The sequence below is a fragment of the Phyllostomus hastatus genome, unplaced genomic scaffold, assembly GCF_019186645.2.
Source record: "Phyllostomus hastatus isolate PE091 unplaced genomic scaffold, TTU_PhHast_1.1 phas_contig_159, whole genome shotgun sequence".
In the NCBI taxonomy this organism is placed as follows: domain Eukaryota; kingdom Metazoa; phylum Chordata; class Mammalia; order Chiroptera; family Phyllostomidae; genus Phyllostomus; species Phyllostomus hastatus.
The window spans coordinates 9,351,136-9,423,224 of record NW_025333640.1 but is presented as its reverse complement, the minus strand read 5'-3'; the positions used below and the strand labels follow the sequence as shown (position 1 = coordinate 9,423,224).

The window sequence follows — 72,089 nt, the reverse complement described above, 5'->3', positions numbered from 1 at the left end:
CACATCCCAGCATCTCTCTTTTCCCTTTTTTAGCTGCTGGGAACCAAAAGAATCCTTACTCAACATGTGACTTACTTTGCATTTCTTCTACATTTCTAGTAATTACTTTTCCCTGACTCAACTGAGAATACAGAGTCTATTTAAATACCCAGTCTTCCTTCCTTCAGTCGATCCTTTCTGCAAGGGAGCCACTCCTCAGTGCCTCAAGCACTGCATCTTCCACTTTTCTACCATCATCTCCACAGAGGCGCTTTTTTCTCTGTATTGTGGCAATCCACGATTGAAGAAAGACAAGCTCATCCGGTTGTGGGTGGATTCTCTTTGATTTTTCTCCAGTGCCACTGGATGTACACATTCCCTAGTCACCGATCTGAAGGCCTACAGCCTTTCTCCATGTGACTCTGCCACCCGCTGGTGCAATCCCTGGCCTTCTTGCCCCAACTGGTGGAGTTCATTTCTGGTCATTCTGAGGTAGCCTTACATCTTCAATCAGCAAATGAAGAACTTTAATCCCTGCATGAGCCACTTTCAGCTCCTGCAGGCTCAGCTTGTTCCTGCAGCTGATTTCCTATCTTGGAATGTCAAGTGCCACCCCCTGTCCAGTCGGACCCCTGCTTCACACAGTCCTGGCCGTGCCCTTCCTCCAGTGCTGGAGGGTGAAGGCGCCTGGCAGGGCGAGCTTGTTTGTAACCCAGTGACGCCCTTTGCCAACACCACGGGCTCTGTGTCAGAGACCACAGATTCTAAAGCGGGCAGTTCCAAAGATAAAGACTGTGCAGTGTGGAAAATCACAGGACTTGTACAAAGAGAATACATTGCCCTGAGGAACATACATCTGTAGACCTCTGAGTGCCTCAGGATTGGTAATATTTTTAGAGAAATAATTTTAAAAGAGATTAGAATTGACTGAGGAAACTGGATAGAAGACTGGGGGGAGAGTGAGGGGAAGGCCCCCCATCTCCTGTTTGCAGTAGGGGTGGTCTCCTTGTCATCCTCTGTCCTTTATGCTTTCTGAAAGTCACTATAAAGTCCCAACATAAATCACAACATTAGAGAAGTACAAGTTAAAATTTATTCGTGAATAGTTGAAAAAAAGTGAGATAAGAATAAAGTAGGGTAGAATTACATGTTTTAACACTGTTTAAAGGAGTCAATATTAAACATAAGGGAGTTTAACTATAATGCAAAAAATAAAAACCTTTTATAATATTTAAAATATTAATGGGCTAAAATTGTTTCCATCACTACTTCAGCATGAAACTGATGGCATTTGCAAAGGGTTTCACTGAAAGAAGTTAAAAGAAGGGCTGATTGACAGAGGACTGAGGAGTGTTAAGAGAACCAAAAAGGACTGGTGAAAGGCAATGGGAAACCACGACCACTCCTAGATGTGAAAGGAGGAAAATGTTTTCAAAATGGTGCTGCCAGAACCAGCGAGGACTACATTGCCAAGGGAGGACCAACCTGAGGTAAAGAAACGGCGTGGCCAGGTAAGGAGGGGACCGCGCTTCCCAACCTCTTTCCTCCCACCTGCCAATCTTCTTCTGGTGTCTCTCAGGTCACAAAACAGAGAGATCAAAGAATGAATCTGGAAAGGCAAACAGAAATATCAACCTGAAAAGAATTTAAGCCTAGAAATTATAACAAAAATAAAAACATGAAGGTAAAGGTGAGAAATATTGATAAATTTAAAATATGAAAGCTTGCTAAGTAAAAAACTAGAAAAGTATAGTCCCAGTGGGATTATACAACAAAAACAAGAATTAGAGGCTAGAAATCGGGGTCAAAATATGTTGAAAGACTAATCAAGTAAGTAAGCTTCCAAGCAAAACAATTTATTTTAGAAAATGAAACCAAGAAAGGAAATTCTAATGTTAAAAAGACATGATAAAAGTTAGAATGCAACAATAAAAATAAAACCAACATAAACTAAGGTGATAATATACACAAAAAAAGTAACCTAACTATGCACTTTAGTAGAATTACTTTCATTATTTCTATTTTTATACTTTCTATATTTGCAGATGCTTAAAATAATAAGTGTGTCTTATTTTTATCATCATAAAGGGAAAAAGTATTTGAAAATAAGAAACACATGTAAACACAGCCTAGTTAGCCTGCTGATAATCAGAGTGATACATCAATTAAAAGACTTTATAACATGGGAAAACTGTTCATAATTAATTTACCAAAAAGCACACCAAAAGTGAGTGAGGAAATAAAATTGTTCTGCTGTGCTGTGTTGTATCCACCTTCTCTCAGCTGTATTTTAAACTTAGTCTCAACAGTGCCTCTCTCTCAAGGTTTCTGCCACAATTATTTTACTTCTTCCCCTCTCAGGTAGAGAAGAGATAAGCACCTCTCTGTCTTTTATTATATATGATTTCAAATAATTTGGGGAAGCAGACGCAGTATGTTTGGTATCTAAAACCCTAATATGAATATTCCAATATTGAAAAACATGTATGAGAATGTCATTGTACTGCTTTCTCAAGGCAAGCAATTGTGCAATATAAGCACAAAAGAAAGTGGGCCGGGGGGATAACAGAGACCACACGTGGTCCTCCCTCGCCACCAGCACGGGGCTCCCAGCCCCACAGGTGCCGCCGCCACCCACCACCTGCAGATTCTTAGAGTCATCCCACCACCGCCCTGTCCGCCATGAGAGACATGCCTGTTGAGAATCACTACATATTTTTTTTGTATTTTTCAATCCAAAACATTTTTTCAACCTTTACTTTCTATAGCTTATACTATGAAGAGAACTTTATTTTTCTTTTTGCTAATACAGTAAACAATGATTCAATATTTTCAGAAACTGTGCCAGTCCCTCTACCCCCAAAGGTACAGAAAATTCTTAGACGCGTGACCTTTCTTCCTCACTGTTACTTGGATAATCACAGCCAGGCTGAGAACTGGGGTCCTAGAAAATAGCAGAAAGACCCTGAAGATCTCAAATGGTTTGTCTCTCTAAGGAAGATGGAAAAATGTCTTCTCGGTCCTTACATTTTCTCTTTTGTATAATAAAGTCATGTTATCTCCATGTGTGTGTTTTGCTACTTGTTCTGGCTTTGCAAGGTTAAATTGCCAGGTGGAAACTCTTGCCTTGGTCATTACAACTTCGGTTAGGTGAACCCATGTTCAGGAAAATGACTCCCTGGTTAAGGCACACTTTCCAAGGACAAAGGGAAAGTGCTGAACACACTAGACTTTCCTGTCATTTGTCATCTCTACCAGAGGAACCAGAAGAATTCACAGTCAGTGGCTTTTTTTTGTATGGAAGCAAAGTCTATTTCCACTGCCCTGTATGTCTGTTCCTGACATTTTACATTTAAGAGAAAGTCCAGACATCAAACAGAAATATAAGGGGAAGCTGAAAACCGAATATAAATAAATAAAGTAAGCCTTGAATAATGGGAGTTGTTGATGTTACTATAATTGGTCCTTGCAACTTTATGGAACAGATGGGAGTCCTAAAAGATCTTAAGAAAAGATAACTGGAGGTTGGCATATATTATATAACTGTCATATTTTGAACTGAAGGGGAGTCCTGGGGGGAAATAACTAAATTAGGAGCATGTAAAACAAATGTGTTTATTGTTATCTATTATTTATGGCCCTCTGGATAGCTGGTAGTTCATTTGACCATACTTCTGCCTAAACCAATTTAAATTAATCTAGCTGGTAAATTGAATAATACTGTATCAACTGCTTTGCTGCAATCAAGATATATTGCATATACTCAACTCTCTTAATCTAGTAACCATATTTTCCAACGGTGATGGATAATTGCCCTTAAGTGCATCCCTGCCCTCTCTGCTTTTAGGTCTGGTTGATAGGATCATTACTGGAAGTGGTATGTTCCCAGAACCATTTTGAGAATGCAATTTGGCTTAACTCTGCTATCAGTAATATCAGTATAATCTGAGGGTTCTAAAGGCTATTAGCTTTCTCTAATGGTCTTTGACTCCCTTAAATAATGACCAGAAAGGGTCCAACAGACAAGAGGAAACAAACTTCAACTTTCAACTCCCTAATCTTTTCTCTATTTCGGTATGAATATTCACAGTTATTCATAAACATATACTCCTGCAGGAAAAGAACACCTCTATAAAGACTTCTGTGCTATGTCAATGAATTCAGGGAATACAATCTAATCAATCCTGTAATTTCCAAAAATAAATTTGAAACTGCAGTCAATGTTTCCCTTTCTGCTTTCCTTGGACATTTATATCTTGGCATAGCAGGAAGCTATCAAGAAAGAGTTTGATAAAAAGTCTTGCTCTGTAGACCTGTATTAACAGCTAAGCTAAAAACATTTCAATAATGCATGAAATCCCAAGTCCTTTCAGCAATATGACAGGCTGGAATTATGAGCCTGTGCACTTTCTGTTTCTTTTTAAACAATTGGTAGATAATAGGATTCGCTCTAAAATCTCAGCTTGTGTATGCCTCTATCCTGGCCAAGAGATCTTTTCTTCAAGTTTTTATCATTGTTTGCTTGTTCCTTTAATGTTTGAAGATAGAGCTACAATTTTATGAACTTAGTTTAGATGTCCTCTTCACTTTTCAGCATTAAGTTTCTGAAAACTCACCTGATTGTTATTTTTGATAACTAAAATGGCAGCCTTGGTAGACTTGATAACTGTGCTCCTCCTCTAGGGCATGCACTGGAGGGGGTTTTCCAAGTGTGACTGGCTAAATGTGGGTGGCCTTTGCTTGCTGCTTCTCCTTCTGATCCACGAACCCAAATGTGGATGTAGCATTTAGTCCCAGCAGTGTCACTCTGGATAGGAGAATGGGGGCTGCCTATTATAGATCATAAAGAAAACCACATGTTTCCAGGGATTGTAGTTCTTTTCAGCTGAAGAATAAAGGAAACCTACAGAACCTTGGCAGGGTTAAACATTATGGAGATGAGATTAATCTCTAAGTTGTAATACCTCTAAAGCCAAGGGAAACCACTATGACAAGAGGAAAAACATAGAAGCAGGTAAACAAACAAAAATAATATGCTTCTCTTTGTTGTATCATCCAATGAGACTGTTGATACATGGGTACATTTTGGTTTTATCTAGTACATCCAGTACTCACCTAGTACAGTAAGTATGTACATATATATAGAGAGTACATACTTATATAATAGAAATGTATTCATATGTGTTTGGACCAAAATAAAAAAGAGATAATATATGGGAATGTTCTCCATGCTTTATAATACATTTAAAGTATAAGATTTATCATGTATAGATTTATAGGCCTAAGGAGCAAGATGCTCCTTCAGCACTATCACATTGTATTATCCAACTGAAAGTATGTATGTTATCTGGTTCTTCCATTTCCAAGTAATTATTCAATTATCATATAGTTTCCCAACACAGATTTTTCCATAAATGGAAAACTGCAAATCATAAAATATTTACCAGAGGAACCAAGATGACTGTCCCAAATCTTCTCTGGTTTCAGATACATGTGTTAAGCCAATATTTCTCAAGGCATGAATATGTATAACTTCTCCATGAATATCCATGTGAGTTATTCTCACACATTAGTTAATTCTCTGTTTCTACATACATGTGTTTACACACATATACATACATGTATATCTATTTATGTAGTGTGTGTATACCATATGTGTGTGCTGCCCAGAGCAATGCTCCCCCTTCTCCACTGCCTTTCTCTACATCTCTGTGTGGCCCCTCCCCTTGGCGTACTGGCCAGGAGCAGTGTGAAAACCTGGAACCCTTGAACCCTTAAGCCTCTCTTTGCCTCTAGCACAATAGTTTTGGTGGGGGGCCAGTCACCCTGTTTCCCTCTTGGCATTCCTAGTGGGAGGCTAGCACAGGCCCATTGTTCCTCAGGAATAACAGGGACAAAAATAATAAAAGTGATAAAATACTCACATTTAGTATTATATTCTAATCTGAACTTCCATTTATTGCAAGAAATGCAGTGCCTATGAATAGCCCTTCCTTCCCATCTCTTTCTTCTACTAGTAGAAGAGATAAAAACGAGAGGAGGGCAGATGGGCATGAAATGCTTTCTGGAAGTTAGAGGCTGTGATTATCACTTCCTATGTGCAAGGTCTTCTTCTATGTTCTATAGGAGAAATCAAGAATGAGAAACAATTTTGGTTTCCAGAAGCCTTACAAATATATCTTGCTAATACAAGTCAATATTGCTTTGAAAATTGCAAGTCTCCCTTCAAAATTCAAATGACCCTAAGATATGCTTTGCCTTCTTAAACTATTACCAGCTAACACCTTTAACTGCTAAACTCTGTGTAAATGGACACAGAATAGCATTTCTAGAGGATAAATCAGTAGAATGAAAAAGGATGTAGAAAAGGGGTTAAAGCATACCAAAAATAATCTTGCCACTTTCCTACTTTTCAAAGTGCCTACAGTAACACTGGTGCCTTCCTCACTCATGGGAAGTAAATTTCACCTTGGCCTTCTGTAAAACTGAATAAATTAAATCTCCCTCATTGTCATCACCCTTTTATTCATGAAGAAGAGCAAATAGTTTACCTGTATTTCATAATCCTAATACATACCAATGACTAATATATATTTATAACTAGTTTAAAAAATTATTTTTCTGTTCTCTAACTTTATATTTGTGCCTCCCTGCACAGTATACTCTTTCTTCCCATAAATCATTCAGTAGAATCTTTGCTGAGTAACTAAAATGTCCAAGGCATGTCCAATGTCCATTTCAGGAACATGTAAATAGAAATAAATATTTTAAAACAGTAACAACAAACAAGGTTGTCTCCTTGAAGAGAGAAGGCGACCTTCTGGCTGGGGAAATGGGACATAGAAAAACACTTAACAGTACAGTATGACAGAAATGCCATGGGGATTATCCTAAGGCATCAAATGAGATGGGCCATAGGGGAGCTGGCAATAAGGATTTGGCATTTTAAGTTTATATAGTGTGGTAGTTAAATCTTTAGTCCATGCAGACAGAAAGAGCTGGATCCTGATTCTGCTCTTATTAGCTGTGTAACCTTGGGTAACTTACTTAACCTGTCCAAGCTCCAAGTACCTCATCCTTAAAACAGGTATCAGAATGTCACCTAATTTGTTCAGTAATATTTGACAGTCTACCATATGCCAAGCTCTAGTGATACTGGTTATGTACAAGCCATTAAACAATAAGCAAGGAGTCAAATTGTGAAAAGCATTCTGAAAAGGAAAAAGAAGAATGCAAAAAAATAAAACTAACCCTAAAAGAAGAACCCTTCTGAGAAATTGGTCTTTGATGGAGACCAGCATGCCATGCTGCAGGTAGTGTACTTGACACAGGTGAAGAGAGCTGGGTGGCCTGTGGTCAGGGTGGTCAATGCCATCAAGGAAGGACAGAAGCCTGATGGCTGGGGCAGAGACGGAGAGAAGGTGTGGACAGAAGAGGAGGCCAAGGACTCTGAGAGACAATCACTTTCAGAGGACTGGTAACCCACAGTATGGATGTTAGACTAAGTGCGGTTAGAATGTATGGAAGGGTTTTAAGTATAGCACTTCATTAAAAGAAGTTCCAAAAATTACATGAGAAACTGCATGTAAAATGTCACTCCCTCTTTCTCTCCCTTTCTCTTCCTTCCCTCCTTCCTTCCTCGCTCCTTTCCTTCTTTCCTTCCTTCCTTCATTTTATCTTTCCTTTTTTTCAAATCAAGAACTCTTTCTACTTCAGAGGAAGTAATACTAATTTAGATCTCACTCATTATGTAAGAATCTATGTGTTAAGAAACAAATTATTGAGTAGCCTACTTCTGAGTCATTTTATGGATGCATAGCATGCCATAGAGCTGTGTTTCCTTAGAGAGGTGCCCAGAGGACCCACCTCTTGATTCAATTCTGATGGGAATAAATATAATACATTATTTTAAAACAAACATGTTATTTTTAAGGCACATATAAAACACGCCCCCCCCACTCCACCCACCCTTGGAATAATGTTCATTCTTCTCTGATAAAAGGGAGAACTTGGTGGAAAAGTTTCACAAGCCCTGATGGTAAAAGCTCTAAATGGCAATGCTACTATTATTCAAAGGAAAGATAGGGAGGAGGTTGAGAGATGCCTTGAAGGCCAAAGGGAGATTAAACAAGGCTCTGCAGGAGTGGTAAGACAGGTGAATAGAGAAAAGAGAAATGTGTTCTAGACAGGGGACACAGTGAAAGAAAACGTGCTGCATTAGGTCACACCCATTCAGCTGGAGGGATAATCAGGGGAGTGATCTGGATAGGACAGGGTTAGGGTTAGGGGTGGGGTTGGAAACTATGAAGTGAGACCAGAGAGAGAGAGGTAGGATGAGGCTGCAGTGTGATGACTAATTCCAGGGTAAAAAAAAAAAGTATGATTTTGACTCAATAAGCTTCTTTACTCTCTAAGACACAAAATAAATTTGTACAAAATTGTGAGTATGAAAAAGTAGCCTCAGAGATATAATGAAATCACTAAGTATAAAGATATTTCCCCTATGTACACTGATGAAGAAAACAATAATTGATAGAGATGAATGCCACTGCAAGCTAAACTAGGTTTCATTCAATGGAATAGAAAAAATGAATCTGGGATCAGATCCCTTCAAATGAAAATGCATGATCATGAGTTTCTTCAAAACCCAGGAAGGGAGAGCATGCATTAAGTATTTAATACAGTACATTCTACTGCATTACATAGTGCATTGATTCATATCACATACAACATAAATTAATCAATTACATAGTGGATTGTTCATTTACCGAGTATTAAGTCAACCTGAAAGAACCTCATATAATCATAAAATTAAAAGAATGATACTAGTAAAAATTAAAACTTTTAAGTAAACTTATTAAAAGGAAACTAGCAATTCTCTATTAACAGAAAACTCACTTAATAAGTTTAACAGAATTTAGAAAAACTAAACACAAAAAGTCCATTCAGTGTTCTAGAGCCATTTGCCCACTTTCACAATGGCCTCCAAAATGCTAGAAAAGAGCTGCCCCCTTGTAGGTGATTAGTAACTCTCCCTGCTTATATACATTATGACTTAGAGATCTTTTCCCATTCTTAGTAATGTGCTGCAATTTTGCATGTAAAGTTTCAGGAGACAGCATTTGTCTTAAACTATTTTTAGTTTATAGGTCTTTGGGAAAGCTAGTCAAAAGAAAGACAACAGAGCTATTTTTAGGACATTTTCCTACATTTTTATTGCCTTTTAATGAAAGAGATCCTTGGTTTTGGAGGAGGATATGATAAATGGTAGGGAGTGTGAAGTTTAAAAGAACATACATCTTAGCTATAAATTCAATAATTTGGATACAATCTCTGTTGGTGAGATATTTTAACTTTTCTCCCAGCAATGTATAGTTCATTTGGGATTTGTTCACATATTTAAGTTGTATTTACACATTAGAATTGTGTTTTGGTGGAAAACGTGATAAAGACATGGAAATTTTCAATGAGGAAAAAATAATCAGATAAATAGAATTTTTAAAAATCCGATCTTTAAAAGCTTTCATTCATATCCACTTTGAGACAACATACAAAATGCTGAGCATATGCATCTGGGTGAGAATTTGTGATTTCAAAAATAAAGAGAAAAGTTCTACAATCCTCCAGGAAAAGGGAAAGAAAGAACCTAGGGAAACTAAAATCATACTGCATTAGATTTTTATGAGACAGATGCTAGAAGAAAACAGAGCAAATTATTCAAATATCCAGATGTCCAGGAAAAGACTTTGAATCTACAATTTTTAAATTAGGTATCATACATATATATAATTTTATTTTTGAAGAGATATGTTCATATGTTTAAAAAATCAAAACAACATAAAAATTTAATCTACAAAGAGAAGACTCCTTTTTTATTTTAATTGTTCAATTACAGTTTTCTGCCTTTTACTCCCATCCTAGCCCACCCCCGCCAGCCCTCCCCACCTCCCTCCTGTTTCCACCCAACCCCCTTGTTTTTGTCCATGTGTCCTTTATACTTGTTCCTACAAACCCTTCCTCTTTTCCCCTAAAATTCTCTCCCCTCTGGTCACTGTCATCCTGTTCTCTATTTCAGTGTCTTTGGTTATATTTAGTCTGTTTGTTTGTTTTGTTGATTAGGTTCCTGTTAAAGGTGAGATCATATAGTATTTGTCTTTCACTGCCTGGCTTATTTCGATTGGCATAATGCTTTCCAGCTCCATCCATGCTGTTGCAAAGGGTAGAAGCTCCTTCTTTCTTTCTGCTGCATAGAATTCCATTGTGTAAATGTACCATAGTTTTTTGATCCATTCATTTACTGATGGGCACCTAGGTTGCTTCCAACACTTGGCTATTGTAAATTGTGCTGCTATGAACATTGGGGTGCATAGGTTCTTTTGGATTAGTGTTTCAGGGTTCTTAAAATATAATCCTAGATGTGGAATTGCTGGGTCAAAAGGCAGATGCATTTTTAGTTTTTTGAGGAAATTCCATACTGTTTTTCCATAGCGGTTGTACCAGTCTGCAATCCCACCAACAGTGCACTAAAGTTCTCTTTTCTCCACAACCTCTCCAACACTTGTTTGTTGCTTCATTTATGATCGCCATTCTGATGAATGTGAAGTGGTATCTCATTGTGGTTTTAATTTGCTTCTCTCCGATAGCTAGCGATATTGAACATCGTTTCTTGTGTCTCCAGATCCTCTGCATGTCCTCGTTGGAGAAGTGTCTGTTCAAGTCCTTCGTCCATTTTTTAAGTGGGTTTCTTGTCTTCTTAGAGTAGAGTTGTCTTAGTTCTTTATTTATTTTGGAGATTAAACCCTTGTCTGAGGTATAATTGGCAAATATGTTTTCCCACACGAACGGTTCTCTTTTTATTTTAATGCTGATTTCTTTAGCCATGCAGAAGCTTTTTATTTTGATGAAATCCCATTTGTTTATTCTTTCCTTTATGTCCCTTGCTCTAGGGGACATATCGGTGAAAATGTTGCTGTGTGAAATATCTTAGATTTTCCTGCTTATGTTCTCCTCTAGGACTTCAATGGTATTACAACCTATATTTAAATCTTTTATCCACCTTGAATTTATTTTTGTGTATGGTGTAAGTTAGTGATCGAGTTTTACTTTTTTGCATGTAGCTGTCCAGCTCTCCCAACACCATTTGTTGAAGAGGCTATTTTTACTCCATTTTATGTTGCTGTCCCCTTTGTCAAATATTAATTGACCGTAGAGACTTGGGTTTATTTCTGGGCTCTCTGTTCTGTTCCATTGGTCCATGTGCCCGTTTTTATGCCAGTACCAGGCTGTTTTGATTACAGTGGCCTTGTAGTATAGTTTAGTTTCAGGTATTGGGGTTCCTCCTATTTTGCTCTTCTTTCTCAAAATTGCAGCAGCTATTTGGGGTCATTTATAGTTCCATATAAATTTTTGAAGTGTTTGTTCTATGTCTGTGAAATATGCCATTGGTACTTTAATAGGTATTGCAATGAATGTGTAAATTGCTTTGGGTAGTATGGACATTTTGATGATGTTAATTCTTCCAATCCATGAACACGGTATATGTTTCCATTTGTTTGTGTCTTCCTTAATTTCTTTCTTCAGTGTTGTGTAGTTTTCTGTATACAGGTCTTTTACTTCCTTGGTTAGATTTATTCCTAGGTATTTTATTTTCCTTTTTGCTATATCAAATGGGATTTGTTTTCCTGATTTCTGTTTCTGCTGTTTCATTGTTGGTATACAAAAATGCCTTTGATTTCTGGATATTGACTTTGTATCCCACAATTTTGCCAAATTTGTTTATTAGGTCAAGCAGTTTTTTAGCAGAGTCTGTAGGATTTTCTAAGTACACTATCATGTGATCTGCAAACAATGACAGTTTTGTTTCCTCCTTTCCAATTTGGATGCCTTTTATTTCCTTTTCTTGTCTGATCACTGTGGCTAAAACTTCCAATACTATATTGAATAAAAGTGGTGAAAGTGGACAACCTTATCTTGTTCCTGATCTTAGTGGAAAAGATTTTAGTTTTTGTCCATCGAGTACAATGTTGGCTGTATGTCTCTCACATATGGCCTTTATTACGTTAAGGAATGCTCCCTTTATTCCCACTTTTCTGAGTGTTTTTATCAAAAATGGGTGCTGTACCTTATCAAATGCTTTTTCTGTATCTATTGATATGATCATGTGATTTTTGTCTTTGCTTTTGTTTATGTGATGTATTACATTACATTTGGGAATATTGAACCATCCTTGCATCCCTAGGATGAATCCCACTTGGTCATAGTGTATGATCTTTGTAATGTGTTGTTGGATGTGGTTTGCAAATATTTTGTTGAGGATTTTAGCACCTATGTTCATCAGTGATATTGGCCTGAAGTTTTCTTTCTTTGTTGTGTCTTTATGTGGTTTTGGGATTAGGATGATGCAGGCTTCATAAAAAGAGTTTGGGAGGAGAAGATTTCTTTCTCTTTTCCCATCCTCTCCCTTACAGATGGCAATTTTATTTGAGGTTTTTACTGTATATTCTAATGTTTTTATAAATGTATAAACAAATATGAATATATATTTATTCCCAAGTTTCTTACACAAAGAATAGCTTACCACTTACCATAAATATTGTCCTATTACATTCATCACTTAACAAATGGAGACCTCACCATGTTGGTACCCAGATCCTTGTCATGTCACTCTTTTCCATAGCTCCCTATGACTGTGCTGTGTAGGTTCACCAGAATTTACATGACTAGCCCTTTATTGCTGAAGACTCAAGAGCAGTTTCCAGTCTTTTAGTATTAGAAACAATCCTGCAATTACTATTGTATACATAAGTAATTTCTTAAATGTCCATATCTGTGTGTAAGATTACATCCCAGCAGTGGGATTACAAAGGAAGGTTAGATGAATTTTAGTAAAAAATACCAAATTTCATTCCTTCAGAATTGTTCCACTTTGGAATCCTAAAAACAATGGATGAGAACACTAGTTTTCCCACAGTTTTGCTTGAAGAATTTGTCAGCCTTTCAGATGTTTGCCAATAAAATGTTAAAAATGGTATCTCACTGTAGATTAAACCTGCATTTCTCATATTAGCATTGAGGTGTTGCCTCTTTTCCTATATCTGAGGGGGCATTTATGTATTTATCTGTGAACAACCTTGTTACTGTTTTTATCTCAATTTCTGAGAGCTATCTATATATTAGGGAATTAGTCTCTGTTGATGATATGAGTTAAAATCCCAACTCTACCACCATCATGAAATCCTCATTTATTTTTTGAGTTTGTAGATGGTGTATTTTTCATTCCATGTAGAAGCTCTTGATTTTTTATCTAGTCAAAGATATCATTTTTGCCTTTAATAACTTTTAGATTTTGCATTATAATAAAAAGGCCTTCCCAGTTGTGAAGATATAAAAGAATTCAATGATTCTTTCCTGTAGCATTTGTGTGGTTTTATTTTCAAAACTTCAATCTTTGATCCACTTGGAATTTGTCCTGGTGTAAGATGTGCAACATTAACTTACTCCAGATGGCTAACGAATTGTTCTAATATGACTGATCAAAAGCTCATGTTTTTTAATGAACAGAAACCATGGGTCAATTTTTGTTTGGAACTTCAGGTTGGGCAAGGTTTTACTAAACATAATACAACATCCAGCAGCCATGAAATGTTAAGACTGGCACTCTGGAACACATAAAAATAAGAAACTTCAACTTTATTCATTTTTTCTGATGACAGCTTTATCATATATTAAATTCCTGAATACATTTTGCATATTTATGTGTCTGTTCATGCACAAGTATCACACTACATTCTCTTCTGAGGTTTATCATATACTTCATATCTCTTAGGACTAATTCTTCCTCAGTGTTCTTTTTAGCCAGAGTTTATCTGGCTATACTTGCTTTTATTAATATATCATCTGCATACTGTATGTGTGTTCACCACCCAAAGTCAAGTCTCCTTCTGTCACCATTCACCCCCTTTATCCTCTTCTACCTCCTCTCACCTTTTTCCCTCTGGTAATTACCACATTGTTGTCGGCACCTATGAAGTTTTTTAGTTTTTTGGCTTAACACCTTTATCTTTTTCACCTAGCCCCTCAAAACTCCCCTCTAACAGCTGTTGATCTGTTTTATGTATCTATGAGTCTGTTTCTATTTTGTTTTTTTGTTGTTGTTGTTGTTTATTTTGTTCATTAGATTCCAACAAAAGAGAATCCTCATGCACTATTTCAGGGAATACAGATTGGTGCAGCAATTATGAAACACAATGGAGTTTTCTCAAAAATTAAAAATGGAACTGCCTTATGACCCAGAGATTCCACTTCTGGGAATATATCTGAAGAAACCTGAAACACTAATTCAAAAGAATATGTGCACTCCTATGTTTATTGTAGTGTTATTTACAATTGCCAAGACTTGAAAGCAGCCCAAGTACCCACCAGTAGATGAGTGGATAAAAAAGATGTAGTACATTTAAATAATGGAATACTATTCAACCATAAAAAAATAAATCTTACCTTTTGTGACAGCATGGATGGACCTGAAGAGCATTATGCCAGCCAGAGAGAGACAAATGCTCATTTATTTTTTTATGTGAACTTCAAAATCATTTTATGTAGTCTCAGTTGGTATCAAATTTAAAATCACATTAAATTAAATTTTTTAAAAAACAAGCAAAAGAACTCAGGGCAAATAGATACCATTGGCATTGAATCTTGCTATCCGAGAGTATAATATGAGTTTCTATTAATTTAAGTTTACCTTTATGTATTTCAGGAGTGGTTTAAAGTTTTTTCATACAAAGTTTACACATTTCTTGCTAAGTTTAGGCCTATGGTTTTATTCTTTATGTTGCTATTAAAAATAGGGTCTTCCATTGTATCTTCAAAATGGTTGTTTTTTGTTTAGGTAAATTTTATATATATATTAATTTTATGTTTTATCATATTACTATATTATCTTATACTACTAGTGTTCTATTTTCTTAGTGTCTGAGGTTTTCCACAAACAACATTATATCAACTACAAATAATAACAGTGTTACCACCTCCTTTCCAATATTTTATACTTCTAATTTCCTCTCTTGTCTAACCTATAGGTTAATCTCTTTCAAAGTTAAATTGCAATAGTGATGGTGGGCATTCATTCCTGTCCTTGACTTTAGTGAAAATGCTTACAATATCTCCCTATTAAGTATGACACTGGCTTATAGGTGTAGATGATAGATAGATAGATGGATGGATAGATAGATAGAGATATATACTCATCTATCCATATACAGAAAGATAATCAAATTAAGAAAGAATAATCATTTTAAATGATTCTTATACTTTTGAGTGTTTTAAACAAAAATGACTGTTTACTTTGTCAAATGTCTTCTCCAAATCCAGGGAGATAATCATATAATCTATGTGAATAGCTTGATGAGATTGAACCAAAGGGCATATGGGCTCTTTCTGCATTATCTACCCAATGTTCTATAAACCTAAAAACTGCTCCAAGAAGTAAAGTCTATTCATTCAAAAAATTAACTTGTATTATTTTAAAGAAAAGGTGACATAGGTTTCAAGATACAGTGTCAACTGAGAATGATTGAGAAGGCAAGAAGATATCTAGAAATAGAAAGAGGACTTGTTAGCCTTGGCCTTAGAAAATCTGCCATTGAATCACAAACCTTCAGTAGAAATTAACTTCCCTCTCTATAAATTTAGTATCATTTGGAAGTTTTCAATTTTCTGATTTATTTAAAGGTACAAAAATGTGATTAGAGTTACAGAATACGATTAAATATCATAACTCCAGTGATGTAAAAATTATAATGTAACAATGAAAACTGGAAAGTGGAGGGTGAAGGAAAGAGGGAGAGAGAGTGAACGTATATTCTAATAGCATTTGAAATGTTGCGATACAGTCATGCACCACCTAACGACAAAGATATGTTCTGAGAAATGTGTCATCAGGTGATTTCATCGTTATGCGAACATCGTAGAGTGCATTTCCACAAACCTAAATGGTATAGCCTACTACACAGGTACACTATGTGTACCTATCGCCTATCACTCCTAAGCTACTACTTGTACAGCATGTTACTGTACAAAACAACACAAAACTAAATCAAGCAAGAGAAAATGATGTGATCAAGTGATGTGGTAACTGAGAGAGTTATGAGGCTGCTGGTGTAACATGGCATACTGTTTTATAGTAAGCATTTTTTTAGTAAGTAGAAAGGGCACAGTTATGATTATAATAAAAATATGTTATAGCAAATACATAAACCAATAACACAGTTGTTTATTATTATTATCAAGTATTATGTACTGCACACAAGTGTATCTGTTACACTTTCATGCAACTGACATACAGCAGGATTGTTTACACCAGCATCACCACAAATACATAACGCATTGTGCTGTGATGGTACAACAGCTATGATATCACCAGGTGACAGAAATTTTTCAGCTCCATTTTAAGATTATAATGGGACTACTCTCACATATGCAGTCCATCACCGACCAAAAATTGTCACACAGGCTTGACTGTACTGACTAAAAGCGATAAAGAAATAGAAAATGTGGTGTATATGTTAATGATATAAAGGAAACAACTTTAAGGAATGAAAAACATGTAACAAACTTTAAAAGTCAATAGAAAGAGAACATGATATTTGGTATGTGCTAATTGCTCATAGTTTCATAGAGGAGAGTACACAAATAGTAACTAAAATTAATCAGGAATCAGAGGTATAATCACATTTTCCACAAGTATTAAGGTATCTAAAATAATTAAAATCAGAAACTGTTATTAGCTGTGAACTCTCAAGTTTGGACTTGGTTAAGAGAGTGGTGAAAAACAGAGGAAATTACACCTTTTCATTCATATGGACTATGTGTTATTTTTAAAAGGCGATCCATGTTCATGCATTAATTCAATGACCATGTATGTGGTGACTCTTTGATACCTAGACCTGTTATGTAATTAGTACTCTTGCATGAATAAAGATGTACAAAGAACTGAATGAATTAATTTCAGTATCAAAATCTATTTCTTTCCTATATAGGGAATTTAAGAATCCCAGAAGGTGGTATACTACTTCTTGGACAGTGTTGTTGCTGCTGATCCCGCTCCGAGTTCTTAATGGGGTTGTTACAGATTGCTTTTACTCTACTTCTTATTTGCTCTGTCTGGATCCCTCATTTGATCTCCAGGCCAGTTACCAGTTCCTTTGAATCTACCCTTTTCATGCTAATCTTTCTGAACATGGAAGTCCTGTCCTAAAACTTAATTTCTTCTCTTTGGAGTCCTGCTTTCTTCCCTCAAATCTGCCTGCCTATAACCCCTTGTATCTCACCTATCACAGACTCCTCTCATATCACATGTTATCAAGCTACCAAAACATCTGTTTCAGGCACATCTTTTTGACTTAGCTTGCCAAGAGTGTCTCTGATCAACTCCTGGTGAGGTCAAGGAGTTCCACTGCCTGAGGGCTACCAATGCATTCTCGGAGTCCATAGGTCCTCCCATCACTGTGGATTTCAGTGAAATACCACACAGTAAAGCTTTCCCAGTGGCTGCCAAAGCATCTGGGATGACAAAACCAGAAATGCAAAGGGAATGATCACACCATGGGACAAATTTTAACCAACATGAAATAGGAAATAAGAGGAAGCTTAGAAGATATAGTCTCTCTTTCTTCATTCCAGTGGCCTGCTCCAAAGCACAGATTTTGCTATAGCTTGTTTAGAGTAGCCCCAAATGGAAATTTCTGCTCAGAATGTTACTGGTTATCTTTGAAGCTCACAAGAAAGCAATGGCCACAGAAGTAATACATCATTTTCAGTTATTTGCCACTCTTCATCCTCATTTACCTTATTCCTCACTCTTGTTTCCCTGAGTTTTTTACCTCCCAATGGAAGCATCAGCACTTGATGATTCCTATTCCTATGAATATTGCTGTCCCCCCAAATTCATATGTTGCAGTTCTAATAACTAATGTGATGGTATTTAGAGAGAGAGCATTTCAAAGATAACTAGGGTTACATAAGGTATTAAGAGTGGTCCCTCATGACGGGATCAGTGCATTTGTAGGAAAAAGAAACCAGAGAGGACACAGTAAGAGGGCAGCCATTTGCAAGCTGCAAAGAGAGTCCTCATCGGAACCTGATGATATTGGTACCCTGAACTTGGACTTCCAGTCTCTAAAACTGTGAAAAAAATCTATTGTTTAAGCCACCTAATACATATTTTGTTATGTCAGTCTGAGCTGACTAATATGTTTAAATCAGGGTCTATTTCCTAGAGAAACTGGGCTAAGCCAGCATCCATGACTTTATGAATATTGGACATCCATATTACCTACTGCCTATTAACCTCAGTCTCTGGCCCAGCTCCTGGTGTTTTGTTGTGTTCAGCAGAGCTCTCCTTGTTTCTATTATTGAAGGGACTATCCTGCAGCTCATGCCTTGTGCTGGCCTATATAAATGGTCTCCGAAATCCAGCTCTTCGGGTTCAACTCAGTGGAGGGTTTTGAGTCCAGTTCTGCCAGCCTAACAAGAAAAACCTGGCACAGGCCTTGGAAAGAAGCTCTGTTGACTCATACCCAGAACTTCCAACCCTTAGTATTCTGGCTGACCTGTAGAGAGAATAATCTATAAAAGGAAGCACTTCTTCTTTTTTGACATTTTTTTGCCCTCTGACTCTGGCTAGCATTCCTGAAGTCTGACCATATACACTCTATCCTGTGAGTAAATACTATTACTTGTTACCAACATACTGTTCCTCCTGCTGTGTTGATCAGCAAGTTCCTTGCACAGCATTGATGATGAACTGCAATGATGAACTAATAGTTTATAATAAATGGGCTGTTGAATGGAGCATTTTCAGTCTGTTTTGTCTGAAACTCTAAAATCTAATAATGGTGGCCAACTATCCCACATCCTAAAACAAAGTATGAGGCCATATAAGCTATACTTGCAACGAAATGCATTAGTTTTTCTAGCCTTTGCCCATTATTCAACTTCAAAGTATAAAATTTTGAGATTAAAAATTCTGAGTGCAAAATGTTTTGCAGAAGGGTGTCAATATTCTACACTTCTTGGGAGGGAAGCTGAACAAAAGAAAGGATGTTAAGACAATCACTCTGCTTTTGAGAGATGTAGGACTCTCACAGAGAAATACGGCGGTGAGAGGCTGGCTGAAGTTGGCAGAACCAGAGAAAAGATTGCAGTGGGAAGTAATTGCCTTCAAACTGCAGTGGAACAAAGATATTTATGGACCAGATGTGACTCCTGCAAACAAAACACTAGCCTGGGATGCATTAAAAATTATTTCACTGAAAAAGATCATTTTGGAGGACTAATTTGATCTAATAAATTAATGGGCCACAGGAGACACCATGGAGTCTCAGAAATAAGAAGACAGGAGACTTTAGGCATGAGGAGGGCTGCAGTAAGGATTCCCATTGGGGACACCCTAAGGAAGTCAGTTTGAGATGCTCTCTAGCAGCAGAGGCACCTATGCCTGATCACATCTGTGCAAAGAGCAGTCAGCAGGAAGGGAAGGAAGTGGCTGTGAAGGAGGACAAATGAGCCCTGCTCTCTTCCCTCACTGCAGCCTTCCCAACTTGTGTCAGACATGAAATTGAAATTGGGTAAGAGTTTGGAAGTTTGATATTGCCCTTGACTAGACCAGTCTTCCTATTTTCAAAGAATGTTGTTGAGGAATCAAGTCTGAGAGTCATCTCAGTTGTGGGGAAAATGAGTTGCGAAACTGATTTGAAAGACCAACGGCAGAAAAGAAAAAAGTTGGTGGCTGGTTATCCCTCCCAAATCCATTTGTTTGGTAAACCAGTAACTGATCTACACCCCTTCTTTCAAGCCTTTTATGTATCTACATTCCAGATAAACTTGAACAAGACTCTTCCGTGTTTAAAGAAGGCCCTGTTGGCATGTGTTCTGAATAATTCATTATTTTCAGGATTGGTCCATGTATTACAGAACTTTTAGCATGAAACATTCTTGCCCATTAAATGTCAATCAAGCTCCCCAATAATTTTGGCAAACACTTCCTATGAGTTCTACCTCTACAAATTGAGAGACATTACTAACTCAGAGTGAATGAATTAATGTTGACAACCTGGCTCTCTTCAAATCATGTGTAATTCCCAGTAACATAGTAAAAAGTGAACCTTGAATGGAAAATTCTAGTGTCTCTTTGCAGTTAATATCTTATATATTTGATAATTTATATCCAAGCAGGAATAAAAGAAGAATCCATTGAACCTCATCAGTTTCCTTGAGATAAGCTGTAGCTCTTGAAATGGAACTTAAACTCCAACTAAGAATCAAGAGGAAATGCCATGTTAGAAATCTTATGTCTCTCCCTCAAGTCCCACCCACACATAATGTGCTACAAAAGTTTGTGATCCGGCCCTAGCCAGTGTGGCTCAGTTTGTTGGTGAGCTGTCCTGTAAACAGAATGGTTGAGGGTTCAATTTCAGGTGAGGGCACATACCTGGGTTTCAAGCTCCATCCCCAGTGGGGGCTTATAGAATAAGCAACAGATCAATGCTTTTCTCTCACATTAGTGTTTCTCTCCCTCTCTCCCTCCCTTCACCTCTCTCTAAAATCAATAAGCATGTCTTTAGGTGAGGATTAAAACAATTTTTTTAAATAAAATTAATTCAATGGTCTTTCTAGGAAAAAAAGTGTATGATCGCAAAGTATCATCAGCAATAATATGGTGAGTTGAAACCCAAGATAGTTATAAACTGAGCACACTAGCAAGTAATGATTTATCAGAGATCATATTTGCTGCAAATATTGCAAAAGAATTTTTAACCTATAAATTATAAATAGGAGTTAACATCAAAAACAGCTTTGTCTGACATTAAGGATTTATAATAAGACTTCTTACAAATGGGACCTAAAAAGATAGTATGGTCAAAAAGTGGGATCAAAATATAAGAAATAAGAAAATGAAATACACACAGTACTACGTCAAGAACAAGATAGATGTTTAAACAAACAAAAAAACCCCTCCCCTACCCACATCTACAGAAAGAGGGGTACAGGAGGAAGAATACATGAAGGAAAAGGAAGAGAAAGAAAAGGAGGGGGAGAGATTAAGTAAAAGGAGGGAAGGAATGGGAGGTAGTACCAGTATTTACACATTAAAGAATTAGCTCTCTCTGTCCCAGGGACTGGAGAGATGCCCTACATCAGTTACCAAGGAGTAAGAATCAGAAAACAAAGGGGATAAGATCAGCACTGGCTATATTAAAAATTAAAATGGTAGAGCCTGAAGGGAGTAAAACTATAGGCAAAAATATTCTGCTCAAGAGGCTCTGGAACCAAAACACTCAAAGGCAAATAGACATCAAAGGGCAGACATTGCAAAGCACACATAAGCCTCCAACACGCCCTCAAAACAGCAGATTTATGACAGTCACTAGCATAAATAAATAAATAGATATGATGACTGTAAAGTAAGTGATCCAAGGAGGGTAGTCCTGTAAACAGGAGCTTTATCTATGACACATTATGGCTGAATGCATGGAGACTCATGTCACAAAGTAGAGAGCAGAACTAATTGCACTGAATGCAACATTTAACCTACTATCACACAAATAATTTAGAAATAAGAAAATTTTAATAAAATGTGCCTTAAAAGCTTCCAAGTTTTATCACTTGGTCAAAAAGTATAATGAGATAGTCTTCCCCAGATTTACCTTACTTTTCTCCCTTTACAAAAACAACTCTGGAAAAAAGAACTATAAAACATGATTTTAGATTAAAATTTTTAATTATGAAATGAACTTCCATTTTCATACAAAAATTGAAAGTGTAAGACTTAGGAGACAGATTGAATCAAAAATTAAAAAGAGGTGTAAATATTAGCCTGTCATCGATGCTGTTTTGCTGGTTACCTATTTACATTTTACCTGTGGGCCCTGTGTTCTTCTCACTCCACCTGTGAAAATGATGGCAGTGTACTAAATCTCACTGAGATGACTTTGAGCAGGCTAATCAGCCTTCATAATTGCTGATGCTAATTAAACACTTACCAAACATTCAGGAGAATTCTAAGCTCCTTACATGTATTCATTTATTTAATTCTCAAAAGACTTAATATGAGATTGATACTATTGTTAGCCACATTTGACAAATGACAGGTGAGAAAACTGAGCTACTAAAAGATTAAATAACATACTCAAGAGTGTGCAGCTAGAAGAGTGAGAGCCAACTTAAAAACCCATCAGGCCTCTCCAGTCCCAAGCAAAGCAACTGTGATCTGCTTGAATGACTAGAAAAATGAGACACACATGGTCTCTTTAAAAAACAAAAGTGAGCTTAGATGTTTGGCTTGGGAACGTCATGACAGGAGGAAGCCCTGCCGAGGGTGAAGAGTGCTGGCCTGGAGAAGAGAGGCACAGCACACCGAGTGAGCTGGAGGCTCCTCATGGTGTGGGCAGTTGCTGTACTGTCCCTTCTCATCGGATGTGTAGGTCTGACACCTACTTTCTTCTGGCCAGAAGGCGTGACAGTGGGAGAAGTATTGAAAATGAAAAATACTATTTTGGGAAGATAGATGGTCATTATGGGGTATAATATTATATAGATGAGTTAAGGCAGAGCTGGGTCAAGTAGAAAAATAGTTTTAAAATATTCTAACATTTCTTATTAAAAACAAAATTGTTTTAGACAACAAGCCCATCCTAAAACAATACCTCTATACTGTACTTTCACACAGTTACGACGCACACAAGCCCTTCATCTCCAGTTTTTTTTCATCTCTAATAACTTTGGGAATTACAAAAGGGTGCAGGAACTGTTTCCTTCTCATTTTACAATTTTGTAAATTGCTCCCTAACTCATCTTATAAAAATTATTGTGATAAAACGTAAATCTATTGCAACTTTATTAAATTAAAACCTTAGAATTCTTTTTCCATTGCCTCCCCAATTTTAAAATTTGCATTTGCTTGTATTATATACCTTAAATATAGATATTACTTTGCCTATTAACACTTCAAGATGCACTAAAGAAGGAATTCATGAGAGCTAAAATTGTTTACCATCATAAAAAATAAATAAATAACTAAAACACTAGATTGATCACCCAATATTTTGCTGATTGTTTGTTAAATGGACAATTTTATAGATATTTTTTGCACATTTTCCATATGCTGGACATAGGGTAGAATACAAGATTAGAGATGGCATGGTGGCCCATGACCTCCAGGAGAGGTCTATAATAAACACACAGCCATCATGGGACAAGGTACGTGACAAATACCTCAGTGTACAACAACAGGTCAGAGAACAAGGGAGGAAGTCGTTTGTGCTGGTAGGCAAAAGTAAATGGGGCAAAGGCAATAAAACTGGAAGAGGCAGGAGAGTAAGTTTTCCAGATTTGCTGAGCTACAGACTATTCTTCAGGAAAAATGGGAGCATAAGGAAAAATGTAAGGTGGATCCAAGAGAGGCAGGGCCTTGAAGGCCACTCTAGAGCTATTTATTATTACACAGATAAAACATCTGGATGGTTGATCTTTCCAACCAGATACTTGGCACTATCCCAACACTGGACTCAAAATTTTAAGATAAAAAGATCAAGAAAACAAAATCTTTGAGTAAAGGTCATGGAATATCTGAATTTGATTTCTGAATTTCTCCCCAAGGGGAACAACAGTCTTACTGCTATCCCTTGAGCCTTACAATGAAAAGAGAGCAAAGTGAAGAAAATAAATACTAACAAAACATCAAAATATGAGATGGTCTATAATAAAATGAGTTTATTCCAATTCTAATTTTCATAATTCTATAGACATCAATATTTTAAACATCCTCTAAAGTGGTACAGTGCCCTCATCCACACACAGGATGTCATGGCACCGACTTCTGGATCAGGATTTTAAATGGTAACTGCACACTGATGGCGCTGAACTTACTTTTTGAGGTTCAGGAATCTTTATTTATTAGTGCATGCACTTAAATCTGTAGATGGAAAGTCGAGAGTTCAATCATAAATTTGGGATGCATGAATTTGTAGGCAGTCTAGAGTTCAAGCATAAATTCTGGAGTCATGAATTTGGCATTGGTTTCAGTCTTACCAAAACGTGTCTTCCTAACTCTAATCCAGTGACATCACTGCGGCCTTCAGAGCTTAATCCCTGAACAGGCACAGTTCCAGCTCTGTGCTGGGAGTTTCTCTCTTTTAAACTGTACACCCTGTATAACCAAGAGTTTGCTTGTGACTTTAAGTGCATATGAAACTCAGATGTTAATCCCATATGCATAAAATGAAAATAAAAATTTTGTGAGCACTTATTTTAGCAACAAAAAAAAAGTTTTCTCTTTCTTGAGTGGGGCACGAGTTAAGGACAATCTGTCACCATAACTTTGAACTCCTTGATCTTGGTATGCTTTTTGGTCTAGTTTTAATGTTTCTTAAACCCAATTTCTCTTGTCTTCTTTAAAATGGACTAATCTCCAATCATCATGGAAATAAGTCAAGTAAATGAAAAATCATAAATTACATAGAGACTCACTAATTCAGCCAGTTTATTTGGAAACAAATGCCTGGGGCTTCAAAGAGAAGCAACCGCCTTAACTCCAATTCATCGTATACATCGGCCAATTTAACTTGCCAGGGAAATGATAGATGATTTAACAGAGTGAGTGGCCAACGCGACTTTCTGCTCTACCCACAGAAGTGATGGGGGTGGGAATGAGATGGGGGTCAGGGGAGGATAGAAAGAGTCTGTGGCATTACTTCTAAATCACGGAACACTCAGGTTAGCTACATTGCCCCCACCCCCCGAGGAAGTATCATAAAACAACACCAACGTTTTCAAAGTTAAATGCTTTCAATTCCGTTCTCTTTTAGTTATACATACTAAAAAGCACTTCTAGGAAGTTACAAATCCCCAAGGGCTATGAAATACAAAATTAGATATGTGCCAATGAGAAAATAATTGAAACTCCCTTACAGTTTCAGTTACATTATTAGAAACAAAAACCACAGGATATCAACAAGAACAAAAAAATGAATTCAAGATGTAAATGGCATTTATCTTATAGCCATTTGGTGGTTTCCAGGTGTAAATTGCTTTCATCATGTTTATATTATGACCTAGTCCTTGGAGATATAAGAGATAGATATTATTGTTCCTAGTTTTTGGAAAAAGAAAACTGAAGAATGGAATGTTCTAATGATATACACAAGGCCACACAGCTAAGTAGAAGAAAACAGATATCCACAATCATTCCAACTTTCCACTATAATTTACTAATTATTAAAATGCAAGTGGATAAAAGGAGGTATAAACAATAAAGTATTTTGTAGAAGCCAAGATAATACTCATATATTTGTTCATTTAAAAGTGATTCCATCTGCCCCACACTTTATTATGAAGTAGTAAATAAGGTAAAATAAAAAATAAGATATAGTTTTAAATAGGTTGTCAAACATAGAATTTTAGAGTGGCAACTAGTTAGAAAAATTTGGTATCTTCTCACTATTTTTACCTCTGTATCATTTACAGAGTTATTTTATTTTTCCCGGCTCATCCTATTTTACTTTTTCTGAGGATATCTGGGATAACGATTCTAAAACAAAATTCCATTTTGAATTACAAAGTTTCATTAGTAGGGAAATTTTCTACCAATTCTTACCTTAATATCAAGCAGTTTATTTAAAAGAATAATGTATTATGGACAAAAATGTTTTTTTAAAAGTTAATAACTACTTTATGATGAATTGATAATAGTGGAATTGAGTTAGAATTTTAACTCTTTTTAACTCTAATTTTGGGGCATATAGTATGATTCGACACGTGAAGAAGACATAGTCTAAGGGCCAATTAGGAAAAAGGTTCCTGAATTCTCATATTGATGTACAGGAAGTAGAAAGCAAATGTCAAATATAAATGTAAAACAGGACATCATAAACTATTACAGCAGATCACGAAAGTGGCTCAGTTCAAACGGGCTTGTCTGGGAATTTTGTGCTATCCAGATGGGTCAATTTGATACATGTACTTATATACATCCTACGAGAGTCAACTAAAGTCTCTTATAACTGGAATGTATCACAAGCTGACAGCTTATGAAATACCAAAGTATTGGAATACAAGCACAGTGTGATGAAAATTAGAATAACATACAAACATCAACTTTAATTACTTGTGCATTAATTGAATCCAATTAGTTGTATACTCACAAGGACAAGCATTTGGGCAGATGTCTACGTTATCCGCTAGATATGTAGGCAAAGGCAGAACGATAATTTTATTTTCAGCCACTTTAGGAAGGAAACAGAAAATATAGCAAATATGACAGGCTAATTAAATAAATTAGATATCTTCAATTACTGTGCAGCGTATTATCATGTTAACCAAAGAATAACCATGTATTTTAGGCAAAGTCATTAGAAAACAAAACAAAACAAAAAAGGAATAAAATAATCATGAAGACAATGCAGTTTCTAAATAAATACATAAATAAGAGCCTTGGGAATGAAGATTAAAATAATAAAGTGAAGCAAATATAAAATAATGAAAGATTAAGAGGTATAAATTTTTATGCTTAAACAAGGTGGGGGGCCTTCTTATCTGCTGGTAGCAGCAGTCACGTTCCTTCACATAAAACCGGAAGGATTGCCAAGAGGGATGGCCACCTTTAGCAAAGTTGTAAACAGTTAGGTAAATTAGCGGGGAAACCTGCTGCTTTTCTGCCTCTTTGCTCCCTTCCCTCCTACCATCTTCAGAGCACATACGGAATTATCATAGCACATGCGCCAGAACTTTGTTCCACTGGTGCTGCTTATGTGTAATCTATTTCTGTTCAGTGTATACTGAATTTACACCCTGACCCACAGAGCTGGAGAAAATCCATTTCGTTAAGTCCCTTCATGTTTAGTGATCCTAAATAAACTACCTTCAACAGACTATTCCTGTGCCTGTGTCCAGATTTAAAGCCATGTAACACCTGGACTTTGTGAGCTTAACCTGCTGTGACAAATAAAAATAAATAAGAAGGTTTCCCGTAGTTGACAACCCAGGTGGAAGTTTTACTACAATTTCCATCGGTCATGGGACAGGCTTCAAGTGAAATAAACTGTATTTACACACGAGTGTGTTCAGAGAGGTGGCTGCAGTACAACTTCACACAGTCTCTGAAATGTGCAAAGGAATCTATAGGTATAAATAAACTGTGAAAATAAATCCCCTTGTTCACCTGAAATTTTTATGTATCTGTTTACATACATCTTTTCTGTATGTAGACAACTTGGAGCAAATAAGTTGTTCCCTAATATGGGAGGCGGGTATGTGGAATGATCTGGGCATTGTATGTTGAATGACATACAAAATGCCAGTATTGCACACACTTGCTCCGATCTGTATCTCACATGGATCTGTGGCCTTAGTTTCCCCTTTATTCTGACTCACTGAATTGATGGTGTGGGATAAGCGTGACAATTAAAACTTTTGAAAATACTTTATGAGGCCAAAAACAAACAACCCTCATACAACTACAACCTAAGATAAAGAAAAGTCTAGGATTTGAATCAAAATCTCAAAAGTATTTTTAACTAACTAAATTTCTTCCAAGAATATGGTGTGAATGCCCGAAATAAGCAAAAAAAAACATTTATGAGAGAAGACTTAATAGAAAGATATAAAAATTTATTATAAAGCTACTATACTTAATATAAGTGTGATGATATTAACCCCCAAAATAAAACCAAACTCAAGTCCCAAGAAACAAAAAACACTGAAGAAAATTAAAATATTGTATATAGTAAGGATGGCACTTAAAGGTAATTGGAAAAAGATGATTTAGCCATTAAATAATGTACTGGCTTTTCAGGAAAAAATGAAGTTATATCTCCACTTCTACCAGGAAAAAAACATGGTTTAACCATATAAACCACTTGTATAGTTTAATAATGTTAATGTTTAAGAAGAAAAAAAGCAACAGGAAAAGACCAAGAAGAAAATATAGATGAATATTTATCTGAGTTTATGGTGTAGAAGAACTTACAAGTTCTTAAAACATTATAACATACATATCATATCAGTGAACACGGTCCTAACTAATAAAGAACTACAAATAAATGAAAAGACAAATATACCAATAAGATAATATACAAAAGTCAGGGACAACTTTATATATATATATATTTAACCTAAGAAGTATAAATGAAATACCATCTTGAAGTGTTATTTTATTTGTTACTTTCTCCCTGAAAAATCTAAAAAGTGAAGTAAATAATACCTAGTGCTGTTTGGGTATACAGACACTCTCATATACTGCAGACAGGAATATGAACTATAGCATTTTGAAAAGACAAGTTATCGATATGAATCAAGATCCTTAAAAATGTCTATGCACCTTGGTTCAGCGATTCCATGTCTGGGGGTTAATCATACGGAATTAATTTAGAGATACACACTATTTATGTATAAAGATGGTCATAACAGCTTTATTTATAATAGGAAAAGTAACTTTAAAACTCAGTGAAAAAGATGAGCTGAATAAATTATAATATACACATTAAATGCAATATCCCACAACTATTATAAGTCATATGTTCAAAGAATACTTACTGACATGCAAAATATTCACAGGAAAATCAGGATGCAAAATGCTATATACACCTTGATTCAGATTGTGTTATACACAGAATAACACAGCAATAAGAAAATGTTAATATGAGTCAAAATTCAACCTCAAATTTAAAGAAATTTAAATTTTCTTTTTTACATATTTCTGCATTTTCCAAAATATTTACAGTGAATGTACATTGCTTTTTAAATTTAAAGACAAAAAATCTTTACAAGTCCAGTGTTTGACCACAGCTTCATCAGTTACGTGAACCCTGGTCACCTCACCTCCTTTATCTGTCTTCATTACAAGTACCTACCACCCCAGTTATACATTTCAGAACTAGATATGTAGTGTGCTTAATAGTTTTGAAAAAATAAAAGAATCACTCACATTCAAAGTGGTTTTGTTGTTTTATAAAATAAGCAGACATTTCTTATTCATCTCTGATGCCCATCTGAAAATTAGGAACAAATGCTCAAAAGTGGTCTGGACTTTATGGTCAATGGAATTAGTGTGGAAGGTATGTCTAACTGCAGATCCACGCTATGGCTGCTGATGACAAAAATGCTTCATCCTCCACCAACTGCTAAATAAAACCAAGCTGAAGGAGAATGAGGATGTTGGCATGAAAAAGAAATCTTTCTACAATGTTCTAGATATTTTTGCTAGTAGGAAATATGATTACTGTGATTAAGAAAAAGCAGAAATAGATTTCTTCACTGCTCATATCAATGCATTATGTCTGCAACATCGGATCATGACGGACTCTGTTTCTCAGTCAGGAATCAGTGTATACTAATGTCTCCCTAAGGTGGGTGAGGCAGGTTTTGATATTTAAAGTCCCTCACTGCTGTTTGCCAATGTCTACCCCATATGAAGATCAAAATTACTACATCGGTGATAAGGAAAGGGTAAAACAGGTACATCCAGGGTAACTGGATTTGCAGGATAACTGAAGTATAGTAAGCATTCAATATCATCGATAGGTTCTGTGAATTCAAGCAAAATGACACATAAGGAAACAAATTTTACCATAGGTTAAGTGATATAAAAGAGTTAAGTTCCTAGGGCACTTCATCAACTTTACCACAAAATGACATTGAGCCAAGTGACTTTATTTGAGGACCTGCTGTATCTAGTAGCCAAAAGAGAAAGTTGGGATTGCTGTGTGTTTCAGAAAATCCATGGTTGCATTTAACTGCAGTAGTAATGTTAACAGTAACAGCACACAACAGTATTTACACTTCTAAATTTCAGTCACCTTGACAATAAGGAGTCATATGCTGAAAATTAAAAAGTGGACCCCTTCTTTATACTGTTTTGACATGTTTTTTAAAGATTTTATTTATTTATTTTTAGAGAGGGAAGGGAGGGAGAAAGAGAGAGATTGAAAAACATCAATGTGCGGTTGCTGGGGGCCATGGCCTGCAACCCAGGCATGTGCCCTGACTAGGAATCAAACCTGCGACACTTTGGTTCGCAGCCCATGCTCAATCCATTGAGCTACTCAAGCCAGGGCTCTGATATGTTTTTTTTTAATATTAAAGGGACAATATTAATCTCAGTAGTCATGCTTTTAATCTACCAAGAATCCTTCTTACATTTGAAGTCAGAGGGTCTACAATAGGGTCAAATTGAACAAAAGCATAGAAACATCTATATTTACATTTTTAGGTATGGAATTATAAAAACTAAGTTTCTGAAGTTTGGAAGATTCACTAAGATTAGAATTCAGAGAAGATTTAGAAATGTTAAAATTTCAACTTTGTTGAATATCTAGTCATAGTCTATCTTTAATAAAAATTGGTGACATGTTTTGCATGTTAGAGGAAAGAATAAACCAATTCACCTTTAACATCCTTTCTGATGGCCTGTTATTCAGCCAGTAACTTACAACAGCATTAATTTCCAATAGCAATAATTTACAGTGGTTACTTTAGTTCTCTGGTACAAGCTAATCATATTTGTTTTCAGAAAAAATTAAGCAAGCCATGCTTTATTATTATTTATTGTTATAACATCAACCTCAAAGTATAGTTCTTTGATGAAAAAATTTGAAAGAAAAGGAATATCAAAAAAGGATAATGTCATATTCTATGGTTCCATTTAATAAACTCCTCCCCTTTAAATAATGATATTTCTTTGTGTTTCTTCTGGAAGTTGAGAAACAGTGCACCCAGGGAGCCACCAAAGTGATCAGAGTACCAACAAATTTTCAACAAATGCAACAGAAAATTCATTGAACTCCTCCTATTCAGAAGCTCTCATCTCAGCTGCCTCTTCCATCCATTCTAGTGAAGGAAAATAAATTATCCTCCCAATGTTACCTATATGCTGCTTCTCTCATCCCTGGATTGGAGACTTAACACAGTGATTTGTGCAGAGTTGCATACAGCATGTATTCCAATATAAATTTTTATGTTACATACTCAGCTTTAAGAAAGCAAGCATATTTATTTTGCAGACATCTATGCCTTTTCTTATACATACAAAGGTGGTAGAGGCTTGTTAAGAGTGTTCAACATTTGTCTTTGGACACACCTGAAGAAACCTGGTGTTGTGTAGTGGCAAGTTCAGAGGTAATGTGGTAAGTACTTACTCAGCACATTGAATAATAATGAATTTTTATCATTATTGAGTTTGTTGAGAAAAAAATCACTAATGGAAAGAACATGGACCTTGTATCCAAGTATTATCTTATTTTACTCTCGGTTTCAATTTCCAACCTCTGTGATAGAATATACATTCTTTAAGCATTCTGATCCTCAGTCTTTATCGGTAAACACGTCTGGGGAAAGGGGTAAAATTGGTAAAGTATGGTACAGTGACACACACATAATATACACTCAGTAAGTGGGATTGGGTTTTAAATACTTGGTTAATATACACTAGAAATTATTTAACAGGTTATATACTTCCTGTCCATTTAAAATCTGTACATTTCCTATCAAAAACATTAAAAGCATGAGGTGGCTTTTAAGAAAAGTTGTTTGAATGTTCAAGTTTTATATAGTAATTGAAATATATAAACTGGTATTTCTTTATTTTTTAAAATGGTAGACTACAATTCAGTTATTTTTTTATTAACATCTCTCTTTGCCTCTAGACTATAAGCTTCATGAGGTTAGGGACCAGGTCTGTTCTGTTCTTCATTGCTTTCCCAGTGCTTAACACACAGTAGGTAGTCAATGAACACATTGATGCAATGAATGAAAGCTAGTGAACCTCCTTTAACAGAGAGTGAGTAATGAATGTGATGAAGGGACAGGCAGCCTCCCTGGCCTTACTGATCACTGACAGTAGGAGGGAATGGAGTTACAAGCAGAAGAAAGTCCTCCATCCCATCTGATCTCTGGTAAGTCCACTAAACCCTTATGATCACTGGCACAAATTATAATTAACTTCATTTTGCATTTATAAATGGCTTTGCTACTTTATTCCAGAATTGGGGAAAAATAAGAATGCTGTTGTCTATAAAAGAGGTAATAGAATATGCCCATTATCTACCTGTTATTGTTTGGCTGCACACGAGACCTCTGTGTTGAGCCCATTCAAGGTATCGGTGGTGTGTGAAGGAGCAGGTCAGATCCCCCGCTCTACCAAAACGATGGGCGGCCAGGGAGTAGGAAGCCTAAGGAAGGGGTAGTTTAGCTTTACATTTTATTATCTGCCACTTCTTTTGAACAGCATGGGTGGCGCTTGGAGCCTCTGGCACTGTTCCCAGAAGCACTGCCCCTGCCAGGCAGAATTTGCACCTTCACAACTGCTGATTGACTGTGATAGAAAGACAGGGTCCCCTTCTGGAAGCAGCTTTCTGGGAAAGATATTACACCTCCAGTCTGGTTGTGGGGAGGTCCCAAGGAAAGAGGAGTATTTGTCCAGTACTGGTAGGTAGCCAATAATTTCTTTTGTCATTACATCTGTTCAATCTACCACTTATTTTAAAGATTGAACTTCCCTAGACACAGATCATAGAAAAATAATAAAATATGAAAGCAATGAGGTTTCTCTTTTTCTTCTTCTTTCTCTTTCTTTTTTTCTTTTTTACAGAGTATTATAAAAAGTTTGTTTTCCTGGCTAACAGCAGCAAATGTACAAAGCTTTCTTCGTTAGGGTTTGCTATTTAAACCATCAGCTCATTCTGCAAGAACATCAAACATATGTCTACCAGATGCTGGGGAACAGCGCGGTCCTAAGGACCTGACTCAAGTGAACAATAATCTGTGGACAGCGGGTGTGAACCTGAGCTGGGCCAACACCTCATCAGACCCAATGGCTAATTGATTTCAAAATTAGACTTGGTATTTCTGAACAATAATCTTAAAAGGCAGCAATAAAATACATCAAGATCCTTTGAGCTGGCCAAGCTTTCATCCAAATGGCTTATTACAAAGAGCTGGCACACCTGAACTTTGGCACAGTCAAATAAATCCAAAAACAGCAAATGGAAACCACATTTGGCACTGGAGGTTTGTCAGGAGAAGTTTGTATTCATGAGGAAACATGATTTTTGATTTTGAAAATAATTTTTGTGTCAGTGGTAGGAAGCAATTCATGGACTGAGTTTTACTTTGACACCTGTGATTTACGTGATAAAATATGCATAATAGGCACTGGAAGGCTTTGGAGTGTCACATAATCTTTGGAACACCAGGAGCAGCCAGGACACAGCAAGGGTTATAGTAGTTCCATTAGTGATAACTTAATCGCATGTGTAGGTCTACCCCTTTGAACTCTGAATAGCTGTTTTGTGGCATCAGGGTCCAAGAGGGTCTAAATCTGACCTTTCTGCAGTGACAATAAATTATACCAACTATTTTAGAAATGCCTGGAATCTTATCTTGCCTTCAGAGTGAGCAAAGTAAGATTACAATCCCTGGTTTAAAAGATGGCATAAATTTTGAGAACAAACACCTAAGATTTACACAAAGGCAATGGTGTATTTCAATGCTCTCCTACAGATACAAATGTTAAAAAGGTAAATGACAAGGGGATGTCTGGGTGGGTCAAATGAATTAAAGAATTGACCAGTTCCCTAATCTTTATAAAAATGAAATTTGCATTTTAATTTTCCGGTTAAGGGGGAAAAAAGCTTTTGTCATTTTCTTCATGTTTCTCATCCAGATAATTGTCTCTATTTTTTAAAATTAAATTTTACATAAAAGCTCTGCTCAACTGGATGTATTTGATAGGTCTTTTTACTTTCTTGCTAGAATTTATCCAAAGATAACAAAATATTTCACAGAAGAATTGGGGAGAAGAGTGAAATTTAAGGAAAAGAAATGGAATCCCTAGCATGGGTCTAGCCCAGAACTCAAGCAGCAAAGAATTCTCACGAGAACAAGGAGGGCAGGCAGTGACCTTGGAGAATTTATCTCCAGTTGAAAACATTTTTCCTTCAGTGCACTCTCTTTTCCAAGGCAATATCTCTCTAATTGTTAAAAAAAGCTGACAACCTAAGAGCAACTGTGATTATGACTTTTTAACTAAGAAGCAACTCCCAGCTCACAGTGTGTGCTGAGCTCATTAGGGGATGAATGCCTCTTGGGAATCAGTGGTTAGAGCTAAAGAAAGCAAGTCAGATGGTGGGCGGGGGTGGGGGCTAGCCTCTGCTCTTCCATTAATTCACTTGACGATCTTGGACACATCTTCCTTCTGGACTTCAATTTCTTCATTTTTAAAGGATGAGAATTGGACAAGATGATCTCTAAGGACCATTTCAGTTTAAAGTATCATAAAGCTAAAAAATTGTTCCTTCAAAGTTGAGATAAACAAGCTTGGTGCATGCATTGTCTGAGAGAAAACAGAAGAAAAGAAGTATTTAGGGTGTGATATTTAATGAACTGAATTAGGACACATGAAATGGTTTTAGAACTTTAGTTTATAACTATATTTTTTTCAGTATAATGAGAAAGAACTAAGTGACAAAAACTTTAATGAGAAAATACTATTTGAATTAGAAATAATTTTTAGCTATAACTAAGTATGTGAAAAAATCATTCATAAACCCTACTAGTGCAGGGTAATAAGCAAAATTCTCCAAAATAAAATTTGTTTTTTAGAGCACATCCCGCAAATTACATTCTCCATTTATCTCATTAGCCAACCTGTTATGAGTGTTTCTTTTATAAAGACAAATGAATACTCAGGCTATACAAATTCTCGAGAGAATTACTAATGCAGAGTGTTGAATTCTGGAAAGTTATGAAGATTAACTACATGGTATTCTGTTTAGGCACTGTCTAGTATAAAATAAGAATAAAGCATGTATTTAGTTTTAAAATATTATTGGCTCTTAAAAATTGGAATCCAAAACACTGCTTAACTTAGGAAAATACTTTTATGTTCTACAACCAATTACAAAATTGTTAAGGTTTTCCATTTCAATACATATTCAGTAATTAAAATTTGTATTAACAGGACATTGTATTATCTATACATTTAAATAATTTTATCTCAAACACTAACTAATGTATATTAGAAAATATCTATTTTCATCACATTGAAAATGCCTTTTGCTGCATTTAACTATTTGTAAGTGGATATATTAATGACAATAATATGTAACAAATGAATTCTAGTGTGCCAAGTGTTTTAAGTGCAGTAACTCATTTAAATTTCACATTAAACTTGCAGATGGGTACTACTGTATCTATTTTACTAATGAGAAAACAAGTTTAAAGAGGCTGAAGTAACTTCTCCTGGTTAACACAGAAACTTTTAACTGACCATTACTTACTAGTCCCTATGTTCTGCAATATGCACCATTAACTAATGCAATAAGTGTAATCCATTTATTTATTTGTTCATTCTACAAATATTCACTGTGGCCTACTAGATGGCAATCATTATTCTACGTATAGTGGATGGCAGTGAATTTACCTTGTAGGGTGGAAGATCTGAAGAAGAAGGGAGGGAGGAAAAGAGCAGGGAGGGAAGGAGAGAGAAGAAAGAAAAAGGAAAGAAAGGAAGGAAGGGGGGAGGAAGAAAGATGATTTCAGCAGAGGATATGTGCTATGAGGGCCACCATGTCCAGCCACTCAACTATGACTCTCGGTACTGTGAAGAACAATCAGAATGATGCAATGGAAAGTAACGGGAGAATGGTTTTAGATTAGGTAATCAGAGAAGGCTTTTAGAGGAGGTGGCATTTGAACTAAGACTTAAATAATAAAAGCATCCAGCCTTGGGAGACCTTGGGCATGGGCACCAGGCAGAGCAAGTAACTCCTACAAAACCTTTGGGGCAGGGCCCAGTTTTCTAAGGACAACAAACAGAAAGGTGTCCAGTGGGCTGGAGCCCAGTGAAGAGGGGAGAGGAGGCAAGATGAGCAGACAGTAGAGGGAATGGTCTATTTGTGGCCTTCCTGGCCTCGGTAAGGAGCATGGATATGCTACTAAAATATTTTAATAGCTTCTGTTTCATAGAATAGTGTTAGGTCCAAAGAAAGATTGAATGGAAGGTAGAGATTTTCCCATAAACCCCCTCCCCCGACTCATGCCCAGACTCCCCCATTGTCAGTGTACTGGAACCAGAGTGGTACATTTGTTACAAATGATGACTTCCCAGTGACACACTATCATTACCCAAAGTCCATGGGCTCACTCTCAGTGTTGTACATTCTGTGGGTTTGGACAAATATATATTGAAATCATTGTAGTGTCCATCATTATAACATCACACAGAGTAGCTTCACTGCCCTAAAAATCCCCTGTCCTCTACCCACTCACCTGTCACTTTCCCCACCTTGGCAACTATTGATCTTCTCACTGTCTCCATAGATTTGCCTCTTATAGAATGTCACAGAGTTGGAATTGCACAGTATGTAGCTTTTTCAGATTGGCTTCTCTCACCTAGCGACATGCATTTAAGTTTCTTCTATGTCTTATTACTTTTAATTGCCATCCATTAGTTTTTCAATTTGCTCAATCTATTATTACATTTGGTTTTGACTAGTTCTTCTTTCTAACGCCCCTGGAGATGTTCCCCTCATAAACAGAACAATAGAGTTTTCTTCCCGTCCTTTATCCTTTTGCAAATGTCAGCCTAGGCACAAATCTGGTTTGCAGAGAGGCTGTGTCAGACAGAGCTGATGCTGCCCAAACAGTAATGTGAACCTACCTTTCAAACTATTGCTATTAACATCTGCTTTATTGACGTAAAGTAGAAATTTGTGAACTTTCTGCTTCTTAGAATGCTTCAAAATCTTAGGAATGAAAAAAAAAAAAAGCTATGGACCATCTCCCTGGAAAAAATGCACCCGTACACAGAAATGTGCACACAATTTCAGGAGTTAATTGGGTTCCTGTTTCCTAGGGAGCTTATACGTGGGCCGGCAGATTTTGGGTTAAGGAAAATCACAAAAACGATTTTACAGTGAGCTAAATGAATTGTGGTTCTTAAGTCATAATTACAATCTCCATCTAAGTAGATAATTGCCCCCACTTCCCCCAAATTATACAATCCAGACCTGAATGAGTACACAGGGCACAAGGCTAAGTCTCCAGTTTCAACCTCAGAGGGGTATTTTTTTGTTTTGTTTTGTTTTTAACAAATCTCCTTTCTCCAGTTCTGGTATGCAAAAGCCAAATTATTTTTTTAATTTAACTTTTCAATTACAGTTTACATTCAATATTATTTTGTATTAGCTTCAGGTATGCAGCATAGTGGTTAGACACTCACATATTTTATAAAGTGTTCTCCCAATATCTCCTGTACCCACCTAGCACCATCCACAATTATTATAACATTACTGACTGTGTTCTCGACGCTGCACTTTACATCTCCATGACTGTTCTGTAACTACCAGTTTGTACTTCTGAATCTCTTCCCCTTTTTCACTTAGGCCCCCAAACTCCTCTCCCCTCTGGCAACCATCAGTCTGTTCTCTTTATCTATGAGTCTGTTTCTGATAAAAGCCAAATTCTCAATGCTGAAAAAATAATAATTTAATAAACCAATTACTAGCAAAATCAAACCTGAACTGATGTGAGGTTATGTATGATTTATGTTTATTTGTGCCACTCCAGTGTTTCCTGACAGAGATAGTAATGTGTTGGATTACAGGAGGGTGTCTCAGTCTCCATAGATGGATGATGGATAGATGATAGATAGATAGGGCCTTATATAAAAAAATCAAAATTCTGAAACACATGAGGCCTGGAGATATTGGGGTAAGGAAACATAGACTGCATAACTTCTCTTCCTTCTGAAATTTTTCTTGAGTATTTCACATGTCTTCACTGTATACCTGAGGCTGAGTCAGAACACAGCGCACTACCCGCTGGCACCCAGCTGGCCTCCTGACAGGTCTTAGATGGCAGCCCGGTGTTTCCTCAGTGCAGACTGCCCCAGGCTACAGGACACTGAATGTTCTCCCTCAACACAGAAAAGAAATATCTGTACCAAATTAATTTGTGCTTATCTAGCGGGAAGTTCGCAGAGTCCCTCAGCCTCTCCTCCTGATGGAGAGTGGTCTATTAAATTAGCTGCTGCACACGAGAGCCCATGCAGGCACCCCGGCCTCCTGAGGAGCTTTTCCAGGAATTACTCCTAGCAGATTCCCGAACTTGTTTCTTCCTTGTTTCTTTCTCCATTCTTACTTAACCGCTACTTATATGGTGTAGCTTTGTATTTTCAAGGCATTTTACCATCACTAAATTGCTAACACATCCCACATTGGAGAGACCCAGAGATGGGTTAAGTAGTTTGCTCAAAGAACCTGAATGTGAGTCCGTGATTAGGCTTCAATTACAACGCGGAGTTTCATACATGCTGTTCTTTTCTCAGGTCTCTGGGGCACTATGTTATTATCTGGGAAACGTTCCAAAAGACCAAACTAATTATCCCTAGCTCTGATGCTTCTGCCTCACATATAAACACTTCTGGGGCAGAAGAGGAGGGAAGAACTATAAAATAAATTTCCTAATTTTCCATAATGTATTAATGTATTGACTATAATGAATGTGGTAACTCTAAGTCAGGCTTTGTAAAATAATTTCCCCATTAATTGGATGTATTTTAATATGACCATTTAAAGCCTAAAACAATGATACTTTAAGAAATAAAATATTAGATTAAAGCAATTAGAGTCGAACTTTGTTGAGGTACATTTATTTATTTATTTTACTTTATGTGTTCAATTGAAAAGTTAAGATCCATTTTTGTGAGTAGTGAAAAACCAGGAAAGAATGTATATTTTATAAAAGTTTCTAGTGGAGATCTGCCAAAATTAAAATATTTCTTTTAACCCAATCCATATTTTTTCAAACATAAAAATTTGACATATGATTCAATAAGGAAAAGGGCAAATTTGGAGAAATTATTTTTCTCCTGTTTTCCCCAGCCCTTTCTCTCTCCTACAGTGTCTATGGACACAACTTAATTAGTTTTCTTCTTTCTCTGCCCCTCTCTGGATCACTGTAACTGACCTATTTCCATTACATACAAGTTGCATCCAGGTTTTTCTCAGCCTGAACCTCTGCTCCTTATTGTGGAATCTGCTATGGTGCACACAGATTTTGATTTCCATACGTACATGCACCACGGCTCCCGAAGTCCCAGTGATGATTCAGTCTGTATTTTATTTTCACACTGCCTCACTTCTCCATCAATGCCAGCGATAACTCTCACAAGTCTTTGGACCACCTCCTCCTTTTTTATATACACCTTTTACAGAAAAGTAACACATTTGTACTTATAAAATGTTACTTTGCTCACATTTCCCACTCCCTGAGAAGCCCAATAATAGCTCCATCTCTCTGTGGGATCCCCCACAGCACCACCAACATAATTGCCCAGTGTTCATCTTTCAGGCCCAGCCACTGCCATTCTGAAAAAGCTTTCCAGTGGCTCTAGGATTATAGCTCTCAAAATGGGCCACATAAACCATTATGTTCATTCCTCAAACACCACACTTATGTGTTCCCTAAAACAATTTAGGATGTTCCTTTTTTTCCCCAATCATGGCCCAATTTGTTGGTCTCTAAGGGCTTGTCAAAATTCCTTGTGAAGATTCCCTAGATTTCCCCTTACACATGTAATAACTTCTTCCTTTCTATTCCACACATTGTAATTTTCTTCCTTTAATCTTGAACTCTTCTCCTCCTACCAAGAATTTTTTCCTTATTAACAATACATGCCCCAAATCTCTCCATTCACTAACTGTTTATTACTGCTGTTTTCATACTTTGGTTGTTTTAAATTCCCATTTGGTAAATCCATCCTGTTATTCTCACAGCTGTCTTCCTTTGACTCAGAGGACACAGTCTTTGTAGATCTGATACCTATTCAGTCTCAAAACAGGCCATGCCAATTCTACCCCATGCCCTTAATTATCTGTTGTCTATTCAATATTCCTTGAAAAACAGAGACACTAAAAAAGTAATGTACCTTTTTTCTACCAGAAAAAAATCAGTGACAGTTTTAAATTTATGACTATTTGTGCTACTCATTTGTTTTGTAGCAGAGATAATAATATATTGGATTTTAGGGTGATGCCTCATTCTCCACTGGTTATGTTAATATACCTGTAATGGAGGTCAGTATGGTGGAGTATTTCACAAGGCAAATGCCAGAGCCAGACTGCCTTGGACTGTACTCCAGTTCAAAGCTTAGTTATTAGCTCAGTGCACTGAAGCAAATTAAACTTCACTGTGCCTCACTTCCCTCATTGACTACACAGAAATAATCATAGCACCTAAATCTTAAGATGGCTGTGAGGTTTTAATAAGAAAATATACTTAATTTAATAAAGTCTGGTGCATAGTAAGTGCTCAATAAAATATAGTTTATCAGTACATTTAAAATTAGACTGAATTCATTATGTAACTTTCAACATGTTGCCAACTGGGGAGAGAGTATAGAGAGCAGATATAAAAGAACATACTACCAGATTCAAAATAATCTGTAATATAAAATATTTAGTGTGATTAGGCATTAAAGTTACAACTTTAATTATAGTGTAACCTACTGAGAAATTTCATACTTGAAGTCTTTCATATAGTATAGTATGCATTTATCTAAAGAAAATGTATTTACACAGATATAGGAATTTCCCTATCTGTCCTCAGTATTGCTAAATATAAGTGGAAATGTTATTCCATGATCTGGTCCTCTTTACCTATCCAAATAGAAAGTCCTATAATAAGATGTTCTCGTCCTAATGAATTGTTTGCCTGAAAAATTCATTTACAGAAATATCTGTATCCATATCTGTTTTCTAAAAGCCATAGATAAGTCCAGATTTTCCCAACATCTATAATCAGTGGAATGGCAAGAAATAACTCTAGTAAATTAACTCCCTAGCACCACTCTTGCACATCGCAAATCATCAAGTAAAACAGAGCCAAAGCACAAAGCTATGAGTCATGCTGAGGCCTGGCTTAGCCACAGGAAGTAGTTGCTGGGAGGGGACAGGGTCTAAAACGTGCTTGATAATGGGGTTTTGGTGCAGTTTTCCTACTCTTGAACGGATTCATAAAAGCACAAAATCCAAAAACTCTCACATGAAAGAGTAGAAATAGGCCTGTATCTATTTAAAAAATTAAATCATCATCCAAAACAGAAAGTACCAGGTCCAGATGGGTTCATTTTTTAATTCTACCAAACATTTATGGAAGAAATTAAATCAATTCTCAACAATCTCTTTAAAAGGATGGAAGCACAAAGAATTCTTCATAGCTCATTCTGTGAGGCCAGCATTACCCTAGCACCAAAACCAGACAAAAATTTTACAAAAAAGTTACAGAACAATATTTCTTGTGAATATAAACAAAAAGTCCTCAACAAAATATTACCAAATCAAACCCAACAATGTATAAGAAGAATTATATACCACAACCAAATGGGATTTATCACATGTAAGCAAAGATAATTCAACATTCAAATATCAATTAATGTAATCTCTCACATAAATAGGTTAAAAAAGAAAAATCAAGTGATCATGTAATTAGGTGCAGAAAAAATATTTCACAAAATTCAGTACCCATTCATGATTTAAAAGACAACAAACAAACAAAACCCTCTCAGTAAACCAGGAATAGAGGGTCACTTCCTCAGCTTGATCAAGAATATCTACAAAACTTACAGCTAACATCATACTTAATGGTAAGAAACTCAAAAGCTTTTCTATTAAGATGAGAAACAAGACAAGATGTTCCCTTCACCACTCCTTTTCATTATTACTAGAAATCCTAGCTAATGTAATAAGACAAGAAAAGAAATCAAAAGGTATACAGATTGGGAATTAAGAAATAAAACCAGCTTTAGTCACAGATGATATAACTGAATAAACAACAATAACAACAACAAACTCCTGGAGCTAATAAGCAATTATAGCAAGGTTGTACAATTCAAGCTTAATATACATAGCCAATCACTTTCTTATATATCAACAATGAACAAGTGCAGTTTGGAATTAAAAACAACACCACTTATATTGCCAATACAAACAATGAAATACCTAGGTATAAACTAACAAATATGTACAAGACCTTTATGAAAAAGAACTACTAAACTCTGTTGAACAAAATCAAAGACCTAAATAAATAGAAAGATATTCTATGTTTATGGATAGGAAAACTCAATATTGTTAAGATGTCACTTCTTCCAAACTTTGTTTATAGTTCGATGTAAAATTACAGCAAGTTATTTTTTGGATATTGACAAACTTATTCTAAAGTTTATATAGAGAGGCAATAGACCTAGAATAGCCAATACAATACTGAGGGAGAAGAACAAAGGTGGAGGAGTGAGATTATCCCAACTTTAGGCTACAATAATCAGGGCAGTGTGGCACTGGTGAAAGAATAGACAGATCAATGGAACAAAATATACCTGCATAATTATAGTCAACTGATCTTTGACAAAGGAGCAAAAACAATACAATGCAGCAGAGATTCTTTTTTAAAAATGGTGCTGGAACAACTGGACATTCCCATGCAAAAAAAATGAATCTAGCCCTGGCTTGTGTGGCTCTGTGGACTGAGGGCTGGCCTAAGAACCAAAAGGTCATGGTTCAATTCCCAATTGGAGCACATGCCTGGGCTGCAGGCCAGGTCCTCAGCTGGGAGCATGTGACAGGCAACCAATCGATGTATCTCTCGCACATCAATGCTCCTCCCCCTCTCTTTCTCCCTCCTTTACCTTCTCTCTAAAAATAAACAAATAAAATCTTTTAAAAAATTAATCTAGACACAGACTTTAGACCCTTCACACACACACACACACAAAGTTCACAGATCACAAACCTAAATGTAAAACATAAAACTATGAATCAGAAGGTAATATATGAAAAAATCTTGATGACCTTGAATATGGCAGTGACTTTTTAGATACAATACTAAATAAACAATCTCTAAGAGAAATAATCGATAAGCAAACAAACAAGCAAAATATAACCAAAGACACTGAAATAGAGACAGTGACAAGAGGGAAGAGGAGAGGAAATTTCAGGGGAAAAGGGGAAGGTTTATAGGAATAAGTATAAAGGACACATGGACAAAAACTGGGGGGGGGGTGGAAATGGGAGGGAGGTGGGGAGGGCTGGCGGGGTGGGCTGGGATGGAAGTAAAAGACAGAAAACTGTACTTGAACAACAATTAAAAACAAATAAAACATTTTTAAAAAAGATTTCATTAAAATTAAAACGTCTGCTCTGTGAAAGACAATGTCAAGAGAGGGCCCAGAGACATATGAAAGAATACTCAGCATCACTAGCCATCAGAGAGATGCACATTAAAACCACAATGAGATACCACTTCACACTGGTCAGAATGGCCATCATAAACAAATCAACAAACAACAAGTGCTAGAAAGGTTGTAGAAAAAAGGGAACCCTAGTGCACTGTTGGTGGGATTGTAGACTGGTACAGCCACTATGGAAAACAGTATAGAATTTCCTCAAAAAAATAAAAATGGAACCGCTTTTTTGACTTAGCAATTTCACTCTTGGGATTATACCCTAAGAATCCTGAAATAACAATTCAAAAGGACCTGTGCACCCCAGTGTTCATAGCAGCAGAATTTACAATAGCCAAGTGCTGGAAGCAACCTAAGTGCCCATCAGTAAATGAGTGGATAAAAACACTATGGTACATTTACACAGTGGAATTCTATGCAGCAGAAAGAAAGAAGGAGCTCCTATCCTTCACAGCAGCATGGATGGAACTAGAAAGCATTATGCTAAGTGAAGTAAGCCAGTCAGTGAAAGACAAATACATATGATCTCACTTATAAGTGGAACTTAATCAACAAAACAAACAAGCAAACAAAATATAACCAGAGACATGGAAATAAAGAACAAACTGACAGTAACCAGAGGAGAGGGGGGAGAAGAATAATGGGGGAAAATAAGGGAAGAACCATCAAGGAACATGTATAAAGGACCCATGGACAAAGCTAAAGGGGGTAAGTTCAAGAGTGGGAAGTGGGGATGGGTGAAGTGGTGGGGTGGTGGGGTAAGTGGTGTGGTGAATTTGGAGACAACTGCACTAGAACAACAGTAAATCAATAAATAAAAATAGAGTTTTAGTGTGTTGACTCTACAAAGCCCCCAGGGACCTCTTCTGTCTTTCTGTTCAACCACCTTTAGTCTGTGATTTTGTCCCCCACACCCCTCATTTCTGGTCACAACTTGACTACTTCAACTCCAGCACTATGTTTTTTCTCCAGGCATGAAAATAAGAAAGAGCTAAATCTGTTGTATCTTTTAAAATAATTTTCCAAGAAGTCCTACTCAAAGTTCCTATTTACCTCTCACTCACTAGAACAGTCACCTGATTTCTGTAATAGTACGACAGGCCAGGGAAAGTGAGCTTGTAGCTGGGCATGCCCCCCTGAAGCGAAGTGGAGTTCTGTCAGTAAGATGGGGACAATGAATAGAACCACGTGGGGAACCAGCAAGGACTACTTCTGAGATTGTCACTTTGTGCATTCCATGAGGGCCTCCATTTGAGTCTGGGTTTGCTTTTCTAGTATGTGATGGCTTCAGAATTCCTTCCTAGAAAAGGTTTGGGGTGTCAATCTGAGTGGAAATTAATTTCTTTGATTTTATTTAAGCCTGTGTGCAGAGCAAGTGCACTGCTCTTACTTAAATGGCATGTATATTTGGGGTGCCAGCGTGGGGTAGGAAAGTGGTTGATGGAGCTGATGAATGAGGAGTGTTCTGAAGTCCCCTAGAGTCCTCAGTTGAACCACAGCCTCTCATACTGATGCTTTTCACATCTCCAGATACGAACACTTAAAATCAAGTGTTCTTTGCATGTGCAGTAAATCAGTCAAGTACAAAGATTACAATTCCTGTTAATAATGTTTTTTCATGAAGGGGATTAACTGGATTTTGGCAGAATTGTGCTTTTCTTCCTTAAGCTTCTTTCTTTCTCTTCTCATGGTCTTATAGGAAGAAACCATTAGAACTAATATTTTTTAAAGAGAAAGCAATATTCCTCCCAAGAGGGATCTTGCCTGAAGCAACCTCTTTTATATGGTGCTTCCTAAGGCAGTAAGCCCCGTCTTTTATAGACATGGCACGGCACAGGTGCGCTGGGGCTGCACTAATGAGCAGCATACGCTTTTAGTTATATTCCCATTTCTGGTGTCATCAGGGTCCAAGAAAGCAAGAACAATTCAAATTTAAGTCAAAAAAAAAGAGAAAGAAAGAAAAGAACAAGGAAAGATGCTGAGTCTCTTTTAAAAGTTAATTATTCTGGGAATCATGATTAAAATAAAAACCAGTACAGTGCAGCCACTTACAGCAAATCATTCACCAGTGAAAAGTACATGGAGAAAAAATGTTTTAAAGTCTATGAGAAAGTGGGGGGAAGGGAGGGGGGATAAAACAAGTTTTCCTGCAATGTTGATCTGGACAAGCTTTAACCAACCTCGATTTTAGATCCAAAGTTTGAGCCAATACATTGATCTTTAAATAAGTTCATTTAACTGGCTTTTAAGCAGGGTAAAAATGAAACCAGATTAATGACTTACTGCAAGTCTTAGCTTTACTGGACACTGCCAACCAAGCCTTGAGCTTCTTAAAACTCAAACTGGCTCATCTACAAAAGTCAACCTCAAATTTTACCTTGGTTTCATTTGGAAGGATCACTCCCATTATGATCATAGGTAGTTATGATTGATTTTCCTTGGGGAGTGATTTGAATCTTCAGACTCTCCATGTAACTATGAACAGTATATTAATATGAACTATCTTGAATAAGGATGTGTGTTTGAGCTACTTATTGTACTCACATGGAAAAATGAAGACATGCAATTCATAGTCACTAGTTTTTCTGTTGCACAAAGTTTGAAATTGTCACTGATGCTAATATGTGCAAAGAGTATAAATATGCTTCCACTTTGAATTTTAGTCCCATGCCATCTGGCAGTGAGGATGAAGGTAGTAAAAGCATAATGATGAGCAAAAGTATCAGTCTTTTGTGTCTAATGTTGTAGTGGTTTGGGTGTGAAAGAAAATGGAGGATAGTGTGTGTATGTGTGTGTGTGTGTGTGTGGGCGCGCGCGTGTGTGTGTGTGTGTATAATATCCAAGATTGTTTAGTTCCTTCCAATGGACACTAATGACTGATGACTCAGCAGCTGCAAAGCCAATCACTAGTGAATGGGATGAGATCAATCACTGGACCCCAAAGTCTGGTATTTAGAGCAAGAACAGAGCAGGAGATAGGCCAATCACATATCCGTCAATTGGCAGAAGACACCAAACCCACATAGGGCAGGTTCAAGAACCAGAGTCCTCGAGCACATTTAGGGTTAGAACCAACTAGAGTTGATGAAGAAGGAAGGAAACTAAGAAACGCATCTCTACTGGAAGGGCAGAGTTCTTTGTGGTGGCTTCTCATGAAGTGATGTGCCCTCCCCTGCCCCCAAACATCATGCTGCCTCTGATATTTAAGGGGCAGCATTTGATCATATTTCATCAGGTTGTCATCTCTCCCCCTCCACACACACACCTTTCTAGTTTTGGTTAATCTTTCACGCAGTTGTCATACTCACTGTCCCCAGGAAAGTCTGTGTTTCGGACAAACCAAGCTGTGCTAATACAAATGTCTGCAAATAATATGTAATCAGGCACCTGGAAGATTTATGGCAGCTAAGGCCAGAAAATAACTTTGTCTCTTTGCCTTCTCTCTTTGGACATTGATGCCTTTTCATTCTTCTACCTAAAAAAACAGGGTGTCCAACCTTTTTGTCATCTCTGGGCCACACTGGAAGAAGAAGAGTTGTCTTGGGCCACACATTAAATACACAAACACTAATGAAAACTAATGAGCAAAAAAAAAAGGTTTTAGGTAAATTTACAGTTTTGTGTAAGGCTGCATTTGTAGCCATCCTGGGACACATGCAGCCCATGGGCCACAGGTTGGACACCACACTTTTTCTCCTAAATTTTCTATCCTTCCCAAAGCAAAGATAATACTTCTAGGTACCAAAGCTGGCTGTTTGTTTTTTTTGATACAGCCTCCCCCTTTGTCTTCTAAACATGTCTGCCAATTTTTGTTTCTGAATGGACTTTGAACTCATGTTTTCCTTTTCCCCCTCACAATCACTACCTAGATGCTGAACACATAAAATCTTGATTATTTTAATGGTGTCCTAACTGAATGTGCTGCCCCCAGCCTTTCCTCCCCCTGTTCTACTGTTCTACTGTTCTCCCCCTGTGTGGAAACACATCAGCCCCTAGCTCTGAGATCCCGAGAGGTCTCACCACCTGTAACACTAAGTCTATACCCTTCCCCTAACACTCAGTCTTGGGCCACATTCTTATCCAACCAAGCACACCTCCCATTTACCCATTCGTACCACTCATTTCCCGATTTCCAGACCTGCCACATTTTTCCCTGCTTTTAATCCATTTTCTTTGTTGAAAAGGTCTCGTTCCTCCCCAACTATCTAAACACTACTTATCCTTCCAAGTTCATGTCAAAATATCTCCATTAAGTATCCTTTGAAAAAATCGGTCTCTTTAAATTCCATAGCCCTAATTGTCAATACCACTCATTTAGGTATGTAGAAAATGACGTTACGGTTTGTGTTATTTAATGCTTGTTTTATAAGTTCAAGTTTGCCTCCTTCAGCTACTTTTGAGAGCAATGACTTTAGGATATATTTCTCCTATATTAAGCTTTCTCCCCTGAAGGGGCATGAAATGGCACAATAGGCACATAGTGGATGTTTAATACATATTTATAAAATTTTGTGAGAAACATGGATAAAAGAAAAAATTATGTTAGGAATGACTGTTGGAAAGTCAGCCTGGGATTTGAAGAGGTTTAAACAGTTTATACCCACGAATTAATTTAAAGACCCTGGGAATGAAATATTCTGGCCCCGCTGACCTTTGGGCCGGCAGCAATGCTGGCACATTACACTCTGTTTTTTGGCCCTCCGACCACAGTTCTGGGCTGCTTAATTGGCCTGCATTCCAACTACATCACTGGAATGTAAGACATCACCTACACATTTAAATAAGTAGTTAACTCTGACCCCTTGCTTTACCAAGTAGAACAGAGATTTCCAAATAATGAGAACCCCGCAGCTCTGCCCTGTCCTTTGTGCCTTGGGGAAGGTTCTGTTGTGATCTCCTCACATCTCTGTGTTGAGTTCACTTTCTCTTCCCCTAAAAATGACACCAAAGCAAGACAGCAGGAAAATCAGAATGCACTGCAAATGGAAGGGCCAAGTAAATTTGATTGTAAACTGAGAAACTTTCCTTTCTAAAGAACTTGCATATATGGTACCTTCAGTTAAACAAAATAATATTATTTTCATTAAGGACCAAAGAAGCAGAGAGCTTGGGTGAAGTGGCTGCTAGTTCTGATCTGGTCAGTGGTCAGATGACCTAAACAATAAACCTGACAACAGAAGTAGGAAATATACCCGGAATATGGAAACTTACTAAATAACAATGAGTGAAAATTCTCTTCAATTAGATATACCATGTTCCATCTTCAGAGACTGTACCAAAATAGTTTGAAGCACGGAAACCATGTTAGTTTTGCAAACTCGTAAAGGAAAGTTGATTTTATAAACACCACTAGAACTGGGATCATGGAAAACTGAATTGAACATGAATTATCTACATACACTAGTAGAATCCAGGAGTAATCAAACAGTCAATTTTGAATAAGAGTGTCTCATTTTTGTCACTTTCTTAGCATACATGGTTTAAAATTTCAGTAATCAAACCATAATGGGTTGAAAATACCAAGTTAACCCATCAGATATATGTGTAAACAAGATTAGCATTCAGTAATGTGCTGACTAATCTCAGTCACCCTTAAACATATTATTTTCAGATTTGACTTAAATAGCTAAATTACCACTTTATCTTTTTTTTTCTGTCCAAGCCAATCTCTTCCCTCCCTTTCTTTTACTTACAGTACCATCTTTTCTTCTGGCTCAATATTATCAAACCCAGCCACAAATCTAATTAAGCTGTCTTGATGCCAAAATCTCTGCTCCTGGAGAAATGCCTCATGCAACTCATCTAGGTAAGTGAATTAAAAGAGCATCCAGGCAGGTATCTGGTGAATGTCTCAGTTCATCCTTGCATAATAAATGATCTTCTCCTGCTCATTCATTTGTCAGTCACAGTAACTAAGGATTATTATTTGCTGAATGTACGTGACACCAGCAATTTGCAAAGTCTGTTGGCAAGAAAATCAGGTTAAAATGACAGAGTGAGAAATTAAGCAGAAGCCTGATGTAATTAGCTACAACAATCACTGCTCTAATTTCTGATTTATTGTTTCCTGTTTTCCTGCTGCACTCCACTCTGTGTATACTGTATGTGCTTCATATAGGCCAAACAATTGCCTTATCAGCCCTGGCAAAGCGAGAGGTCACAGTTAACAATATTTATTTAAACATGCAGGATGCTTCCCGCTGCAATTAGGAAATAACCATTACTAATAGGCCCTTGGCACTACTTCCTCATTTATACAATTTTTGGGGTGGAAAAACAGAAACAAGAAAGAATTAGGATTCATTTCTTACATATGCACAAGAATTGATTTAGCTCTCCCTCTAGGAGAATTTTTCTTACTCTCAAAAGGTCTATGATTCTAAATGAGCCAAACAAATCATTACAGTTACAGCTGAATATCCATAAAAATATGGGAAAATATCCTTCCTGATAAATAGCAGAGTTTTATTTTCAAAGCCACATTAAAAGATGCTCTCCCCCCGACACACATACCTTATAAACTCTAGTCTATAGAGAATTCCCTTGCTTTCCATCATTCAACCACAAACATATAATGATGTTGGTCAGGATTTTTTTCAATATGAAGAAAGCATTTTTAAAAATTGCATGTAGGATATATTTTGAAGAGAATAGCTATGAGCATTTTTAAATTCTAAATGAATTTTTAAAACTCTGAATTAACAAACTCTCAACAAGATAAAAAATACCACTATACTAAACCCAAAATAATGTTAATATTTCAGAAAAGGTGAATATAGCTCAATTCAGGGAATATTCAAATAAAATTTGCATCACTGGCCATACAAAGCAATATTTTATAGATCCTTTTAAAAAATAAAAAAACTGGTATGATGCAATAAATATTTTTGTTTTTATTCTTTTAATTTCAAGATGTTACATACCAAACTCTTCCAAAGCACTACATGCCTATCATAAAATAAAGTAGGACATACTTACAAGGCCTTCAGAGAATCCTCAGAAGCTAGACAGACTGCAGAGTGACATGGGAATTAGATGACACATTCAGGTCTGGTGTCAGGAGACCTTGATTTTTTTTCCAGGACACTTTTCTCATTAACCAGTGCCCTTGTGCAATTAATCTGACCTCACTAGATCTCATTTTTCTTATAAATAAGTTATAAATAAGTTTCATATAAATGAGAAGTTTGGACTTGAACTTTTAATCATTTTTATAGTAAAAATTAATATGTATTGAGCACTTTGTTCCATGTCAGGAACTATGCTAAATATTTTACATACTCCATTTTTTTGCTATTAATACAAATAAATTAAAATGTAAATTAATGTGTAAAACATCATAATGAATGAAAGAGGGACATTATATACAATTTACTGTTGACAGTTCTTCTCTTTCAAGTTGACATATACTATATGTGTTTTAATTCTCCCAATAGTCTATGAAATAAGAACTCACTATCTCTATTTTACAGATGAGGAAACTGGGTTTTTGAAATTCTATAACTTGCTTGAGATTATTCAGCTGAAATGAGACCTAGGGGTCATTCTAAACCAGGTTAACCTGTGTCCATAACCCAAGTATTTAACCTTTTTGTTCTACAGCCTTACATCTTAAGGTCATAACATATTATTCTAAACAAAAATACATACAGATTAATGAGATAATATATCTTAATGAGTTCCTGAGCACCTACTATGTTCTCAATTTAGGATTCTCTTGCATAGGAGGATAGAGACATCTAAAGTGCACCCTCTTCTCCCAAGAGATCCATAACCCAGTTGGGGGATATACTCCATGCCATACATTAATCTGTGATAAAATCTGAGGTACACACAACAAGTGTTGAAGGAATTCAGCTGAAATTTTTCAAATATCAGAGCTAGAGTAGTCAGGGAACATTTTCATGGATGAGATAAATAAAAATAATCTGAATTAATGGAAGGGGGAAAGAAGAGTTATATTGGCAAAGAAAATGGCTAGAAGGTATTGGTCAAGAAAGTAAATAGGGACAGCAATGTTTAAGAATATCTAGTCTAATAGTATTCAGGATAGAAACAGAAGAGAGAGAGAGATGGAGAGAGAGAGAGAGAGAGAGATGGAGAGAGAGAGAGAGAGAGATGGAGAGAGAGAGAGAGAGAGATGGAGGAGAGAGAGAGAGAGTTTACAGGGGAAAATAGGGACCTTATATTCAAAAGGGTTTGGGGGGCACCACTGAAAGGTCCAGTTGGTTAAAATCTGAAATGAAAAAATGCCAGCAGGAAAAGAGAAAAAAGACACATGTAAAAATATTTTCAAAGTAAATTTTCACTTATTCACTCAATTTATTCATCATTTATTCATGTGATTAACCTTGACTGTAACCTTGTATCTAGGAACTATGCTTCTTCCAAGGACATAAGGATGGTAAAGAAAAATACCTGCTCTCAAGGAGCTTATAGTTACTGAGGAAAATGGAGAGGCAGACACATAAACAAGTAACTATAATGGAGTATAATATGGTGGTCCCCAAGTAGTAGGAGTCCAACAGTATTAGAGAAACACCTATGAGGGTCTCCTGATCAAGGCTGACCCTCAAGGAGAATGTCTTGAAGGGGATTCCACAGACAAGTCTTAAGACATAAATAGGTAGTATCCAAGTGAATAACTAAAGTAAGAATATTTCAAAGCACCAGACAAGTACGCTCAGAAGAGAGATATATCACTGAATGTTTGGGGTTCTGAAAGAAGTTTAAAATAACTGAAGTATAGAATGCTAGAGTATGAAAAGGGGAAGATAACACTATAAGGGAATATGTATATATTTTATTTCCTTTTCTTGTCTCATTGTATTAGCTAGAACATCCAATATGATGATGAAAAAGAATGGTTATAGGGGACATCTATTCTTGCCTTGTTCCTGATCTTAGTGTGACAGCTTCAAGTTTCTCACCATTAAGTATGTTAGCTATAGTTTCTTTTTTTGTAGATATTCTTTATCAAGTTGGGGAAGTTCCCCTTCTAGTTCTAACTTACTAAGAGTTTTTATCATAAACGGATGTTGGATTTTGTCAAATGCTTTTTCTTCACCCATTCATATAGTCACGTGATTTTTCTTTCTTATCCTATTGATGTGATGGGTTATATCACAAGAGAAATTGATCTATTGTTTTCTTGTGATGCCTGTCTGGTGTGGTTATTAGGGTGATGAGGGCATCGTGAGTTAGGAAGTATTCTCTGTTTCTATCCTCTGAAAGAGATGGTAGAGAATTGATATAATTTATTCCTTAAATGTTTGGTAAAATTCAAAACTGAATCTATCTGGGCCTGGTGCTTTTTGTTGTAACTATTCATTGCTAACTCAAATTCTTTAATAGATATAGGCTTATTCAGATTTTCTATTCTTTTCTGGCATGAGTTTTGACATTTTGTGTCTTTCAAGGAATTGGTCCATTTCATCAAGGTTAGGAGTTTGTAGGCACATAGTTATTCATAGTATTCCATGATTCTCTGTTTAATGTTCAAAGGATCTATAATGATGTTCCTTCTTTCATTTCATATTAGTAGACTGTATCCTCTTTCTATTTTTCTTAGTTAGCTTGGCTAGAGGCTTATCAATTGTATTGATCTTTTTAATGAACTGGTCTTTGGTTTTGTTAATTTTCCCTACTGATTTCCTGTTTATTAATTTCATTGATTTTTGCTTGTTTTTCTTTTCTTTTTCTTACTATGGATTTAATTTGCTCTTCTTTCTCTAATTTCCTAAGGTGGAAACTTAGATATTATTAATTTTAGATCTTTATTCTTTTCTAATATATGTATTCAATGCTATATATTTCCCTTTAAGAACTGTTTTTGCTACACATTTTGATAAATTGTGTTTTAATTTTCATTTAGTTCAAAATATTTGAAAATTTATCTTGAGATTTCTTCTTGTCTACTACTACTTCTTGTTTACTTCATATCCAGTCTACTAATAAGCCCATTAAAGGCATTCTTCATTTCTGATACTGTACTTTTTTTTCTTTAATCTCTAGCATTTCTCTTCAGTTCTTTCTTAAGATTTCCACCTCTGTGCTTTTATTGCCCCTCTGTTCTTGCATGTTATCTACTTTATCCATTAAAGCCCTTAGCATATTAATCATAGCTGTTTTAAATTTCTGATCTGATAATTCCAACATCCCTGTCATGTCTGGTTCTGATGTTTGTTCTATTTTTTCAAATTGTGGGTGGGGGTGCTTTTTTGTATGCCTTCTAATTTGTTCTTGACGGCCAGACATGATGTACTGGGTAAAAGAAACTGGTATAAGTGGGCCCTTAGTAATGTGGTGGTAAGATATAGGGTGAGGAGGAAATAACTAAGACCAATATTAGCTCTTAGTCTTTTAGTAAGCCTATGCTTCTGGCCTATGAACTTCATCAGTATTTTTCAGTTTTTTCTCTCCCTTCTTTGGTGACAAAAGATGGCTAGAGTACCTTGGGACTAGATATTTCCCTTCTCTTGTGTGGAAGGCCAGAGCTAACTGGAGTTCAGTTTTCCCTTTCCCTAAATCAATTAGGCTCTGATGATAACCTGGTTCCCATGCCAACACCCACACAAGAGTCTCTGTCCCAGTAAGCTGTGGCTCCCTGTATTTGCCTGTCTGTCTTTCTAATCTTGAAAGCCTTAGTTCTCCCTGTATCTTCATCTATCTTTTTGGATCTAGAAGAGTTGTTGATTTTTCAATCTGTTTATTTTTTGTATTCATTAGAATGTAGTGACGACATCTTGCCTCTTTACCTGCAGAATGAGAAATGGAAAGTCTCTATTTTTTGTGTGGGTAATTGAATAAACATTGGTTTAATTTATAAAATAACATTTATTCTTAGTAGATTATTGATGAAGTTTATATAGGCACAGCTGTGACATAAACCTATATATACATGGTCCACACCAAGCTGTACTGTTAGAGGCATGTATCCATTAATTCTTTCATTTACTCTACAAACATTTGCTGAGTGCAATATAGGCACTGTGCTAAGTGTTGAAAAGTGATAAATTAGACAAATCTTTGTTCTCATCGCAGAGACACAGGAATTCAAGATGTCAATCGGGGGTAGAAGGTTCCATGAATGATGCTTGGTTGAGATTGAACTGCCTGGGTATCATCTTCAAGAATAGCAAGACGGGAAAAGTGGACAATATCCAGGTTAGAGTGTCAAAGGAAGACATCCAGCACAGTGTAGTTCTGGGTTACAAGCTTGCACATTTCATAGAAAATGACCATGTTTACAAGTATGGTAGTTATGAGAATCTGAATTGAGAAATTCTCTGATTTCTTTAAAATTCACTGTTGCCTTGAGCTGATGAAGAAAGCCCTATATGTGAAGGGCCAGAACTTGGGAACAGCAAAGTTTGGTGCACTGCTGCTTTTCTTTGACATTGGTGACCAGCTGGTCTTTGAGATAACCCTCAGAAAAACATGTTTCAGAGCATCACAGGCAAGAATGAGGTGACACTGAAGTTACATCAGAATGTTGATGCCAAGGTCTGTCTCATGTGAGTGAAATTCTATGCACCTCCTACCCTGGAGGATGGTGTATACCTGATTGAGGTGTCCTCCCAGTACATGCTGTCCAAGGTAGACATAATCCAGGCCACTGGAGATGCATCTTTCCAGGAGCTGCACTGTGTGACTTCCCTTGGGTTTTGGAATATTTGTATCTACCCCACCTTTCACAAATGCATGGCAAGATCTTTTACTACAAGATGCCGTACACCCTGGTATCTAATCTCTTTTTGCTGCCCCACAAAGACTAGCACCGGATTTTGTGTGTGTGTGTGATCAGCCTGGATCCCCCAATCAATCAAGCAGTGCCAAACCTTTTAGTACTTCCTAATCCTCCTTTTCTCCAAGGATGAGGACATTTTCTTGACTCTCAATATGAACAAGGAAGAGATGCAGAAGTACTTTGAAAGGCGCTGAATAAGAACATATTAGAATACCAAGAAAAGATAGTTGACCAGGCCATGAAAGCACTAGTAAACCGTAAGACTACAGTCCCAGGTAACTTTCTAGGACACTCAGGTGCCCGTGGTGTCACTGGTTCCTACATGGTAAGCTCAGGACTGCTATACCTGCTGAAGCAGGGTTTTACAAGCCACCCATGCACATCTGCTTCAATAAGATCTCCTTCATCAGCTTTGCCTGTGAACCACCACCACTTGTTCCTTTGACTTTCAAACTGAGACCAAGCAGGACACTCAGTATATCTTCAGCAGCATTGGGAGGGGGAGAATGGGAAACTGATTTTGACAATGAAAAAAAGCTCAACATCAAAAACTGAGTATTGAAAAAGAGGATGAACTCAAACTATAATAAATAGATCTCTGCCTCTGATGAAGATAGGCATGATGCCTACTTGGAGCTGAGAAAGGACACCTACTTAGAGAATGCCACCAACAACGATGGCTAGCAAGCCACTTGGCTCAGGTGAACAAAAGGAAAGAATGGCAGAGAAGTTTGACAGCAATGTTCTGCCAGCTCTTCAAGTAATGAGGGTGACAATGATTGGTATGAGAACAAGAGGAAACAGTTCAAAAAGACCAGATGTCCAAGGATCACAAGAGTCACAAGAAGCATGGAGGTGGAGAAAGGCAAAGATCCCAGTGCCCCCAAGGATGGCATGTCTGTGTAGATACTGTGGCTCAACACTGGCTGAGAGAAGATCAAGTCAGACCATCCTGGCATCAGTACCACAGATCTTTACAAGAAGGCAGACAAGATCTGGAAGGGAATATCCAAAGGGAATGAATATAAGTGGGAAGGTAAGGGGAAGGATGCCAGGAGGGAATATGAAAAAGCCTTAAAATATTGTAAAGGGGGCCAGGATGAGTGTTCTAAGAGGGACAAGTCAAAGAAAAAGAAAATAAATGTGAAGATGAAAAAGAAATCAATGCCCCCTAGGGGTTCATTATCCAATCATTCTCAAGGCAGCTAAGTGAGAGCTTCAGGAGGATAGTTTGTGTCCTGCGATGATAATTCTTCAGGAAAGAACAAGGGCAAAAAGAAGAGAAGGCACAGGAAGGACTCTGAAGAAGAGGAACCAGCTAGCCAGTAACCACCCAGCACAGAAGACTGGGTGTCAGGATCCCATGGGCAGACAAGAGGAAATTTTTCTCTCCTTGAACTTGCCCTATCACACCTTCTGTCTCTCTATCTATAGTTTGGTACCAGTTTCTTTTCATGTTAAGGTTCCTTGGATTCTGTGCCATCTAAAGAAGCTCACCTGGTGCTATGCACTTCACTGTGATAGCAGGAGAGGTATCCTACTCTGCTACTTCACGTGCATGATTATATAACTTGAGAGAGATTGGGTTGGAGGAAGGGTATGGCAGGATCCAAATCCTCCTTCTATTTTCCCAACTTCAAAGGTATACCTGCTGCTTGTCCTGTTCAAGTCGCTGTAGCATGAGTTATATAAGGTCAGGCCGGTAGCTTCCAACCAGGACCTTTCTCTACTCTTATTTTGTAGTTCTGGTCTGTAAAAATCAACATTTAATAAAGGGAAGTGACTTTTGGTGGGGAGGAGAAGGAAGGAGAGATCAATTTTGCCAAATGTTACTGACTGATAGAGAAAGATGATGGCAGATAATGGCAAAATGAAGGTGAATAAGTCCTTGGAGCTTTGACAAGTGGAGGTCCTTGACAAAAGCAGATTCATCAGCTTTGAGCTGAAACATCTATGGATTTAAAACCAAGCTCCACCACTGAATAGCTTATGGCTGTGGGCAAGAAATTTTAATCTTCTGAGTCCCAAATTTTTTGTCTTGCCAATTGTAGGTTATAGTGCCTACAGCTAGGCTGGTTAGATAATTAACAAAAGAAAAGATCTTGGCATAACAATAAATAAATGGTCTTTCTTGCTGTTCTTTCCCAAGTAAAAAAAAGGAAAACATTGCCAATTAACCAGTTTATTAAAGACAAGTAAAGCCCATATGTTGAAATCTTAAAAATAGATTGCTAAATTTTTTAAACTACTTTTCAACCCACAAATTTAGTTAAGACAGCAAAGTTTGCACTTTGTAATGGGAATAGTCATAAATTACTAAATAGTCACATAATAATGAATGATTTTAATAAATGATTTCAATTTCTATCACAAAGGAAATAACTTAAACATATTTCTTACACTAAGAACTAGTTTTTTTCTGAAATAAAAGCATACTTATGCTTTGAAAAGCAATTAAAAAACCATGACAATGGGAATATTAATAAAGTTAAAGGCATATTAATTTAAATTTAAATGGTAATGATGTCCCAGTAGAAATGAATATATTATGCTTTTTAGACTAAGGGAAGAAAATCAGGCAGAATCTCTGGCAAAAGTAACATCATATAAATGTCTTTAGATAAATGAAATTGCCTAATTCTACTCTAGTCAGATTTGTTCATCTTTTCCTAGTCAGTGCATTTTGTGTCTTATTAAAATATTTTTTCTTACCTAGGCATTCATTTATTTATTCAACAACATTACTTCAGTACTCTTCTGAGTCCAAAATAGGATACAAAAATAAACAGGATAAGTCACAGTTCCTAAAGAACTTTTTGTACAACATGGGAGGATGAGGTGTGGAAAAGACACTTGGCACAAACAACTAAATTAAGATTAATAAATAGTGTGATAAGTGTTTTAACACAGATATATATAAAATGCTAGGGCAGCAAAAAAGAAAGGTTAATTCACACTGCTAGAGGGCAGGGCTTATTTTAGAACTTAAAAAGTATATTTAGCAGGCACCGAAAGACTAGCAGTAGTCTTTTGACTTATGACTGGTTATACCTAAGTTTATGTCTGGCTTTATTAGCTATGTAAATTCGGGTAATTATTAACCAATATGAGCTTCAGTCCCCCCACCACAATGAAATTAGCATAATAATTCCTGCCTGACTAACAGTATTTTTTTAAGCAATTTTGCACATATGTTCACAAGAAACTGGCTTATAATTTTCTATTTTGTGTGTGTGTGTGATGCCAGAATTTTGGTATCAAAATTAAGTTGGCTTTATAAAACTGGATGGAAAATATTTTTCTCCACCTTTTCTTATCCTTTGGAGAATGTGCTAATACTGATGTTATATCTTTTCTCAAATGCTTGGCAAAACTCACCAATAAACACATCTAGTCTGGAAATATTTTTGTAAAGAAGCTTTTAATTATCGAGTCAATTTCCATATTGAACTATTCAGATTTTTAAAAATTTGTTTCAGTTTTGATAGATATGTTTTTAGGAAGTATCACATTTCACTCATATTTTAAAATTTATTGCAATAAAAATGTTTGCAATCTTTTCTTTTAATGATTATTATGTCCATAGGATCTGTCGTGATCATTCTTTTTCCATTTCAGCATTAGGAATTCTCTTTTTTTCTTTCATCACTCCAGTTGTTTATCAGTTTTATTATTCTCTTCAGAGAGAAATTATTTCATAGGTTACTGACATTTTATTATTTCCCACCTTCAACTTTCTTTGTGTTTAATTTGCTGTTCACAGTTCCTCAAGATAGATATTTGAGATAATTTATCAGTCTTTTTTCTTAATATATAAATTTAGAGGTATAAATTTCTGTCTCATTTTCCTGCAAGGTATTTATATATCTTCATTACTATTGAGTTTTAAATATTTTCTAATTTCTATTAGCTTATTTTTGATTCATGTATTATTTTAGAATTATGCTGGGGATTGTACTGAAGATTTCCTTCTTAATCTGTATTTATTTTTGTTGTCAGTTTTGGTAATTGTTACAAATACACTTGAAAAAATATATATTCTGCCATTATTTATAGTGTACAATATTCTATACATTTAATCAAATCAAGTAAGTTCATTGTGTTTATACCTTTATTGATTTTTCTCCCTATTCCATCAGTTACTGAAAGATGTGTTAAAATTTTCAAACATGATTGTGGATATTCTGTTTGTCCTTTTAGTTATGGCAAGTTTTGATTCAAGTATTTTCAAGCTACATATTAAGTGCATGAAATTTAAAATTCTTAAGTTATCTTGCTGGATTGAACACTTTATCATTACAAAATATCCTTCTTTTTCTCAAGAATATTTCTTGCCTAAAATCAAGTTTGGTATTAGTTTTATAGGCCAGGTTTCTTTTGGATAGTTTGCATTTTATGTGATTTTCCATCCTTTTACTTTCAACCTTTTTTTAGCCTGATAGTCAAGCTGTATCTTTTGTAAGTAGAACATAATCAGGCTTTTTTAAGGAGTCTGATAACCTTTGCTTTATAATTAGAGTCTTTATTATGTTTACATTTAATATAATTCTGATATATTGAGGCTTAAATCATGTGTCTTACTATTTGCTTTTATTATCCACCCCACCTCTTACATTTCATTTTGCACCTTACTTTCTATAACATTAAGCAAATATTTTATATCATCTTATTTCCCACTCTGTTTCTTCTCAGTGATACATTACTAATTTAAGTGATTAATCCAGAGATTACAACATGCCTTCTTGGCTTATTAAAATATAATATAAATTAGTAACTTCATCATTTTCCAGATATTGCAACAACCTAAGAATAGTATAGTCCCATTATTTCACATTTATCAGAAACTCTGATATAAAAATTAAAAAATGTTATAACTTGATAATGAAGTTTGGTTGAAAATTTTTTTAACCCTGAAATGCCTAGAGAATATCAAAGCAATATGAAGAAATCTTATTACAAAACTATTTAGAATCACTGCACTATATGAAAGCACATTAAATAGCTGGCCAGTTATCTTCTTTATCTATTACGTTTTCTCAAGAAGCCTAATAAGGAGAAAATTACAACAGTCTAGACTGAGTCACAAAGACATGAAGTTCACAAGAAAGTTATGCTCTAAACAAATACCATATTTGACAAGTGCCAGTGAATAGTGACTAAAAAGCCTGGCTTTTTAAATAGAAAACTGCCTCTTTAGCCTAACTGTAGAAGCTAATTTTTATTTTGAAATGTCTGCCAAATAATAAACTAACAAAATAGTGGGCAACTCTAATTCTGCAAAGATAATCTCTGACAAACTTTCACAGATATCCTCCAGGTGTTATTAAGGATAATAAACTAAAGCTTTAGGAGATCAGAGCTGCAAAAGACCATTCAGCAGGCTGTGGAATTCCAGAAGACATCTATGTTTGGCTATTGCCCACACGTCCTATTATTAAGTAACACTGTTGGGTAAAACATCTCAGGCCAAAATAAACTTTATTACCTAATCCAGTTATGTACTAAATGTCACCATGTTATAATTCATCTACATTGGCTCCCAATTGCTGCCCAAATGATCATATAGATCTTACATTTTATCAAGATACCAAAAACTATGTTCTGGCTTTTTCTATAAATTATCAACAATCGACTCAGTAATTACTGTACCCTCATCTAGTCAGCTGCCCAAGTCAGTACCCTTTTTTGCACACCCAGTAGAGGAATAAATCCGACCTATTTAGCATCTCTTCCCGGTGTGTCCCTATTACCACCACTTAGTCAACTCCAGAACTATCCTTTCCCATCCAGGTTCCAGCCAGCTCCTGAATGATCTCCCTACATCTGTCGGTGCCTCTCCAACACATTCTCCTCCATGCAGAGGGAAGACCGACTACATTCTTCTTTTGCTGCAAACCATTTGATGATCCACAAGATTCTTCAAGGCCATTATTAATCTGGCAATTCAACAGCCATTGAGAACTGGGGCCCTAGAGCCAGACTATGTGTTCAAGTCCTGGCTCTAATTTCCCAGCTGTGTGATTTTAAGAGAAGTTACTTCATGTCTCTGGTTTTTTATTTCCCTTCCTGTAAAGTGATAAATGTAATAGTACTGTTATATTAGTATGGTTGTAAGGATTAAAGGAAACCATGTTTCTAAAGCCCTTCGTCCAGTGGCTGGTACACAGTGAACATTCCATAAAAATGAGTTGCTATTATGTCTCTAGTCCTGTGTTCTCTGCAGTTACAAGAAACTGCTGGCAGTTCTGTGAAGGTACATTTATGGAAAGAAATCTAAGGGAAAGACACCACTTGGCTTCTCTGAGTGTACTGAGATCCACATATTGTTGCCGAAATAGGCACGTGCTGAGGTATTTTTGCAGGGGTTGTTTAAGAGGGCAGAGTAACTACAAGATGTTACTGCTAATTTGCTGCCAGTGAATGTGTGGTACAAACCAGAATTTCAGTCTGACCCTTGATTTTATAATTTAATACCAATATTACTTACATTATTAGTTTTACTGGTAAATCAGGAGCAAGTTGTTGGAGTCCAGCTGTGACCTCAGGGCAAGAACTTTCTGCCTGCTGTCACCTTCTGACAGTTTGGGCTGTTAATTACCTCAATCAACTAGAACACAAGCACCTCTCTGTCTGCCAGCTGGCAGACTCAGCTTCGGAAACTGGCAGCTTGGGAAGATTTAAAACCTGTAAAAAGGGCTGCTATGTAAACAGTTTATTGTATAATATTCGATGACCACAGTAGACCCGCATCAGTAATCAAAGGGAGGTTCTGCTATTGTGGGCTTGGTAGGTTAGCAAAGAAGAAAGTTAAAAACAGCTTTGGTTTATATCTTTTCTGTCCAGAAGAATGAACTAGGAATTTTAGTTCTGGAGGCACTATGGTTGTGTCTGGGAAGAAAGTCTGTCATTTAGTTCTGCTGAAATAAGTGTGGATTCCAGCAAAAAGAAAGATAAGAAGTCATGTTTACTTTGCAGAAATCACAAAATAGGTGGAAAAGCTTAAAGCTCTCTATAGCTTAAGGACGTGATACCGGCATTCACTCTAAAGGGGAGTCTACACCTGTAATGCACATGTGTAAATTGTGTGTGGGCTGTACTATGCTTCCTGATCATGCTTGCTACTATGTTCTGTCCTAAACAACTGTGTTCTGTCCTAAACAACTGTCCTGGCAATGACATTTTAATTGAATATATTGGGGTGACATTGGTTAATAAAGTTATCCAGGTTTGAGGGGTACAATTTGATAATACTTCATCTGTATATTGTATTGTGTGTTTACCACACCAAATCAAGCCTCCTACTTCCCCACCATACCCCTTTCCCTCTGGTAATCTCCATGCTGTTATCTGCCTATGAGGTTTTTTGTTGTTGTTATTAATTCCTTAACTTTTTTCACCCAATCTCCCAACCTCTCCTCTGACATCTGTTCTCTGTATCTATGAGTCTATTTCTATTAAAATACATTTTTTGAAACCATGCTTAAGCTTTTGAGATTTTTGAGATGTGAGATTTCACAATCTTCTTTCCAAATTCTATTAAAAATGTAAACGTTAATTTAAATAGACTATTAAATGATAAATCAAAATCTGAAATGATCATTCTTCAGATTCTATTTGAACATTAAAACCCAGACATCTGGCCTTTTTTTCATTTAATGGCTTGTTTCATAAGCCAAGTGGCTTAAGTTTAAAACATAATCAAAATCTAAATTATTTACTTGTTTTAGAGGAATAAAAACTGACATAATATACTGTGATAAAATAGCACTGAGTAATTTTCAGCAAAAAAATAAAATTAGCATGTATCTGCCTTTGATTCATTTATTTGAGGCAGTTCTTCATAAATCTTTCTAGAATAAGTAGTAGCCATCTTGATATTTTCCTTAGACTCTCTTTTCATGTAAATTATCAGGCCCATTTAGAATTAACTATTTTATTGAGGTGTACACACAACTACACACACACATATCCTGCATAAGAACAGCTCCTACAGGGTGTAGTCTTTGCCTTGCCTTCCAAAGAAACAAAACTTCTCCCTCCACTTCTCCATCCACTTCTCCCTCATTCTTTGAAACTAAAACACCTTTCACTACTGTTGACAGTAGTAGATATTATTTGCTTTGTATATGCCACACAAAGTGAGAAGCACTTTAAGGGTATTATTTCTCGTTTATTCTTTGCAACAGCATTCTGAGGTAGGTTATAAGATCGCCTTCATTCTACAAATAAAGGTTGTACAACTTGCTCAAAGTCATGCAGCCTGACTTTATCCAAACAGAGATTCAGCAGGAAATGCTTGACTCCTGTCTCTAGACTCCATCACTCTGCTACCCTACCTTCCAATCCTCAGCACCATCCTGAAATTCTTTCTTGCAAGATAATCACATCTCTGCTTTCTTGGTTCTCTTCCTTCCCTGGGCCAGAACTTCATTAGCTTTTATTTTTCCTCTACTATGGAGGATTTCCCCTACTTCTAGGGCTTCTTCCCATTCACTGGTCTTTATTTCAGTAGCTTTGACATTTACGACTATTCATGTGGCTCCAAAATCATCAATTTTCCTGAGTCCCAGAACTCTTTATTTGATTGTGGTTAAGCTCCCCTCTGCAGCAAAACTGTCCTTTCACTTGTAATTGCCTCCTAGTTAATGGCATTACCATTCACCCAGACTGGGGATCATCTTTCATCTCTTCATTCACCACCCATTCAGGTGAAAAAAAAAAATCTGAGGAATCCTACTTTCAAAAAAACCTCTTTTTTCCTTAAGCCCATAGCGTAGCTAATTTGTGTCCCCATTATTACTCACTAAAGCAGTATTGCAGCAGCCTCCTAACTGCTTTCATTGCCTCTTGTCTCTATCCTCTCTAATCAGTCCCACATGAAACATCCCTTTAAACCCAGAATAGTTCTTAGAATTCCCCTTCTCAAAAACCCTCAATGGCTTCCCAATATACACAGACCAATATCCAAACTCCTCAGTTCAGTAACCCCCTGGGCTTATTTCTGGTTTATCTTAATCCAGCTTAACTCCTACTTCAATACTCGAAGATGCACACTCTACCATTTCCTGATCTTGCCCTCCTCCTGAACACGCTTGTGTTGTTCTTTCTATGTGGGTTTATTTCTCTTTCATCTCAATCCCTCTTGATGTACCTTTGGTTTTTTCCTATGAAAGTCCTTGTGTTCTCCCCCCAAATTCATCCACCTCTTCATTTATTTAAGAAGTATTTATTGAATATTTACCATGTACCTGACACTACACAAAGTCCTGGAGCCTGAAAAATAAAAGGCAGGGTCCCTTCCCTCAAAGAGTCTATAAAAATCTAATAAAGAAGACAAACAAGTAAATAAGTAATTAAAATGACATATGGTTTTCATGAAAGACATAAACTACTAAAGCTCACTCAAAAATGTGCTATGAGGAGGAGGAGATTGCTTCACTAGTGAACTCCACTACACATTTAAGGAATAAATGATAATTATACACAATCTCTCCCAAAAATTACAGATTCCACCATTACACTGATGTTAAAACCAGAAAAAGATCTTACAAAAAAAAAAAAACTAAAGACCAACATCTCTTCTTAATATAGATGCAAACTTTTAGTTAACATTTCAGCAAGTCAGTTAAAAAAATATATGACTAGTAGGGTTCATTTGAGAAATGTGAAAATATTGTTTCAACATTTAAAAATCAATAACTGCACACTGTTACATTAACAGACTACAAAAAATGTTACCATTTTAGTAAATAGAGAAAAGTAATTTGACAAAATTCAAAGTCAGTGCATGCTAGAAATTCCCAGGAAATATAAATAAAAGGAAACTCCCCCAACTTGTTAAAAGAGCATCAACAAAAATTCTACTTCTACTATTATATTTAATGGTAAAAGAACAAATGTTTCCCCCATGAATGCTGGGATCAAGAAAAGGATGTCTAATCTCAGAACTATGGATCAATATGGTACTGAGGAACTTAGTGAGGACAATCATGTAAAATAAATAAATAAATAAATAAATAAATAAATAAATAAATAAAAATTTGAAAAGGAAGAAATAATGCATCCTCACTTCCATGTGACATGATTGTCAAGGCAGAAAATCCTAAGGAATCTACAAAAACATGATGAGCAACAACAAGTAACTTTAGCAAAGTGACAATATATAAGATTGACATGCAAAATTCTCTTGTATTTTTATTAGCATCTAACAATTGGAAATTTCAATCAAAAAATCAAATACAGCATCAAAAGCAGAAAATATTTAGGGGTAAATTTAACTAAATAAGTGCAAAATCTGTACATTGATTATTTCCAAAAATTGTTGAGAGAAATTTTAAAAATGGAGAAATATACTATATTCTCAAATTAGAAAATTCAATATTGTGAGGAAATCCATTTTCTGTAAATTAATCAATAGATTTGTCATGATATCAGTCAAAATCCCAACAATCTTCTGTATAAAAATCAACAAGCTGACTCAAAAATATATATGGATATGCAAAGGAACTAAATAGACAAAACAATTTTTTAAAGGACAACAAAACTGCCTGACTTGCGTTATCTGACTCCAAGAACTATCGCAAAGCTAGAGTGGTATTAGCGAGTAATAGAACTATAATAGACTTAAGGTAATTCAGTGGAGGAGTGGACAGTCTTTTCAACAAATGGTGCTGGAACAAGTAGATGTTTACATGAGTAAAAATGAACTTCAACCTTTGTTTCACATCACATAGAAAAATAAATTCAAAATGGATTATTGACCTAAACATAAAAGAGAAATCTATGAAACTTCTGAAAGAAAGCATAAAAGAAAATCCTTATGACCTAAGATTAGGTAAAGACTCCTTAGAAGACATAAAAATGCAAAAAAACATTAAAAAATTAACTGATAAAATGGATATAATGGATACAAAAACATCTGCTCCTTGAAAGATACTATAAGGAAATGAAAATACAAGCCACAGATTAGGACAAAATATCTGCATGACACATATCTGATAAAGAATTTGTATCCAGAATATATAAAAAACTCACAGTAAAATAAAAAGACAAGATTTAAAATGGCAGCTCACCAGAGAGGATAAGTGAATGACTAATAAACACATGATAAGATGTTCAACATTATTATTTATCAGAGAGATAAAAATTAAAATCACAGTGAGATACTAGTAAACCCCCACAAGAGTAGCTAAAATTAAAAATACTGATGATAATAAATGCTGGCAAGAAGAATACTGAATAAATGATTCTCTCCTCTCTTTCTTGTATAAATGCAAAATGGTACAGCCACTTAAAAAAACTGGCATTTTCTTATAAAGTTAAACATATGCTCACTGGTGTCTCCTACACAATCTCCATCCTCTTCCCATTCCAAACATTGTCGCCTCCATATTCATTTTTCAACACCATAAACTCATTAATTTGTTAATTTATTCATTCACCTAGCATTTCAGACAAGATGATTTTTCTTACCAGGTAAGTTTTATCAAGTACAAAATTTTTAATGAAACTTACTTCAGGTTTAAGCAATTATTCTCAATCCCAAAACATCCAAAGCAACTAACTCCTAATATCTTAAAACAACAGAAGTTCGTTCCTTACCTTGGTGGTAGTCATTTGCAGTTTGAGGGGCATGTGGGGATGATTTTTCTCTATGCTGTCATTAGAAGATTCCTTATCTTCAATATCTGTGGCTTTAACACCTTTATATTAACTCTACTGCATCATCTAGCTGAAAAACAAGCAGACGTAATGCAGGGAATCACAAGACTGGTTTTAAGTACCAGGTCCGAAAGCAAATACTGCTTCCACCTGCATTCTATTGACCAGAACTCAGAACCGTGGCCCCACCTCAAGGCAGTTCACCTGGAAAAGGAAACAAGTGAGCACATACAATTGTCTCTGTGGCACTGACCAGGAGAACACACTTAACTATCTTCCTTCAGTACTTACATAGACACTTGACTGTTGAATATGGGTTTGAACTGCAGGACCCACTTATAGGTGGATTTTTTCCAATACCACTGGCCCTTGGTATCCAAGGGTTTCACAACCACAGACTCAACCAACCCAGGATGGAAAACAGTATTTCTGCTTTCCCTCATGGCAGTTTCCTAACCATGGTTTGCCAACAGCAGATTCCTAACTGCTCCTGGAAAATCCTGTTTTCCATCCATGGTTGGTTGAATCTGCTGGTGAGAAGTTTTCCACTGAGAGGTGATGGGTTCTCTTCAAGAGTCTACAGCAGTTTAATTGCTTCAGGTGTTTTGGATCAAGGTGAGATATACATGATTAAACTTTCCTTGTCATTAAATTATAACTGAATTTAATAACAGATATTTTCTAGGCTGAAAACTTTCTGTAGTATCAAATATATTTATGGGAGGACCTCATTTTACTGTGATAATCAAAAATGCTGTGTAAATGGCTCAATGAATGCAATGAAATTCAAAACCTTTCCATATTTGCATCCATGTGTGTAAGTAAACTCATATCTTGCATACATGTTTCCAAATAAACTCAAACAGAAATGCCTGTAATATGTACAAGTCATCATTTTTGTTCTTTAGTTCTACTTCTTACCTAGGAAAAAAGAAGTACATGTTAACTACCTCATTATATCATGAAGTAGTGGACAAAGAAGTGGATTATGAGGTAGGAATCCCAGGTTCTAGCTCTGGCTCCACCAGTATCAGTGGTCTTGACAGGCCAGTTCATCTCTCTGGACCTTAGTAAAGTGAAAGATAGAGCCCAGATTATCTCCAGATACTTTCCATGTCTGATGTTCTCAAAGTCTTTATGTGGCCATCAACACAAATGGGATTATCACTCAAGGACTGAATGTTTTGATAGCAAAACCTCAACTGGAATGAAAAAAAAAAAAAGAGGAAGGGAGGCAGAGAGAAACCAAACTGAACCAAAATGCCTGTTCACCTTAGGAATTTGTAATGTACAATTAATTCAACACCAGGAAAAACTGCAATTATTTCTGTTCTTCCTACCAGAGTTTAATCTGGGCTCAGAAAGTCAGTAATCATTGCCACAATTATAATCTAATCACCATGGACTTTTTTTATTGTGAAATAGGTTCTAACAATCCAATAACTAAGACAATCAAATAAATATTAAAAATACTGAAATTTTCTGATTTGCATTTAATTTGTAAGGAATAACCACAAATAATATCATTTAAGCCTCAGAGGTGGCCCCAGAAAGTAGAGAAATAGAAGCTTGAAAATCTGTGTTCTATCTCATCCCTGCCCCAAATTATTTGAACAGTGATGTTGGCAAGCCACTTATGATCCTTAGATTCCAGTTCCTTTATTAAAGAAAAAGATGTTTGGGTTTGTTGCTCTGTAAGATGTCTTACAATCATGGAATTCCTTGAGTCTATGAAAAATGAGGTCTAGATTGAGAAATACAAATATAATATTGAAAGCCTGTCCCAGATAAATGCAATAGAAAGACTCATACACAATGTTCCCCCCAAGAATGCTTATCTTGGACCTACTGACATTGTTATAAGAGAAAGCAAACAGGTAAGTTTCCTACTCTACTTAGAAGATAAAAGGGTGAGTTAAGCTTATATGTCACAAGTCTCAAAATGTAAGGGCAGAATAATAGAAAAATAAGCAAATATGTAACTTAGATCAATGGAAAGGAAAGGAATTTGTCACATTTTTCTTATCCCTAAATCAGTGAAATGAGAGATGCAAATGCTCATTGGGAGAAATAAGTTTCAGTTTCAAGCTTCAGCTTAAAACTGGCCAGGCTTCAGATAACAAGTTTCTTCCAAAGAAAGCAGGAAAAGAATATATACTGAATAATGGTTCAAAATAAAGTGAAATTTATTTTCTAGCAAAAATTAATACTGCTCTTATAACTTAAGGTTCAGGAGAATTTTCATCCTGAATTTTCATTCAGGAGAAATGAAAAGAGAGATTTCATTTGCAGAAATATTCTCACAGCAGTCAACTTTTCTAGAACTACATTAAAATATCTCTTGAATATTATAGGAGTGCATAATTTAATTTTGCTTTAAATTTATTTTGCTGATGGGTCTTTCACACCAAACATCTTGCTAGTCAAATTGGTTCAATTGTATAATTATGGTACTTTTCATTCTTTTGATTATTACTTTAGATTATCTCTTTAGAACCTATGGATAGTTTAGACTTTAAACTTGAGAGAAGAGTTCTGCTGTTAGGAAAACAAAGACACATTTAACTACTTAAGTCTTAGACAATCATGAGAATTTAGATTCATAAAACCAAATAAATAGAAGTGATTTTTGCCTTACTGACTACATGATGAGTGCCAAGCTTCTTTTGCTTTAAACCAATATGGACTGTTGTTTTACATTTCCTCCTGAATGTAACAAATAGAACAAGGTAGTTCTCAAATAGCCAGAAAGGAAATCAGACTCTTGTGAGGATTCTTATTGTTGAGGCTTGCACACGTGTGCATGTGCACACACATACACACACATACACAGCCTGTCTTGGAAATAAACAAAAATGTATTCTCACAGTTTCTACAGAAAATACCTTGTTAATTTTGGGGCAAATCATCCTAGGAACATGTGGAAGTTGAAATCTTGAACAGGATGGGCCCTTTAAACCATTCATCATTCATGTATTAGAAACCTACAGTGTTTAAAGTAACAGAGGTTCTGGGTACATAAACAAGTTAGAAATATTTCAGAAATAATGACTTAGATGTCATTTTATAATTCCCATTCACGTAGATATCTGAAATAATAATTTAAAAAATTTCGCTTTGCTTTCTCTGTTTTTTTGTAACTTCCCATGAACTTATGTATCTCTAAGCCATCAATACCACAGTTCTCAATTCTTCAATAAATGTAAAAAAGTTAAATATAAGAAAAAAGAGAAGCTAAAAGAGAAAATAGAGGAAATGAAAGAAAAAAGCTAGAAATTTAACATTTTGAAAATAATGATAAAACGCATCCCTTCTAAACTCTATTGCTCAAGAATTGTCAGCATTGATGGTGGTTACAAAAGTTTCTAAGGGTTGAGTAAGTATTTTGAAAAACTTCACACACTCTTTAATTCACTAACTATACCCAGAGGGAAACAAAATTCAACAGGGATTTTAAAGGTCTCTGGGATGTCATAGACACCCTGCACATTATATGTGTTCCAGAAGGAAGGAAGTTTTCCAAGAATTTGCAAAATGGAATGTTAACCCATTGACATTTAGAAGACTTTTGGAGATGTCATGATAGAGTCTACCAGCGGGCTTTGTGGGACTTGCTTTTCTTCAAATGACTATGCTAATACTTTAACTCACAAGGTCAAAGAACAATCTTCAGCCTTGTAAAGGCAGATGGTAACAATGCAATTCACAGCGAATAAACTGGAAACTAAATAAGACTTGCATGTGAATGCTATGCTGGTACATGTTTTACGACAACAGGTTCCCTAGGAAAAAAATGTGTGTGTATGCCTATTGTTTATTACAAATTTTACTGATATAAAAATATGTAGCATAATAATTCCAATTAGTAATAACATCAAAACCCCTTTTTATCCAATTTTATATAGTCCATTTATTCTCACAGAAAGCTTTTGTTGATGTTTGCCAAACTCTGAAGTCCATAATCAATCCCTAGTTACAATTGATGAGTAAATGTAGTTCCCATGTGAAATTTGGTTAATATTTTCTTTTACTTTTTAACAAACAAGATGAAAGGGAAAACACTGGAGAAATATAGTGGAACTTAATCATCATCAGTGACACAAGCATCTCCTTTACTGAATCTCGTAACAATTTGCAAATACTGGAAGGAGATGGGTCATTCAGTTTTGTACTAGTCATAATGTAACAGCTACAGATACGACACACTTATTCAGATCTGCAGTATTAACATTTCCACCATTTTTAAAGCCTAGACATCGATAAATAAATACAGCCCTGATTCTCAGCATTTGCTAATTTCTGTGAGGTTCCCATTCACAGCAGATAGTTGTTCTATTAGATAACTACTATCTATCTAGTAGATAGTAGGTAGTTCTTCCACTATGCTGCTACTAACATGCATCCCTGAAGGTGGGTGGAGTTGGGAAGAAATGTATTAAAAGCACACTGTTATGTGGTATTTCCACAATGCCATATACAATACAATGATATATACTACAATAGCCAAATGATCTACAGCATAGATAATAGGACAATGTAGTGAATTAATTAGAAAGCAATGAATTTTGAGCATTTATTACCTTTGTATTAACATTTAATTCTAAGTTTTCATACTCTAATTTTTAATAATGGCTGTGGTTAATCAGCTCACAAAATTTCTTAATATTACACAATCTGTTCTTGTAAACCACTGTGAACCGACTCCAGCACAGGGCTGCCTCCTATTCATAATCTGCCAGGGGCTTGAATCCTTGGCATTTTGTCATAGCTTCATGGGTATAAATTCCTGCCTAGGTAAAAGATTACTGGAATTACCAGAGGAGAGCTTCTGTTAACTTCATCTAAGAATATAGCACTTAGTAAATAGGTTCTGAATTTGGCAAATGCTTTTGAAAGACAATTTGTTAACTTTATAAACATGAAATAAGAATGTGAATTTACCAACCACAGAAGAACAATACAGGGTTTGCAAGGGTTTTCATTTTATGTAGGTTTAAAGATTTTTCTTTTTGTTTCTATAACAGGTCACAATGATCAGGATAGGAGTAGCAGGCAAATAGTCTGCTTATTCTCCTTGAAATCATTCAGAACAAAATGTATCTGAACAAAATACCAGGGCCTATCCAACTACCAAAGCCCCATCTTCAAGAACGTAACCAAGATCCTTGGATTCGTAAATCAGAGTTTGACCAAAATTCCACCCAGTGATTCTGAGCACACTCAGAAAGCTAAGTTAAAAGATAATTACAAATAAGTTATATGTTTAGTAGTGAATCAAACCATACACCTGAAAAACAAAGAGACAGTGTGACATAGTGCAGAAGGAGCAAGAGCATCAAAGGGTTGGAGGAAGAAGGGTTGAGTCACAATTCCAGTCCAGCCACTTCGCTGCCCATGTTAATTTTGGGAAAT

General features: G+C 36.1%; 1 pseudogene; it reads left to right on the top strand.

The window, feature by feature from the left end:
- Positions 1 to 22,329: 22,329 nt before the first annotated feature.
- On the top strand, positions 22,330 to 56,450 carry LOC123813938 (annotated as a pseudogene).
- Positions 56,451 to 72,089: the final 15,639 nt, after the last annotated feature.